This window comes from Eumetopias jubatus, unplaced genomic scaffold (genome assembly GCF_037043125.1).
Source record: "Eumetopias jubatus isolate StellerSeaLion01/CBP00866 unplaced genomic scaffold, mEumJub1_p1.0 scaffold_11, whole genome shotgun sequence".
In the NCBI taxonomy this organism is placed as follows: Eukaryota; Metazoa; Chordata; class Mammalia; order Carnivora; family Otariidae; genus Eumetopias; species Eumetopias jubatus.
In genome coordinates, this window is record NW_028274817.1 from 42,924,900 (window position 1) to 42,996,988 (window position 72,089).

The following is a 72,089-nucleotide window of genomic DNA, read 5'->3' on the forward strand; positions in this document are numbered from 1 at the left end:
GATCGATTTGCAAATATCGAGCCACCCTTGCCACCCGAGAATAAATCCCACTTGATTGTGGTGAATGATTTTTTTGGATGAGTTGTTGGATTCGGTTTGCTAGTATTTTATGGAGGAATTTGTGCGTCTACGCACAGCAGGGATGTGGGATACTGGCCTGGAATGCTCTTTTTTAGTGGTGTCTTTATCTGGTTTTGGTATCAGGATAATGTTGAACTCATAGAATGAATTTCGAAGTTTTCCTTCCTTTTCTATTTTTTGGAGTAGTTTGAGAAGAATAGGTATTAAGTCTTCTTGAAATGTTTGGTAGAATTCACCTGTGAAGCCATCTGGTCCTGGACTTGTGTTTGTTGGGAGTTTTTTGATTACTCATCCAATTTCTTTGCTGGTTATTGATCGGTTCAAAGTTTCCACTTCTTCCCGTTTCAGTTTTGGTAGTTTATATGTTTCCCTCGGAATTTAGCCATTTCTTCTAGGTCATTCAATTTGTTGGCACAGTTTTTCATAATATTCTCTTATAATTGTTTGTATTTCTGTGGTGTTGGTTGTTATTTCTTCTCTCTCATGTGTGCTTTTATCTATTTGGGTCCTTTCTCCTTTTCTCTTGATAAGTCTGGCGAGAGGTTTGGCAATTTTACTGGTTTCCCGCCACCCCAAATAAACAGCTCCTGGTTTCATTGATCGGTTCTATTGTTTTCTTTGTTTCTGTATCATTTATTTCTGCTGTGATCTTTATTATGTCCTTCCTTCTGCTGGTTTTAGGTTTTGTTTGTTGTTCTTTTTCTAGCTCGTTTAGGTTTTATTTGAGATTTTTCTTGCTTCTTGAGGTAGGCCTGTAATTGCTATACACTTCCCTCTGAAGTGCTTTTGCTGCATCCCAGAGGTATTGGACCATTAGGTTTTCATTTTCATGTGTTTCCATGTACCTTTTTAATTTCCTCTTTTATTTCCTGGTTGAACCATTCATTGTATAGTAGCATGTTATTTAACCTCCCCGTATCTGTGGTCTTTCCAGGTATTTTCTTGTGGTGGACTTCTAGTTTCATAGAGTTGTGGTCAGAAAAGATGCAGGGTATGACTTTGACTTCTTGAATTTGTTGAGGCTGGCTTTGTGGGCTAAGATGTGATCTATTCTGGAAAATGTTCCCTGTGTACTTGAAAAGAATGTGTATTCTGCTGCTTTAGGATGGAATGTTCTGAATATATCTGTAAAACCCGTCTGTCCAGTGTGTCATTCAAAGCCTTTCTTTTCTTGTTGATATTCTGTTTAGATCACCTGTCCATCGATGTAAGTCAGGCGTTAAAGTCCCCTACTACTGGTTGCCTGGGTGGCTCAGTTGGTTAAGCGACTGCCTTCGGCTCAGGTCATGATCCTGGAGTTCCGGGATCGAGTCCCACATCGGGCTTCCTGCTCAGCAGGGAGTCTGCTTCTCCCTCTGAACCTCTTCCCTCTCGTGCTTTCTATCTCTCATTCTGTCTCTCTCTCAAATAAATAAATAAAATCTTAAAAAAAAAAAGTCCCGTATTACTATTGTATTAATATCGATTAGTTCCTTTGTGCTTGTTATTCACTGTTTTATGCATTTGGGTGCTCCCATGTTGGGTGCATAAATATTTACAATTGTTATATCTTCGTATTGCAGTGTCCTCTTTATTATTATATGGTGTCCTCTTTGTCTCTTGTTGCAGGCTTCTTTTTTTTAATTGTGCTATGATAGTCACCATACAGTACCTCAGTAGAGTTTGATGTAGTGTTCATGATTCATTATTTGCATATAACACCCATTGCTCAACACAACACGTGCCTTCCTTAATACCCATCACCCGGCTCCCCCATCCCCCACCCCCCTCCACCTCTGAAACCCTCAGATTGTTTCCCAGTGTCCATAGTCCCTCACGGTTCGTCTCCCCCTCTGATTCCCCTCCTTCAGTCATCCTTTCCTTTCCATAATGTCCTCCATGCTATTCCTTATGTTCCACAGATGAGTGAAACTGTGAAGTTTAGTTTGTTTGATAGAAGTATTGCTACTCCAGCTTTATCTTGACATCCATGTGCATGATGGATGTTTCTCCATCCCCTCACTTTCCAACTGCATGTGTTTTTAGGTCTAATATGAGACTCTTATAGGAAGCATATAGATGAGTCTTTTTTTTTTTTTAATCCATCCTGTCGCCCTATGTCTTTTGGGATTGGAGCATTGAGTCCATGTACATTCAAAGTAATTATTGATAGATATGTATTTATTGCCATTTTATTACCTGATTTGTGGTTGTTTCTGAAGTTTTTCTCTGCTCTTTTCTTGTCTTTCTCTCTTTTGTGTTTTGCTGATTTTCTTTAATGATGTATTTGGATTCCTTTCCCCTTATTCTTTGCCTGTTTCTTAGTGGTTTTTGATTTGTGGTTACCGTTAAGTTTGTATATAACCTCTTCTGTATATAGCAATCTATATTTAGTTGATGGTCCCTTAAGTTTGAACCCATTCTTTTTTTTTAATTTTTTTAAGATTTTATTTATTTATTTGACAGAGAGAGACAGCAAGAGCAGGAGCACAAGCAGGGGCAGTGGGAGAGGGAGAAGCAGGCTTCCCACTAGCAGGGAGCCCGATGTGGGACTCGATCCCAGGACCCTGGGATCATGACCTGAGCTGAAGGCAGACGCTTAACGACTGAGCCACCCAGGCACCCATGTTTGAACCCATTCTTGACTCCTCTCCTCCCCATGTTTTAGGTATATGTTGTTACAATTTAGTTTTTATTTATTTTTAGTTTTATTTTTCTTAGAGGAGGAGAGAGTGGGGAGGGGAAGAATGAGGAGGAGAGAGAGAATCATAAGTGGGTTCCACACTGGCCATGGAGCCCAACGTGGGGCTCGATCCCACACCCCTAAGATCATGACCTGAGCTGAAATCAAGAGTCAGACGCTCAACCGACTGAGCCACCCAGGCGCCCCTATGTTGCTACATTTTAAATCCTTTTATTTTGTGAATTCCTTGACTGACTTTTTACAAAAATACTCAAATTTTCATGCTTTTTTGTTTTTTCTACCTTTATACTGTCTCTTTTCGTCTCTCCTTTCCACTCAAAGAGTCTCCTTTAATATTTCTTGCAGGGCTGGTTTAGTGGTCACAAACTCCTTTAGTTTGGGTTTGTCTGGGAAACTCTCTACCTCTCCTTCTATTCTCAATGGTAGCCGTGCCGGTTAGAGTCTTCTTGGCTGTAGGTTCTTTCCTTTCAGCACTCTGCATATATCATGCCACTCACTTCCGGCTTGCAAACTTTCCCTTGCAACATCTCCTGCTAGCCTTACGGGTTTCGGTTTTCCCTTGTAAATACTGTCTTCTTTTGTCTTTCTGCTTTTCAAATTTTCCTTTATCACTATATTTTGCCAACTTAATTACATATGTCTTGGCATGGGTCTGTTTCTGTTGATTTTAATGAGAGTTCTCTGTGCCTCCTGGATCTGGATGTCTGCCTCCTTCCCCAGGTTAGGGAATGTCTCAGCTATTATTTCTTCAAATAAATGCTCTGCTCCTTTTCTCTCGCTTCTTCTTCTAGGACTCCTATAATGTGAATGTCATTACACTTGATGGAGTCTCTGGGGTCCCTAAGTCTATTCTCGTTTTGCATAGTTCCTTTTTATCTCTGTTGTTCAGCTTGATTCCTTTCCATTACTCTGTCTTCTAGGTCACCAATTCATTCCTCTGCTTCTTCCATCCTGCTGTTCACTCCATCAAACCTGTTTCTCATTTCATTTACTGAGCCCTTTATCTCTGCTATATTACTCCTTATCTCTCTGTTAGTCCTTATCATGTGTCTCACTCATGTCTTCCACTCTTTTCCTAAGTACAGTGAGTATCCTTACTGATCATTGCTTTAAATTCTCTATCAAGCCTGTTACTTACCTCTGTTTTGCTTAGATCTCTGGCCATCGCCTTGTCCCCTTCTTTCATATGGGATAAAGTTCTCGATCTCCTCGTTTTGTCTTCCTCTCTGTATCTGTTCCTGCGTGTTACAAAAGTCCAGCTACGTCTTCTGCTCTTGAAAGTAGCGACTTTAGAAAGAAGGAGTCCCAGAGTGCCATGCAGTGCAGTGTCCCCTGTTCACCAGAACCTGGCACTTTAGGAGAATATCCTATGTGTGTTGCTTATGCCCTGCTGTTGTGTCTGAGTCACTTTCCTTTCAGTGCAGTCATCTGCACTGACTCTCTGTCTGCGGCAGGATGTGCTGCTTCTCTGTGGTGTTACTGGGACCCAGGCAGGCCAGCTCTGGGGACAGGGGACATGTGCCCACCAGGGAACTTGGGAGTAAAATTTGCATTGGGCCACCAGTCCTATGCTGGATTCCCCCAAGCGCTGTGGCGGCTGGGTCTGTGCCTGGGGTTGGCCAGGGGCATGAGGCTGGGTGTTGCTCGAGGCAATGGCTGGGTGCAGCTGGGCCATGCCCAGAATGGTGGCTGTGGGTGCAAGGCTGGGTGAGGCATGACAGCTGGGCATGGTTCAGCAGCAGAGCAGGGAAGCAGCTGTGCACCCGGCGGCTGGGTGGGGTATGCACCGCTTTAACAAAATTTGCCCTGAACCCACGGCTGAGCCCGGTAGGTCTGGAGTGGGCAAGTCCTCAGGAGAACTGGTGGGCATGGCACACTGCTAGCAGGTTAGGTAACAAGTGTCTGTGCAGTGCTCAGATGGCGCCGTGTTTATGCTGGGGGGCAGGGGAGGAAAATGGCCCCTGCAGCTCCTCCTTCTTCAGAGAGGTCCCAAACCACACTCCAAAATCAGTATGAACAGTTCCGTCTCCCGTTTGCCCCTGGCATGGTGCAAACTGCCGTTATTATGTCGCCCCTCCACACAGGCTGCTCTCTCTTTAAGGATGGTGACCCAGCTGTCACTCACCCTCCTGGCTTGCCCAGTGTGGAGTCAGCTGACTTTCAAAGCTCCAGGCACCAAGTCCCACTGGTTATACAAACTCACGGTATTCAGCCCTTCTGGTTTTCACAGCCAAAAAGTATGGGTATTAGCCTCCCCCGTGTGAGCTCCCTAGTGCGAGGGCCCATTTCTCTTCCCTCTACCCATGCTCAGCTCTCTCCTTCCTGCGGGCAGCCTCCCTCCACGTTTCTGACCTTCCTAACCTTTCAGATGCAGCTTCCTCCCTATATTTAGTTGTGGGATTTGTTCTTCCAGTCCTTGGGGTGCTCTCTGGTTTATTTAATTTTCTGGATGATATCTAGTTTTAAATGTGGGACGGGGTGAGCTCAGGCTCCTCCTACTCTGCCATCTTCCCAAGCTCCTCTGGATTCGCAGTCTTAAAATGACTTTTTAAATAACATGGTATGTATGAGACCAATGTGCATGAATAACTTTGAAAAACCACTGTAAGTCATGTGGACAAAAAGGGCCTTTTGATCCAGCAGCAATCAGCATGATAGAAATTAAGTGACTTCGTGAAACAGGATTTTATTTTTCTAAATGGTCCACAGTCCTTTCTCTGAAAAGGCATATGGCTCTGAAAAGAGCTTTTGGCTTCAAAAATTCAATTCCCCATGTAAATGGCCATTTCTAAGGACCACCCACAGGGATTTACTGGCACTTCATTTTCTCGTAGCTTTCCTTGGGTATTTATGCAGCAAGTCCCCCATCCCTTTCCATATCCTTTTGGCTTTATCTCTCGTCTAATGGGCTCAAGAAAAGGTTGGATTGCTGTAGTTTACCTAGCTTTTGTCTCACTGTTTGGCTCAGAATGACACCATTCACAGGCTTCTACATCCAAATCAAAGGTTATTTAGAATTTTTTTTAAGAGTTCACAGGGAACACATGGCAAACCTAACAAAATTGTGCATTTTCGTGCAACTTGTAACAAATTTCAAAGGATGGAAGCCCCCCCACCCCATCCCTACACTGTGTTCTCCCTTCACAGATATATAGGAAGCTGGAAATCAATTAAATGGAAAGCACTTGGATAATCACCAACCACTTTGAATTTCAGCATGTACTTATAGGAAAAGGAAACAAAGAAAGGAAAAAAGCCCATGCGCCAAGAAGAAAAACACAATGAGTGTTAAAGTGCATTACCATTACCCTTTGTCCTCCTACCCATCAAATCACTTGAGGTAGAGGAAGGAGTCAACTTAGTTCCCTTAATTGCCAAGCAGCCTCCTCTTATTTTGATGCAAAATGATAGGGACAGGTCCCACTGTGACATCTGCATGTTTACACTTCCACCACCCTGGTTAAAAGGAAGCGCGTCAACAGAAACCCACAGGCAGACATGTCGACGATCACACTACCTTGCCCCTCAATCTCCAGGCACAGGAAGGCTATTATTGTTTCAGCCCTGGTCACCCCACCACCCTTTGGGCCAATGGCCGTGGATCCAGTGCTGCCAGTTGCTTAATGGCTGCTGCCAGCGGAGGCTGGGAGCACAGCTGCTCTCATTGAACGACCCTGTCATCCAGGCATAATTGCAGGGCAGGAAGCCTTTTGTGTCAAAAGGGAAAGATGGTAGGCTACCATGGCACAGAATCAGATAAATTTGAAGGAAATGTAGTAGACCTTTCAGTAGGCCTTTCACAAGTTCGGGAGCTTGAGTAGGGCATGGTTCTAGATAGGTTGAGTTTTCTGCATGGTGTTTGGGTCCTCTTTTATGTATTTAACTGAATTAGGATGAGGGGATACGTTGAGGGAATGTGAATGGGGTAAGTGTGAGTTTTGTATCTGCTAAAATGCTTCACTTGTTGCTGTATCAACACACTCGGAAATTCTTTATAGGATACTACTCAACACAAGTGGCGAAGGAGAATACAAAAGGCAAGTAAAATTATTGTAGACCCAGCTCTGACGGTAAAGAGTCCCAAAGACACTGACCTGAAGGAATGGGCCACTTAGGAATGGGAGGAAATGCGACATGGTCAAGGAAAATCATAACAGACTGCACCACACACATATATTAAAGTGGACTTGCTCACGGTAAAGGTGTTTTAAGAGCGGGCAGAATGGCACAGGTCCAAACGCTAGAGTAGGTGGGTGTCTGGAGAGTTACAGGTCTTTGTGCCAAGTGAGGTGGCTCTGAAAAGAGCCTTTGGTTTGAGAGGTGGTCAGGCGGTCCAGAGGCAGCTCCTTTGCGTCTGTAGAACCTAATGACGGCCTTTGATAGCCTCGGACACGGTGTGCTTGCAATCTCCCCAGGCAGCAGCAGGCGCACGGCTGTCTGGATATCCCTGGTGGTGATGGTGGAGCACTTGGTGGAGTGGGCCAGGTGAGAGGCCTCGTCGGCGATGTGTTCGAAGATGTCCTTGATGAACGAATCCATGACGCTCACGGCCTCCTGCAAGGGGCTCAGGCCCTGGTGAACCTGCTTCAGAACCCTGAGGAAGTAGGTGGCGAAACTGTCGGGGCGGCGGTGGCGGCGGCAGACAAGGCGGTGGCACCCGCGGCCACGGCCACGGCCACGGCGGCGGCCTCCGCGCCTGGGCTGCTTCTGCTTTGGGCTCATCGAGTCTGCTGCTGTGGGCTCCTCAGTGCATAGGCTTTCCTCAGAAGAGGTCTCACAGCCAGGTTCAGCCATGTGGGGCTCACCTTCCCGACAGCTCAGAAGGAAGGGCACTGGCGGCAGCTTGAGCAGCGAGGGCCCATTTATAGTCGCTGCATTTCCTGACGTCACCGGCAAGTCCTATCTGACTGGACAACATGCAAAGCCAAGAAGCAGGTCACTGAGCCAGGTCTTGTCAGATCTGACTGCTTGCCCTCGAGCTTGCTGTCTCTTCAGTCAGAGTCGGAATCTGGCGTCCTCTAATTTTCTTGTGACGGCCACTAGAAAAATGTTCAAACATTCCATGTAAAGGTGTAGTTTCCTCCAGATTTCCAATATGAAATTTTTTTTTAAAGAGAGTCAGAGAGAGGGAGGGGAGTAGTGGAATGGGTAGGGGGAAAGGGAGTGATTCCCAATCGGAGTACAAGCTCAGCACAGAGCCTGAAGTTGCTCTGTATTTCACAACCCTGAGACCGTGACCCGACATCTGGAGGTAAACTACAAGTTTACATGGAATGTTTGAACGTTTTTCTGGCGGCCGTCACAAGAAAATTAGAAGCCGCCTGATTTCGATATCAAGCTCAAGGGCAAGCCATCAGATCTGACAAGACTTGGCTCAGTGACTCGCTTCTTGTCTTTGCATTTTGTCCAATCAGATAGGACTTGCCAGTGACATCAGGAAATGCAGCCACTATAAATGGGCTGGCACCCCTCAAGCCGCCGCCAGTGCCCTTCTGAGCTGTCAGGAAGGCGAGCCCCACATGGCTGAACCTGGCTGTGAGACCTCTTCTGAGAAAAGCCTCGGCACCGAGGAGCCCACGGCAGCAGACCCAAGGAGCCCGAAGCAGAAGTAGCCGAAGCGCGGAGGCCACCGCCACGGCCGCCGCCTCCACCACTGCTGCTCCGACAGTTTCGCCACCTACTTCCCCAGGGTTCTGAAGCATGTTCACGAGGGCTTGAGCCTCTCGCAGGAGGCCATGAGCGTCATGGATTCGTTCGTCAAGGACATGTTCGAGCACATCGCCAAGGAGGCCTCTCGCCTGCCCCGCTCCACCAAGTGCTCCACCATCACCTTCAGGGATATCCAGAAAGCCGTGCGTCTGCTGCTGCCCGGGGAGATTGGCAAGCACGCTGTCTCCGAGGCCACGAAGGCTGTCATCGTGTTCAACAGACGCGAATGAGCTGCCTCTGGATCGCCTGACCACCTCGCAAAACAAAGGCTCTTTTCAGAGCCACCTAACTTGGCACAAGAGACCTGTAAATCTCCAGAGTGTCACCTACTCTAGCGTTTGGACCTGTGCCATTCCGCACATCCTTAAAACACCTTTACTGTGAGCAAGTCCCTTCAATATATGTGTTTGGACAGTCTGTTATGATTTTCCTTGACCCTGTCGCATTTCATCACTTTCCTAAGTGGCCCATTCCTTCAGATCAGCGTCTTCGGGACTCCTTACGGTCACAGCTGGGTCCACAATAATTTTACTTGCCTTTTGTATTCTCCTTCTCCCACTTGTATCGAGTAGTATCCTATAAAGAATTTCCGAGTGTGTTGATACAGCAACAAATGAATCACTGTAGCAGATACAAAACCCCATTCACATTCCCTCAACGTATCCCCTCATCCTAATTCAGTTAATTCAGTTAATAAAAGAGGACCCAAACACCGTGCAGAAAACTCAACCTATCTAGAACCATGCCCTACTCAAGCTCCCAACCTTGTGAAAGGCCTACTTTAGGTGATTAACATAACATAATAAAATAAAAATAAATAAATGAGCAAATAAGTAAATCAACAAATAAATAAAATAAGAAAAGAAATCCCTACTTTACTTCATTCAAATTTATCTGATTCTGTGCCTTCGTAGCCTACCATCTTTCCCTTTTGACACAAAAGGCTTCCTGCCCTGCAATTATGCCTGGATGACGGGGTCATCCAATGAGAGCAGCTGTGCTCCCAGCCTCCGCTGGCAGCAGCCAATAAGCAACTGGCAGCGCAGGATCCATGGCCATTGGCCCAAATGGTGATGGGGTGACCAGGGCTGAACCAATAATAGCCTTCCTGTGCCTGGAGATTGAGGGGCATGGTGGTGTGTTTGTCGACATGTCTGCCTATGGGTTTCTGTTGAAGCGCTTCCTTTTAACCCGGGTGGTTGAAGTGTAAACATGCAGATGTCACAGTGAGACCTGTCCCTATCGTTTTGAATCAAAATAAGAGGAGGATGTTTGGCAATTAAGTGAATTAAGGTGACTCCCTCCTCTACCTCAAGTGATTTCATAGGTAGGAGGAGTTAGGGTAATGGTAATGCATTTTAATACTCATTGTGTTTTTCTTCTTGGTGCATGGGCTTTTTTCTTTTCTTTGTTTCCTTTTCCTATAGGTACATGCTGAATTTCAAAGTAGTTGGTGATTATCCAAGTGCTCTCCATTCAATTGATTTCTAGCTTCCTATTTATCTGTGAAGGGAGAACACACTGGCGGCGGTAAGGGTGGGAAATTCAATCCTTTAAAATTTGTTACAAGTTGCACTGAAATCCACTATTTCATGATGTTTGCCATGTGTTCCATATGAACTCTTAAAATAAATTCTAAATATCATTTAATTTGAATGTAGAAACTTGTGAAAGGAGTCACTCTGAGCCCAACAGTGAGACAAAAGCTAGGTAAACTACAGAAATCCAACCTTTTCTTGAGCCCATTAGACAGGAGATAAAGCCAAAGGGATATGAAAAGGGTTAGGGGGCTTGCTGCAAAAACACCCATGAAAATCTACCACAAAATGAAGTGCAAGTAAATCCTTCTGCATGTTGACTAGAGAGATATCATATTTGTTTGTAAGACAATTTTGGAAGACTAAGGCCCTTTGTAGAACCATTTGTCTTCTCAGAAAATGAACTGAGGACTATTTAGATAAAACAAATCTTCGTTTCACCCAGTCACTTTATTTCTATCATGCGAATTGCTGCTAGTTCAATATTCCCATGTTTGTTAAGTATGATATTAAGATGTTTTTCAGTTATTCATGCATACTGGTGTCATCTTTGTTATAGAAAAAGTTATTTTGAGGACATAAATAAAATGTGTGTGGGTAATGGCAAGTAGGCACCAGGAACATGTACACGTGGTTGTTTGTTTTGCATTTGTAATTTCAGAAATCAAGTGGGAGCACCAGTAAAAAACAATTTTAAAATGCACCGTCATTGGGCTGTGGATGAAGACTGGGAGTGGAAGTGTGAGAGACACAGAGGAAATCTGGGAAGGAGAAAGGAAAATGAGGTTTAATGTTGAAGATCAAGCTGGGAACTAAATACATCTGATTATTCCCTTCAGTGGGTGATTGAGGAAAGAGGTACCTGGTGAGAAATTTAATGTTGTGTTTACTCAGAAGATGATATAAGAAAATGGATCCTGCTTCACTAACAGATTAGAAGCAGGAACAGATTGAAAATAGTATTAAGAGGACAAAGATACCCACGTCAAACTTTTTCAACACTATTCATATCATGCAATTCACTGAAGAGCATCAGGAAGGACCCAAACTCAGTACAGAAATATCTAAATCCAAAAGTTCAAAACCAAACTTATTCAGGCTCCCTAGAATCTTAAGTTACACTTTTATCCCATTCAGATTTATCTGACTCTGTTCTTTTCATAATATACTCTTTTACTTTTTTAAAAATTCAAAATTTATGACTTGCCACACCTCATCATAGGGATGATAGGAATGTCAGTTCAGAACACTCAAGCCCCACACCCTTCTGAGTCAGCCAATGAGGCCCTTATAGCCTCTGAGATACAGTTACTCACCAATATGTGAGGAGGTATCCTGAGGTAAGCCATTAGGAGACCTCCTTGTTTGCCCCATTTTGGAAATTGAGGGGAAATCAACTGTGATTCTTATTTCCTGTCTTTCCTTTGTTTGATTAATTAGTGGAAGTTTTTAAATTATGGTGAATTCAGATATTTTTATATTAGTTTTCTAGGGCTATTATACCAAATACCAGGGACTGGTGAACTTAAGTGACATATTAGTTATTTCCTCACAATTCTGGATGCTAGAGTTGAAAATCATGTGTCAGACACTTAGATGAGTCTGAGGTCTACGTGCAAAACATCATTTATGGGCCACTTTCCTTATTGTCTTCTTCCACTTGGAATGCTATACTATTTCTGTTAGGCTACCCAGGGAGAGTCCAAAGAGATAAACTGGAGAGCAATGAATGTGTCCCACTATTCTCTACATGTGGCTCTTCCCAACTGAGATTATCTCTACTTATGGTATGAGGAAGTAGAAGTATACAACCAATTCATTCCTACTATGCCTTCATATGCAGAAGCAGCAATTATAGTACATTAAATTGGTCCAAAGGGTCCCTTCTACAATCTTACACTAGCTTCCCTGCCTCACTATGAGCCCTGCCCAAATCCTATTAGCTCAATCCATGCACCTTTTTTTCCCCCTAGAGGTCCAGGTAAGATAGTAACTTGAGCACCCATACACAATAGGACCATTAAAGTTTGAGTTCCACCCCTCCACCAAATTCTTCAGCATACTCATATGAGTGTGATGGCTTTCCCCTCTTGGCATCAGCCCCACTTCTGTTTTCAACTTTGAAACACCTAAATTTGGGGTGCATGGGGAGGTATTACAGACGCAGAGGGAGAGTTCTATGCCATTAAACAAGACTTTACGTTACTTTCAGTTTTGACTGGCATGATAGCAGCTCATAACTCAACCAAGCGAATGTTTTCAGCATGCTTAATGCTGATATCGAGTGACAAGGTCATCCTGGTGGCACCTTTTACTTTAGCCTTGAGAACCCAAGGACTCAGCAACCACAGCCATAGCCACCTTGCTTTCTGGCTGAGGCTGTGAGGTTTTCATGCTCTGGCTGACTCAGGCTTCATTTATGTAGTAATAAATGGTTTTAAGGAGTCCACTTTAATCTGGGGCATCTAATATGCCATTGTCACAATATCTCCTAAATTGGGGTCCAGTTTCAACATTAGAGCTGGGAGAGTTTTTCTAGGATAACAATACTAATCACAAGACTTTATTTAGTTTCTTTTTGTCAGTTTCTCATTGTCCAATGGGTCACCCCGCTGAAACCCAATGTAAGGCAGTAAGAACCAGAATAAAGTCAATGCCTCACCCATGGTTTTTCATGGGAACTTGTCTGTCTCAAGGAAATCTCCCTGACAGTACCTAAGATCTCTTATAAGCAGTAAAATCTAAGGTTGAATTAATAGATTGGAAGAAGGGGTTGATCTAAAAGACAGACTAGTGATTGTTATTTTTCTTTAATAAGCATTACAATCCCCACAAATCTTATCTCCTTTACTAACAATCAAAGTTTTAAAAATTCACCCATCTGCGGCCAATTAAGCCAACTGTGCTCTTTGTCCACGGGGGCCCAGGGTGCCATGGCTGCAAACGGTAGCCTCCTTGGTAGTGTATGCAACCTGCTGATTGTATGGGTTGCCCTAAGGGACCTTGGAGACAGCACTTTCCAATGGATATTGAGGTCTGACCTCATGCTATCTCCAATCTAAGCTGCAGACAGGTATGCGGGTGCTTTTGGAAAGCCCCAGGGCACAGTAGCCAGGGTCCACATTGGCCAAGTCATCATGTCCATCTGTACCAAGCTGCAGAACAAGGAGCATGTGATTGAGGCCCTATGCAGGGCCAAGTTCAGGTTCCCTGGCCGCCAGATGATCCACATCTCCAAGAAGTGGGGCTTTACTAAGTTTAATGCGGATGAATTTGAAGACATGGTGGCTGAAAAGCGGCTTATCCCAGATGGCTGTGGGGTCAAATACATCCCTAATCGTGGCCCGTTGGACAAATGGAGGGCTCTGCACTCATGAGAACCTTGGCACTGCCCCCTCCCTATTCGTGCCCACCAATAAAACCTACTTCCTGTCAAAATAAATAAATAAATAAATAAATAAATAAATAAAAATTCACCCAGTTTCAAAAACAGTATGGAGTTCTTCAAAAAGTTGAAAATAGAGCTACCATATGATCCAGCAATTGCACTACTGGGTATTTACCCCAAAGATAGAAATGTAGGGATCCAAAAGGGTATGTGCACCCCGCTGGTTATAGCAGCAATGTCCACAATAGCCAAACTGTGGAAAGAGCCAAGATGTCCATCAACAGATGAATGGATAAAGAAGAGGTGGTATATATATATATATATATACAATGGAATATTATGCAGCCATCAAAAGGAATGAAATCTTGCCATTTGCCACGATGTCGATGGAACTAGAGAGTGTTATGCTGAGCAAAATAAGTCAATCAGAGAAAGACATGTATCATATGACCTCACTGATATGAGGAATTCTTAATCTCAGGAAACAAACTGAGGAATGCTGGAGTGGTGGGGAGTGGGAGGGATGGGGTGGCTGGGTGATAGATACTGGAGAGGGTATGTGCTATGGTGAGCGCTGTGAATTGTGCAAGACTGTTGAATCACAGATCTGTACCTCTGAAACAAATAATACATTATATGTTAAAAAAAAGAAGACAGCAGGAGGGGAAGAATGAAGGGGGGAAATCGGAGGGAGAGGTGAACCATGAGAGACGATGGACTCTGAAAAACAAACCGAGGGTTCTAGAGGGGAGGGGGGTGAGGGGATGGGTTAGACTGGTGATGGGTATTAAAGAGGGCACATACTGCATGGAGCACTGGGTGTTACACACAAACAATGAGTCATGGAACACTACATCAAAAACAAATGATGTAATGTATGGGGATTAACATAACAATAAAAACTTAAAAGAAACTAATGATGTAATGTATGGTGATTAACATAACATAATAATAAAAAAAAAATTCACCCGGTTTCTGCCCATTGCAGTTGTGTACTGTTGTCTAAGAAGGTGATCTTCCAGGCTGAATTCTAGTGCTATAGTCGTTACAGTGGGATAGACCTTAAAGTAACCACCAGATTGGGGAAGATATCTGCTTTCTGTAAGGTAGTTAGCAACAACCAGGGCACCACTCAGGAAGCTGTCTTTGAGCCTACTTCCCACTTCTCAGTTGGAAACTACCTCCCCAATTTCTCATTAACAGGAATTAAGGAGAAGGACCATTTATTGCACAGTTAATTATACAATTTGGTCAATAGATTGCTACTGATTCACATGGACTTTCCCCAAATCTCATTAATTAGCCTATATGGACCCCACTCTTCTTCTTCTAAAAAATTTTATCTTGGTTAGCATCATTGCCACCTAGTCACCACCTCATTGCCAAAACTGTCAGGAACTGCATGCTGATAGAAAACAGGGGACTCCTGGAGCAGAGATGAGGGACTATTTAATATTCAAAGCAGTAACAGTAGCCAGAGTGTCAGCACTTTGCACTGGTTTCTTGAGCCACAGGGAAGAGAAATAGGGCAAGATGACCTGCAATCAACTGTGTTAAATGAGAGAAAACCTGAGTTTAGGAGACACAAATATTTCATAATGGGTAGTAAGCATGGCTGCCTTTTGTTGCAGAGGAAAGCACTCTATTTTTCAAGTCTTTATGCCAGTTGTTCTTTGCTCATATGGGAGACATTATTTCTATATTCTATGGACTTTCCCTATACAAACATCCTTGAAAAGATTGTCCAAAGTAAAGGGCAGTAAAATTTTTGCTTGCAAAACATGCAGAAACAAGAGAGACCCATGGAGAATTGTCTCCCAACACAAGTTTTTAGTGTCAAACAAAATGTAGACTGTAAATGCTATACATGTGTTATTTGCTTGATACACAACATATTGAAGTCTTAGATGAGTTTGCATTTACAAATGTTTCAAATGGGTATGAGAGAAAGAGAAGTTATTTAGAAACTATAGAAAATCCTCTATATTCCTGATGGTCAGTTAAAAAGTGTTTCTATTTTTTTTAATTTTTTGTTTACTTATTATAACCAAAAGTGTATATTTTTAAGGTGCACAATGTGATGTTGTAATGTATGTATATACATTTTGCAATGATGAACAAAAATGAATTAACATAACCATTACCACCCAGAGTTACCTTTACTCTGGTGTGTGTGGTAAGAATATGTAAGATCTACTTTTTTAACAAATTCAAGTATACAGTTCAGTATTAACTATAATCACCATGCAGTCTATTTAATCTTCAGATCTTATTCATCTTATAACCAAAAGTTTGTACCATTTGATTAACATCTGCCCTTCACCTCCATCTCTAGGTTCTCATAACTATCATTCTACCTTCTGTTACTGAGCTTGATTTTATTTTTAGATTTCACTTATAAGTGAGATCATGCAGTATCTATCTGAAATGTGTTCCTAAAATAAAAAGAAGCGAGTTGAAAAAATGAATATGGTTTTTGCAAAGTTGCTTTCTATTTCGAGGTCTGTATTATGGGATAGGTTATAAAATTGTGAAAAAATACCTTTGTGCCTGTCTGTTAGTAGGGCAAGTTAAGTAACATAGGTGTTGGCACACAGGAAAATCACTCTTATCTGATTGGGGAAATGGCTAACAAGGATGGGACACAAATGACAAAATACATGCATGGGGGTATATAGAGATTGTTTTTATCCATCCTTCCCCACTACCCTGGAGTCACTAGACTTAGGCCATGAGGTTCATTACCTAGGGAAGGGAAATATGTTATCAAATACCATGGAGTAGGAAAAAAGAAAATATGACATAAATAGATTCTCACCTGACAGGAAGAGGAAACAAAAAGCTCTTCTGTTTCTAGGAAATTATGTACAACTTAACCTATAATTCCCATAACAATAAACACACTTAATACCCAGTTCTTGGTTTATAAAACCATTTTCCAATTAAAGGAATGAAGATGTCTTCCCTGAGGAGTGAGAGTGGTACTAGCCTACATTGGGCACCTCAGCCCTGGGTTCCTGTATCAGGAATACAATCCCCCATAATGTCTGACCTTGAGAATCCATGAAGTTTCTCTCTGGGAGAATTGGAGGGTTATAGAAAACCAAAACTCTGCTCTAAATCCCAGTGGAGAGGCAGGAGTTTGAAAAGTGGGCCATATGTGAAGGAGATCAAGGAGAGCTATTGACTAATTATAAGGTGTGTGCTGGGGGAGCAGATATCTGTAGGAAATTTCTCTGGGAACCAAAAGTGCTGGTGGGAGGCATTTAAAAATATTTCCTTCTACCTAGCTGGCCCAGTGCTGGTAGACACCATTTCTGACACTCTTATCTACCTTGCTAACACTGCTTGTCCCACACCAGCATTTCCTTGTGGGCCCACTCTGCCAAACCTGCCTACCCCAGGAGGGGCCCCCCAAGGCAGTTCCTACCCCTTCACACCTGGCAGGTGGCCTCTGAGGACCAGCACCCCACCAAAGTGGTTCCCTTCTTGCCACAAACAGCAGGAAGCCTTGCCAGACCTGCAACCCCCCAAAGAAACTTCTATCCCGGAACATCTAGTGGGGGTCTCCACCTCAGCGAGCAACCCCCAAAAACAACTTTAACCCTAGGGGAGCCAGCCATGCCAACCAGTGCATCAGAACCAGGTTCTGATGACCAGGTGTATTATACTTCTGGGACCCACGGGATACCTTCTATACAAGGTCATTCCTTTAAGCTGGGAGACATAGTTGATCTTCCCAATACATAGAAACACAGAGTCAGGCAGAATGAGGAGACATAAAAATATGTTCCAAATATAAGAACAAGACAAAAGCTCAGAAAAAGAACTAAAGGAAACAGAGATAAGCAATCTACCTAATAAAGAGTTCAAAGTCATAGCCATAAAGATGCTCACCAGACTCAGAAGAAAAATGAATGAACACAGTGAGGACTTCAACAAAGAGATGAAAAATATGAAAAAGAACAAACAAGAGCTGAAGAATACAATAATAAAAGTTTAAAATACACTAGAGGGAATCAATAGCAGATTAGATGATGGAGAGGAATGGATTAGTGATCCAGAAGATGGGGTAGTATAAATAATGAAAGAAAAAATAATTGTGCAACAGAAACAACAACAACAAAAAAATCTTTTTAAAGGAGGAGTGGGGGGAGGAGGGGCAAAAAGGAGAGGGAGAGAGAGAATCTTAAGCAAGGTCCACACCCAGTGTGGAACGCAGCACAGGGCTTGATCTCACAACCGTGAGATCATGACCTGAGCCAAAATCAAAAGTCAGACCCTTAACTGACTGAGCCACCCAGGCACTGCAACAACAAAAAAAATTAATGAAGATAGTTTAAAGGACCTCTGGGACCACATCAAGCATACTAACATTTGCATGATAGAGGTCCCACAAATAGAAGAGAGAGACAAAAGGCCAGAAAACTTATTTGAAGAAATAAGAGTGGAAAACTTTCATAACCTAGGGAAGGAAACAGACATCTAGGTACATGAACTACAGAGAGCACCAAACAAGATGAACCCTGAGAGGTCCACACCATGACACATTATATAATTAAAATGTCAAAATTTAAGGTAAAGAAAAAATATTGAAAACAGCAAGATAAAAGCAACTAATTACATGCAAGAGAACTCCTATAAGGTCATCAGCAGATTTTTTTCAGCAGAAACTTTGCAAACCAGAGAAAAGTGGCACAATATAATTAAAGTGATGAAGGGAAAAAAACCTACAACCAAGAATACTCTACATGGCAAAACTAACATTCAGAATTGAAGGAAAAAGAAAACATTTCCCAGACAAACAAAAGTTAAAGGAGTTCATCACCACTAAACCAGCCTATCAAGAAATGTCAAAGGAACTTCTTTAAGCAGAAAAGAAAAGACTATGACTACAAGTAAGAAAATTATGAGAGAAAATTATGAAAGAAAAAGTCTCACTGGTAAAAGCAACCACTTATAAATCTAATATGATGTTAAAAACCAAAAGTAGCAAAATTAACTATATCTACAATAATTAGTTTAGAGATACATGAAATAAAAATAGGCAAAACATAACATAAAATATAAAATGGAGGGAGGGATTAAAAATATAGTGCTTTTAGAATGCATTTGAACTTAAATGACCATCAACTTAAAATAGACTGTTATACACATAGGTTGCTATATATGAACTTTACGGTATCCACAAACCAAAAACTTTTAATAGAGAAAAAATAAAGAGAAAGGAATCCAACCCTAACACTAAATAAAGTCATCAGTCACAAGGGAAGAGAGCAAGAAAAGAAAGAAGCAAAGAAGAAAAAAAAGTAACCAGAAAACAATTGACAAAATGGCAAAAAGCACACACCTATCAAGAACTACTTTAAATCGAACAAATGCTCTAATCAAGAGATTGGGTCACTGAGTTGATTAAAAAAAAAACCATCTGTATTCTGCCTACAAAGATTCACTTCAGTCTAAAGACAAACACAGACTAAAAGTGAAGGGATGGAAAGACATTCTATACCAATAGCCATGAAGAAAAGCTGTGGTAAGAATACATATATTAGATAAAATAGACTTTAAAGACAGTAACAAGATACAAAGAAGGGCATTATCCAATCCAACAAGAAGACGTAACAATTCTAAATATCTATGCACCCAACAAAGAAACACCTAAACACATAAAGCAAATATTAACAGACATAAAAGGAGAAATGGACAGTAATACAGTAATAATAGGGAACATTAACATCCCACTTACATCAATGGATAGATCATCCAGATAGAAAATCAACAAGGAAACAATGGCCTTCAATGACACACTAGACCACATGGACTTAATAGATATACAGACATTCTCTTTTTTAATTTTTAAATTTTTTATTTAGGTTTTAGAGAGAGAGGGAGAGTGTGCATGGCGTGGGGGAGGGGCAGATGGAGAGGGACAAAGAGAATCTTAAGCAGGCTCCACAACTAGCATGGAGCCCAATGCGGGGCTTGATCTCATGACTCTGAGATTATGACCTGAGCCAAAATCAAGAGTCAGATGCTTAACCAACTGAGCCACCCAGGCACACCATATACAGAACATTCTATCCAAATACAGAATCATACACATTATTTTCAAGTGCACATAGAATATTCTCCAAGATAGATCACATGTGAGGCCACAAAACAAGTCCCAAAATGTAAGAAGACTGAAATCATGTTGAGCATCTTTCTTGACCACAGCAGTATGAGACTAGAGATCAATCACAAGGAAAGAAACTGGAAAAAAACACAAACACACGGAAGCTAAACAATATACTACTAAAAGACCAATGGATCAATGAAGAAATCAAAGAGAAAATTTAAAAAATACCTTTAGACAAACAGAAGTTAAAACAAAACATGCAAAATTCTATGGGATATAGCAAAAGCAGTTCTAAGAGGGAAGTTTATAGTGATACAGGCCTACCTCAAGAAACAAGAAAAATCTCAAACAACCTAACCTTACACCTACAGGAACTAGAAAAAGAGCCCAAAGTTAGTAGAAGGAAGGAAATAATAAAGATCTGAGCAGAAATAAATGAAATAGAGACTAAAAATACAATAGAAAAGATCAACAAAACTAAGATTTGGTTCTTTTAAAAGATAAACAAAATCAATAAGCTTTTAGCAACACTTATCAAGAAAAAAAGAGGGCCCAAATAAATAAAATTAGAAATGAAAGAGAAGTTACAACTGATACCACAGAAATACAAAGAATTATTAGAGACTACTGTGTACAATTATATGCCAACTAATTGGACAACCTAGAAGAAATGAAAAATTCCCAGAAATACACAATCTTCCAAAACAGAATCATGAAGAAATAGAAAATCTGCATAGACCAAATACTAGTAATGAAATTGAATTGTAATTAAAAAAAAAAAACCCCAACAAAAGTCAAGAGCCAGATGTATTCACAGGTGAATTCTAACATTTAAATTAAAACATTTAGGGGTGCCTGGGTGGCTCAGTCAATTAAGTGGCCAACTCTTGATTTTGGCTCAGGTCATGATCTCAGGGTCCTGGGGTCAAGCCCCTAGTCAGGCTCTGCACTCAGAGGGGAGTCCGCTTGAGGATTCTCTCTTTCCCTCTCCCTCTGCCCCTCCCCCTGCTCATGCTCTCTCTCTAAAATAAATAAATAAATCCTTTAAAAAATTGAAACACTTAGGGCACCTGGGTGGCTCAGTTGGTTAAGCGACTGCCTTCGGTTCAGGTCATGATCCTGGAGTCCCAGGATCGAGTCCCACATCGGGCTCCCTGCTAAGCAGGGAGTCTGCTTCTCCCTCTGACCCTCCCCCTCTCATGTGCTCCCTCTCTCTCTCATTCTCGCTCTCTCAAATAAATAAATAAAATCTTTAAAAAAATAAAATAAAATAAAAAATAAAAAATTGAAACACTTAAAGAATTAACACCTATTCTCCTCAAACTATTTCAGAAAATAGAAGAGGAAGGAAAGCTTCCAAATACATTCTACAAGGCCAGCATGACTTTGAACCCAAAATCAGACAAAGACACTATTAAAAAAGAAACTACAGGCCAACACCCCTAATGAAAATACATACAAAAATCCTCAACAAAATACTAGCAAACCACATTCAACAATACATTGAAAAGGTCTTTCATCATGATCAAGTAGGATTTACTCCAGGGATAGAAGGATAGTTCAATATTTGCAAATCAATCAATGTGATACACCATGTTAACAAAATGAAGGATAAAAATCATATGATCATTCCAACGGATGCAGAAAAGGCATGACAAAAATCAACATCTGTTCATGATAAAAATTCTCAAGAAAGTGAGTTAAGAAAGAACATACCTCAACATAATAAGGCCATATATGACTACATGGCTAACATTATACTCAATAGTGAAAAAATAAGAGCTTTTATTCTAAAATCATGAATAAGACAAAAATGTCTACTCTTACCACTTTTATTCAATATAGTACTGGAAATCCTAGTGACAGCAATCAGATAAGAAAAAGAAATAAAAGGCAACCAAATTGTAAGAAAGAAGTAAAACTGTCACAATTTCCAGATGGCATGATACTAAATATAGAAAACGCTAAAGACCTCACCAAAAAACTATTAGGAGTAAAAAATGAATTCAATGAAGTTGCGGGATACAAAATTAACATACAGAAATATGTTATATTTTTATACACTAATAATGAAATAGCAGAAAGAGAAATTAAGAAAAAATTCCATTTACTCTTGCACCAAAAAGAATAAAATACTTAGGAATAAACTTAACCAAGGAGGTAAAAGACCTATACTCTGAAAACTATATAACACTGATGAAAGAAATTGAAGATGACACAAATAAATGGAAAGATATTCCTTGCTCATGGATTGGAAGAATTAATATTGTTCAAATGTCCATATGAGACAAAACAATCTACAGATTTGATGAAATCCATATCAAAATAACAATAGCATTTTTCACAGAACTAGAACAAATAATCCTAAAATGTGTATGAGATCACAAAAAACCCAGAATAGCCAAAACAAAACTGAAAAAAAGACAAAAACAAAGCTGGAGGTATAGTACTTTCATATTTCAAATTATATTACAAATCTATAGTAATGAAAACAATAGGGTACAGGCACAAAAGCAGACACATAGATCAATGGAACAGAATAGAAAGCCCAGAAATAAACCCACACTCATATGGTCAATTAATCTACAACAAAGGATACAAGAATATACAATGGGGGAGAGACAGTCTCTTCAATAAATGGTGAGAAAACTGGACAGGTACATGCAAAACAAGACCACTTTCTTATATCAAAAATAAACTCAAAATAGACAAAGATCTAAATGTAATACCTGAAACCATAACACTCCTTAAAGAAAACATAAGCAGTAAACTTTTTAAATTTATTTTTAAGTCTTTATTTTAATTCCAGTTAGTTAACATACAGTGTTATATTAGTTTCAGGTATACAATATAGTGATTCAACAATTCCATGCATCACCCAGTGCTCTTCATGACAAGTGCACTCCTTAATTCCCATCACCTATTTAAACCAGCCCCCCTACCCCCTCCCATCTGATAACCATCAATTCTCTAAATTAAGAGTTTGTTTCTTGTTTTGTCTCTCTCTCTTTCTTTTTATTCCCTTTGCTTCTTTGTTTTGTTTCTTAAATTCCACATATGAGCGAAATCATATGGTATTTTTCTTTCTCTGGCTGACTTCTCTTAGCATTATTCTCTAGCTCCATCCATGTCATTGTAAAGAGCTAGATTTCATTCTTTTTTATAGCTTTATGGCTGAATAATATTCATATATATATTATATATATTATATATATATCACTTCTTCTTCATCCATTCATCAATTGATAGACACTTGGACTGCTTCCATATCTTGACTGTTGTAAATAATGCTGCTATAAACATAGGGGTGCATGTATCCCTTTGATTAGTGTTTTTGTATTCTTTGGGTAAATACCCAATAGTCTGATTGCTGGATCATAAGGTATTTCTATTTTGAACTTTTTGAGGAAACTCCGTACTGTTTTCCAGAGCGGCTGCATCAGTTTGCACTCTCACCAATAGTACACAAGGGTTCCTTTTTCTCCACATCCCTGCTAACACCTGTTGTTTCTTGTGGTTTTGATTTTAGCTATTCTGACAGGTGTGCTGGTTACCAGAGGGGTGGTGGTGAGTGGGTAAAATAGGTGATGGGGATTAGGGAGTGCATTTGTTGTGAAGAACACTGAGTGATGTATGGAATTGTTGAATGAGTGTATTGTACACCTAGAACTAATATAACACTGTATGTTAACTGTACTGTAATTAAAACTTTTAAAAATTTGAAAGCAAAACAAAACAAAAAAAGCAGGCAAAACTAATCAGTGCTGTTAGAAATGAGGTTTATCATTATCCTTAGACAAAGTAGTTACTGGGAGTGGCTACCTTGGAAAGCTTCAAGGGTGCTGGTACTGTTCTGTTCCTTGATTTGGGTGCTAATTGCACAGGTGTGTTCACTTTGAGAAAATACATGAAGCAATTTGTGCACTTTTCTGTATGTATGTCATATTTCAATAAAAATTAAGTTTATCAAACATCAAACTCTGCAGTATCTTCCATTCTTTTAGCAGAGTCTCATAAACTTGGCTGATCATGAAAATCATTTCAAGCATAAATTTCCAGTCCCAATCTCAGACCACCTGAATCAGGATTGCTGTAGGTAGGCAAGTGCTGGGAATCAGCATTTTACCAACAATTTTCTAAGGATATTCTGTTTTTAAAAGCCACTTTATTAAGGTATAATTGACATAAAAACTGCATATTTATTGTATACAAATCGAGGACTTTGGGGATAACTATACACCTGTGAAACCATCAACACCATCAAGGCCATAGGCATATCCATCACCTCCCAAAGTTTCTTCTCATACCTGTATTATGGTTATTATTATTGTTACTGCTACTACTACTGCTATTTTGTGTGTGTGTGTGTGGTAAGAACACTTAACATAAGATCTACCCTTTTAGAAAAATTTTAAGTATACAGAAAGACAAATACTGCATGGTCTTAATTATATGTGGAAACTAATGTAGTCAAACTCACAGAAGCAGAGAGTACAATGCTGATTGTCTGGGGCTAGAGAGAGTGAGAAATGGGGAGATGATGGTGAAAGGGTACAAAGTTTGCAGGATACTGTTGGTATGAGGCAAGTTTCAGAAAACTTTTTCTATAACACTTAAGAGCATATTGGTTAACTGAAATTTTCTTATTTGTTCCCCAGTGCCCAGCTCTGATGTCTAGCTACCCAAACCTTTGTAGGCATAGACTATCTAGAAAGTCCGTTAGAGAGCTTTGATTTTAGTCTTCTCCTTTTACAGAGTAGAAATGAAGACTCAAATTAGTTTTAGTTTTTAACTTACCCAAGATTATAATAAGAATGTCAAAAAGCCATAAGATATAGCAAGAAGATATCTGATCATGGCCATGTATTTGAAAGGATAAGAGATACAACTTATGAATACATATGCCTCTGGAAATACCTATGTCAGGGAAAGTAATGTCTTCTTCCAATATATAAAACAGGTCAATGGTTGGGGAGGAATTTTCAAATATCTTGGGAAAGAGAAATAATCAAAATAACTATAAAGCCAAATGGTTAACATTAGTATGATAAAGGGCTGATAGAACAGGTTGAGATAAATTCATACCATCAATTAACCACAAAATGAGATTCCCATAAAATCAATAGGACATATGTGAAAGAAAGAAGTCATGCAAAATGAAGTGAATGATGCCATCATTTCCAATCATCAATTAATTTCTTAAAAGATTGGAAAGTTGGAAGAGGGGTATGGAGGTTAAGCAAATTCTTGTTCTTAGAGGAATTAGAAATATAGGAGAAATTATTGATGGCATATAAGCCCTGTTCATATTTCAAGATTTCCAAAGGGGGTGTGTGTATGTTATTTAATATGGGTGTGGGGTGGCTAATGTAAAGATTATTCTTAGGGAAAGAGTAAAATTAAAGTCTCTAAGGAAAAAATAGATCTCTTCTGTAGAAACAAATAATGAGGGATATGGGAAAGCCACAGATGAAGAAAGGAATAATGTATATGGTGAAAATAATGTATTATCTATAAACCTAGAGCTGTAATTTTCAAAATTTATTCTGTATCAGATTCACCAGGCCCTAAGGAGCTTGTGAAAATAAAGATTCCTATGCCTCTTTCCAAAGGATAATGACCTAGCAGATCTATGTAGGGCTCAGGAGATTTCATTTTAACCAAAACGACTCCTTACATACACACATGCATATCACACCAAGGAGTTTCTGATGCACACTAAAGTTTAAGAACCACTAAACCATGCTCTATCTCCAAAAACCTCTGTGTCCACTTCTTCCATATTCAAAGCCCTGAGAAGGCTGAGTCAAGTCATGTGTCTATATCTTAGCTGTCAGGAGCAGAAAGTGGGAATGTTTGGTCCCTTTTGGCCTCTGTAGTGAGAGGCAGGGCACTTTTTAATACACAATGGACAATGCTAAGGGGGTTCAGATGATATGAAACCATAAAAAGACTGGCAAATATCTACTATAAAACATCACTTGTGAAATCTTGATCAAGTCATTGAAGAGAAGAGTTCCTAGGTTGGGTGGCCTCATTGCTGAGCCATTTTGAGATTAGTAAGTATTTCAAGATCAATAGACCAGCAATTGGTATGAATTTTACAGTTGAGGACACTGACTCAGAGAAGTTAGCATGAGTCACTGAAGGTCATATAATTAGAAAGTGGAAGAAGATTAGCCAGACTCTGTGGGTAAGGTAGGATTTCAGTTGGACCTTAGAGGAGAGGGTTGATTGGAACTAACAAAGAAAGAGATGGAATGGGAGTGAAGAGAGAAGTCCAGCTCTGGGGCACTTCATGAGAAGAAGGATGAGGTAAGACTAATAAGATATTTTCATGGAAAAATGAATAGTCCAGTTCAGACTGATTGTAAGGTTTGTATAGAAAGAAGGTATAGGGAAGATATAAGGTACATAAAAGTCAGGTCTTAGAGGACCTTGGTTGAATGTTTTAGGAAGACTAATCTGGGCACAATGTATCCGATGGCTTGAAACCTGGATGTAGGGTTACCATCAAAGTAGAAGAAACAAAACAAAAACAAAAACCATAGTGTATAAAGCCAAAGTTCTAGAGTCAGAAGGTCTTCAGGCAAGTTACTTAATTTCTCTTTGCCTCATATTTTCCACATCTGTAAGGTAAGATTAATAATAATATTTACCTCAGGGACACCTGGATGGCTCAGTCAGTTAAGCATCTGCCTGCAGCTCAGGTCATGATCCTGGGGTCCTGGGATCAAGTCTCGCATCAGGCTCCCTGCTCAGTGGGGAGCCTGCTTCTCCCTCTGCCCCTCCCCCTGCTTGTGCTTGCTCTCTATTTCTTTCTCTCTCTCTGAAACATAAATAAATAAAATCTTTTAAAAAAATAATAATAATATTTACCTCGTAGAGTTGTAGTGAGAATTAACTGAGATAATGGAAGTAATGCCCTAATGAGAGTATTAGAGTGCTAGGGGGAAAAGAGGTGACATACTCATATCAGGTAATTTAAAAGAATTTAATAAAGGGACTATTAACAATTATGTGGGTTAGGTGTAGGGAAAACACAAGGAATGGTAAAGTACCTGGGGACAAATAAAATTGAGGTTACTGCCACTCTTAATATTATAGTAGGGAGAAGAGAAAGAAGTGGGAGAAGTTAGTTGATGAGAGAGAGGGATGTTGAGAGGGTCATCTATCAGGTACTGTGAACTTAACTATCCCACTGGGACCTTGCACGGAAGGAGCTGAGTGAATAAATACCCTGACCTCAATCTCCTTCCTCTCTCAGATCTCCTGCCAGGGCTTCTCAATGGTGGAACCCAACAGAAAACCAAAATAAAAAAAATTTCATTAATGATCTCAATACAGGTCAATCTCCCCCTCAGACATAAAGCATGGGGAAGAATGGGGAGGGACAAAGTGTAAAACTGGAAGAACAGGAAGTGCCAAATAACCGGTGGTAATGTGATTTAGATTCATTCCCTGAAAAGCCCCTAGCCTTCTGGCTTGTTGGGGTCATTGTGCCTTCTAAGATTTAAGAGATCCTGGGAAAGGTTTGATGCTTTTTTTTTTTTTTCTGGTCACCAATGTCTGTGAGTTTCTGCTTCTTTTTCTCTTCTCATGCTTCTTGGGTATGTGGTTCTTTTTCTGTACTATATTGCCTCCCTGCTCATTCCTTGATTCCTTCACTTTCCCATACACTACCAATAGCTATGTGCTTTCAGATCTTACTGAAGGACCAAATATTTGTAAACAAGTTAAAATTATTAAATATCTTTCACCTTAAAATTTCCTTAGCCATTTTGCTAGGGCTTGAGTATTCTTGATGCTGCTAAATTCTCCTCTCTCTTTCAGTCTTCTCCCTACTTTTCCTCAGATTTTGAATATCCAAATCATGTCGTTACTGGTAATTTCTCAAGCAGAGCAGTTTAGCTCCAGGTCTATTCCAACCATGTCCCAAGAATAATCTTTGAGTAATCAAAATGATCCATCAAGGTTTTTGCTAAAACAAACACAGATCTCCTCCCTTAAGAGGAAATTTGCGGTTAGTTAGCTCTTAAACTAACACTTTTATTTTTTCCTCATTAGTTTGTTCAGTTGTTTTTCAGGCATGAGTTGATGAACACCTGGTCTGATAGAGTGGTAAGAAGATTGAAAACAAAGGGACAGATGTGAAGTACATTAGATGAGAAAAATAAGTCAATAAACCATGATGGCTAAGTAGATATGGATAAGAGCCCCTGAGAAGGAAGAGGGCCATGCTACAACAAGGTTTGCAGTCTGCGTGACAGAGAACCTTGATGCTTTAGGCTTAGTTTTGCTGCAGGTTGCATGACAGCCATGCCATCTTTTTCTCCAGCAAAATAATTAAATAATTCGGTCACCATGAAACATTGTGTTTTCTCTCACACGCAGTCTTTCTCAATCTCTCTCTCTCATTCTGTGTGTGTGTGTGTGTGTGTGTGTGTGTGTGTGTGTGAACTCAGTGTGTTTAGGGTGAAATGAGGACTGGTCAGGCAAGCCCTAAAAATAAGACCTGCCTATCCTTTGCCTTGCTGAAACTTGTACGGTATTCATGCTCTACTCTTGTTGGAAGGAGATTATCAGGCTTATTTCTGATGTCTCACAAAGACAGATGGAAGTTGTATGACCTCACCTTTTCCATTCATTGAGAGTAAGGTAGTTTCCATCCCAGGCTAGGCCTCATACTTTCATCTCCTCTTCAACTTTCCCGCTTTTCATTTTTTCCAGTTGTCCTCTCCCCCAGTTTGCTGTCCTCCAGAAGCCAGAGGAGGGGGTCTGGGTCATAGCCATAACTGCTTTAATCCACATCTATCACCCATAAATTACACTAAACCATACTCCTTCAGTGTTAAAAAACTGATTTTCTTATAGTTGATCTTGAAGCACTACAGGAAACTAATATTTAATGTACCTTTTTAAACAATAACAACTGGGGAGAGAGAAAAGATGGTGGAGGAGTAGGGGACCCTATTCCAACTGGTCCCCAGAATTGAGCTGGATATCTACTAGACCACTCTGAGCACCCACGAAATCAGCCTGAGATGTAAGAAAATAGATCTGGATCTCTACAAACAGAATATCGCAGGTGGTTGGTTTCGAGGTACAAAGTGGGGAGCTGTGATTCCACAGGCAGATATTGGAGGATAAAAGGCAGCGAGAGGGAGCCTGGCCATGGGGATCCTACACAACTGGTGAGTGAAAGCCTCCTGCGCTGGGAACCAGGCACAGACTCGCCCTGGTAGCGGCAGGGAAAGGACTTTAGGGCAGCCCCCAGGACAGAAACCTGGACCAGTGGGGTCGAGCGTGCAAACTGGGAGTGGCTGGCAGTTTTAGAAGCACAAAGGGCAGAGATGTGCCCCAACCTGGAGGCAGGACAGGGAGCGCTGTGGAGGGGCACACAACCCAGGATGCTGCAGCTTATAGCAGCACAGACAGAAACGGAGACAGTGTGGCCTGGAGAACTCACTGAAGAACAGACTGCGACTCTCTGCTCTGAGGCAGAGGGTGGGAAACGGTCTCTTCTGCTCTGACTCTTGGGAGATACACGGAAAACCACCAGGGAAAGCTGCCAGAGAACAAAAGCCCCAAAAAACCTGTTCCCACTGAGCCCATCCCCCACCACAGGGAGGCAGGGCAACTCTGCCCAAACAGGGTTGCCTGAGTAACAGCACAGCGGGCCCCTCCCCAAGAAGACAGGCTGGGAAAACAAGAGGCCAGCAACCCTAAGGTCCCTAGAAAACAGGTGCATCTTGCTTGGGTTCTGGTCAATAATTTGGACTCTACACATTCCCTCAACCACCCATCAACAGAATGACTAGGAGGAGGAACCCCTCAAATAGAAAAGACTCAGAGATTATGACTTATGCAGCAGATTTACAAATGGATGCAGATATAACCAAGATGTCAGAGATGGAATTCAGGCTAGCAATTGTGAAGACAATAGCTAGAATGGAGAAATCAGTTAATGGCAACATAGAGTCTCTAAGGGCAGAATGGAAAGCTGAATTGGCAGAACTTAAAAATGCTATCAATGAGAGCCAATCTAATCTAGATAATCTAACAGCTAGGGTAAGTGAGGCAGAAGAATGAATCAGTGACCTGGAAGGCAATTTAATAGATAAAAAGAGAAAAGAGGAGGCCAGGGAAAAACAACACAGAATCCATGAAAATAGAATCAGAGAAATAAGTGACACCATGAAGCGTTCCAATGTCAAAATTATTGGAATCCCGGAGGGAGTGGAGAGAGAGAGAGGACTAGAAGATGTATTTGAGCAAATCGTAGCTGAGAACTTCCCTAATCTGGGGAATGAAACAAACATTCGTGTCCTAGAGGCAGAGAGGACCCCTCCCAAGATCAAGGAAAACAGGCCAACGCCTCGGCCTGTAATAGTAAAACTCGCCAATCTTAGAACCAAGGAAACGATCTTAGGGGCAGTTAAGGGGAAGAGATTCCTTACGTACAAAGGGAGGAACATCAGAATAACGTCAGACCTATCCACAGAGACCTGGCAAGCCAGAAAGGCCTGGCAAGACATATTCAGGGTACTAAACGAGAAGAACATGCAGCCAAGAATACTTTATCTGGCAAGGCCGTCATTTAGAATGGAGGGAGAGATGCAGAGCTTCCAAGACCGGCAGAAACTGAAAGAATATGTGACAACTAAGGCGGCCCTAAAAGAAATATTAAGGGAGGTTCTATAAAGGGAGAAAGACCCCAAGAGTGATATACAACAGAAATTTACAGGGACAATCTATAAAAACAATGTCTTCACAGGCAACATGATGACAATTAATTCATATCTTTCAATAATCACTCTCAACATAAATGGCCTAAATGCTCCCATAAAATGGCACAGGGTTGCAGATTGGATAAAAAGACAGGACCCATCCATATGCTGTCTACAAGAGACTCATTTTGAACCTAAAGATACATCCAGACTGAAAGTGAAGGGATGGAGATCCATCTTCCATGCCAGCAGACCTCAAAAGAAAGCTGAGGTAGCAGTTCTTATATCAGACAAATTAGATTTTAAACTAAAGTCTGTAATTAGAGACACAGAAGGACACTATATCATTCTTAAAGGGTCTATCCAACAAGAAGATCTAACAATTGTAAATATCTATGCCCCCAAATGGGAGTAGCCATCTACAGAAGCCAACTGTTAACCAAAATAAAGAGTCATATTGATAACAATGCGTTAATTGTAGGAGACCTCAATACTCCACTCTCAGCAATGGACAGATCATCTAAGCAGAAAATCAACAAGGAAACAAGAGCTTTGAATGATACACTGGACCAGATGGACCTCATATACAAAACATTCCACCCTAAAACAACAGAATACTCATTCTTCTCGAGCGCACATGGAACTTTCTCCAGAATAGACCACATACTGGGTCACAAATCAGGTCTCAACCGATACCAAAAGACTGAGATTATTCCCTGCATATTCTCAGACCACAATGCTTTAAAACTGGAACTCAATCACAAGAAAAATTTGGCAGAAATTCAAACACTTGGAAGCTAAAGACCACTCTGCTCAAGAATGTTTGGGTCATCCAGGAAATCAAAGAAGAACTTAAACAATTCATGGAAATCAATGATAACGAAAACACATTGGTCCAAAACCTATGGGATGCTGCAAAGGCGGTCCTAAGGGGGAAATACATAGCCATCCATGCCTCACTCAAAAAAATAGAAAAATCCCGAATTCACCAACTAACTCTACACCTTAAAGAACTAGAGAAAAAGCAACAAACGATGCCTAAGCCACACATTAGAAGAGAAATAATTAAGATTAGAGCAGAAATCAATGAATTAGAAACCAGAAACACAGTAGATCAGATCAACAAAATTAGAAGTTGGTTCTTTGAAAGAATTAATAAGACCCATAAACCACTGGCCAGACTTATCCAAAAGAAAAGAGAAAGGACCCAAATGAATAAAATTATGAGTGAGAGACCACAAGTAACAATTATAGAAACAATTATTAGAAATTATTATCAACAACTATATGCCAATAAACTGAGCAATCTGGATGAAATGGAGGCCTTCCTGGAAACCTATAAGCTGCCAAGACTGAAACAGGAAGAAATTGACGACCTGAATAGGCCAATAACCAGTAACAAGATTGAAGCAGTGATCAAAAACCTCCCAAAAAACAAGAGTCCAGGGCCTGAGGGATTCCATGGGGAACTCTACCAAACATTCAAAGAAGAAATAATACCTATTCTCCTGAAGCTGTTTCCAAAAAATAGAAACAGAAAGAAAGCTTCCAAACTCATTCTATGAGGTCAGCATTACCTTAATCCCCAAACCAGGCAAAGACCCCATCAAAAAGGAGAATTTCAGACCCATATCCCTGATGAATATGGATTCCAAAATCCTCAACAAATCCTAGCTAATGGGGTCCAACAATACATTAAAAGGATCATCCACCACAACCAAGTGGGATTTATCCCTGGGATGCAAGGGTGGTTCAACATTCGCAAATCAATCAATGTGATAGAACACAATAAGAGGAGGGAGAAGAACCATATGGTCTTCTCAATTGATGCAGAAAAAGCATTTGACAAAATACAACATCCTTTCCTGATTAAAACTCTTCAGAGTATAGGGATAGAGGGAACATTCCTCAAGTTCATAAAATCCATCTATGAAAAACCCACAGCAAATATCATCCTCAATGGGGAAAACCTGAGAGCCTTTCCCTTAAGATCAGGAACATATCAAGGATGCCCACTCTTGCCACTATTGTTCAACATAGTACTAGAAGTCCTAGCAACAGCAATCAGACAACAAAAAGAAATAAAAGTATTCAAATTGACAAAGAAGTCAAATTCTCTCTCTTCGCAGATGACATGATACTTTATGTGGAAAACACAAAAGACTCCACCCCCAAATCACTAGAACTCATACAGCAATTCAGTAATGTGGCAGGATACCAAATCAATGCACAGAAATCAGTTGCTTTCTTAAACACTAACAATGCAACTGTAAAAAGAGAAATTAGAGAAACGATTCCATTTACAATAGCACCAAAAACCATAAGATACCTCAGACTAAACCTAACCAAAGAGGTAAAGGATCTATACTCTAGGAACTACAGAACATTCATGAAAGAAATTGAAGAAGACACAAAAAGATGGAAAAATATTCCATGCTCATGGATCAGAAGAATAAACATTGTTAAAATGTCTATGCTACCCAGAGCAATCTATACCTTCAATGCCATCCCAGTCAAATTTCCAATGACATTTTTCAAAGTGCTGGAACAAACAATCCTAAAATTTGTTTGGAATCAGAAAAGACCTCTAATCACCAAGGAAATGTTGAAAAAGAAAAACAAAGCTGGGGGCATCACGTTGCCCGATTTCAAGCTATATTACAAAGCTGTGATCACCAAGACAGCATGGTACTGGCACAAAAACAGACATATAGACCAATGGAACAGAACAGAGAACCCAGATATGGACCCTCAACTCTATGGTCAAATAATCTTCGACAAAGCAGGAAAAAACATGCAATGGAAAAAAGACAGTCTCTTCAATAAATGGTGCTGGGAAAATTGGACAGCCACATGCAGAAGAATGAAACTCGACCATTCTCTAACACCATTCACAAAGATAAACTCCAAATGGATGGAAGACTTCAGTGTGAGACAGGAATCCATCAAAATCCTAGAGGAGAACATAGGCAGTAACCTCTTACACATTTGCCACAGCAACTTCTTTCAAGATACATCTCCAAAAGCTAGTGAAACAAAAGCAAAAATGAACTTTTGGGACTTCATCAAGATAAAAAGCTCCTGCACAGCAAAGGAAACAAAACAAAGAGACAACCCACAGAATGGGAGAAGATATTTGCAAATGACACTACAGATAAAAGGCTGGTATCCAAGATCTATAAAGAACTTCTTAAACTCAACACCCAAAAAACAAATAATCAAGTCAAAAAATGGGCAGAAGATATGAAAAGACACTTCTCTGAAGAAGACACACAAATGGCTAACAGACACATGAAGAAATGTTCATCATCATTAGCCATCAGGGAAATTCAAATCAAAACCACATCGAGATACCACCTTACACCAGTTAGAATGGCAAAAATTGACAAGGCAAGAAACAAGTGTTGGAGAGGTTGTGGAGAAAGGGGAACCCTCTTACACTATTGGTGGGAATGCAAGTTGGTACAGCCACTTTGGAAAACAGTGTGGAGGTGCCTCAAAAAATTAAAAATAGAGCTACCCTATGACCCAGCAATTGCACTCCTGGGTATTTACCCCAAAGACACAGATGTAGTGAAAAGAAGGGCCATATGCACCCCAATATTCATAGCAGCAATGTCCACAATAGCCAAACTGTGGAAAGAACTGAGATGCCCTTCAACAGATAAATGGATCAAGAAGATTCCATATATACAATGGAATATTACTCAGCCATCAGAAAGGATGAATACCCAACTTTTACATTAACATGGATGGGACTGGAGGAGATTATGCTAAGTGAAATAAGTCAACCAGAGAAAGTCAATTATCATATGGTTTCACTTATTTGTGGAACATAAGGAATAGCATGGAGACATTAGAAGGAAGGGAAAAATAAAGGGGGGGGGAATCGGAGGAAGAGATGAACCATGAGACACTATGGACTCTGAGAAACAAACTGAGAGTTCTAGAGGGAAGGGGCGTGGGGGGATGAGTTAGCCCTGTGATGGGTATTAAGGAGGGCACGTACTGCATGGAGCACTGGGTGTTATATGAAAACAATAGATCATGGAACACTACATCAAAAACTAATCATGTATTGTATGGTGACTAACATAACATAATAAAATTAAAAAAATAACAACTTACTGAGCTATAATTCACATAACACAGAATTCAACCTCTGAAAGGGTATAATTCAGTTGTATTTAGTATATTCCCTGAGTTGTGCAACTACTACTACTATCTCATTTCAGAATATTTTCATCACTCTGAAAAATTCCATACCCATTGGCAGTCACTCCTGGTCTCCCCTCTTTGCAGCCCCTGGTAATCATTAATCTACTTTCTGTCTCTATATACTTATCTATTCTGGACATTTCATATAAATGGAATCATTTTGTGTCTGTCCTCTTTCATTTAGCATAATTTTTCAAGGGACATCCATATTGTAGCATGTTTGGTGCTTCGTTACTTTTTACAACTGAATAATATTCCATTGTATGGATATAATACATTTTGTTTACCCATTTGCCAATTAATGGGCAACTGGGTTGTTTCTACATTTTGGCTATTGTTAATAATGATGGTATGGTATTTATATATGAGTTTATGTGTGGATATATTTTTTTTATTTCAGTATAGTTTACACACAATGTTATATTAATTTCAGGTGTACAACATAGTGATTCAATATCTTTATATATTGTGTTATCCTCACCACAAGTGTAGCTACCATCACCATACAATGCTATTACAATATCATTGACTATATTCCCTATGCTATACTTTTTATTTCTGTGACTTATTCATTCCATATGTGGAAGCCTGTATCTCCCACTCCCCTTCACCCATTTTGCCCATCTATTATCCCCTTCCCTCTGGTAACCATCAATATGTTCTCTGTATTTATAGATCTGATTTTACTTTTTTTTTTTACAACCAACACATCTTTTATTTACTTGATTGAAAGTCTAATGGTACATATGAGGTTTAATCGAGTTGCCCTCCATTTTATTCACACTGACTCCACGGAGTTGTATTCTCAAGCATGATTCCGCTCAACGGCTGCTCTTGCTGGGGCTTTGTTTTCTTTCAGGGTCAAGGTGGGTACTTTCAAACAAAATCTTATTTTTAATTCCATCTCTGGCAATTCTTTCCTGGATTCTTAGCTTCGCATAATTATACCTACAATGGAACCAGCATCCTAAAGTCACCAGGATAAATCCTCCTACTCCAACATCACATGATCTTCTAATCCTACTAGTTAACAAAAAATGTCCAAGGCCAGCCACAACAGATCCTAATGAACCATACAATATTGAATCCCGTGCACAGGGAATGTTTTCAACATCTAAAATTCCTAGGAGCTTAAAGGGCTGTGATAAGAAATTGCACTTGATTTGATTCTTTGTTGATACGACATGGCAGCTACACCTAGGCGGGGAGGGTAGGTGTGACGGGAAAAGCTGGAAATCCAGAGTTGGGTTTTTGTCTCTGCTCTGCCACTAACTGGGATCACTTGTAGGATATATGTATTTTTTTAATCTCCGTGGCCCTCCATCTTCCCCTTGGCGGGCTCGCCGGGCTCTGGTGCGGAGGCCATGGGATCTGGTGGGTGCCTGCGGCCCCACCTCACCCCGCCGGTCTGATTTTACTTTTTGATTGTTTATTCATTGGTTTTTTTGGTTCCACATATGAGTGTGGTTTTTTTGGTTCCACATATGAGTGAAATCATACAGTATTTGTCTTTTTCAATCTGACTTATTTCATAATACCCCGTAGGTCCATCCATGTTGTTGCAAATGGCAAAATCTATCCTTTTTATGGCTGTGTAATATTCTGTTGTGTGTATGTATGTATATGGTAGATGGGTGTCTGTATGATACATATATCTTTATTCATTTATTGATGGACACTTAGGCTGCTTTTTAAAAATTTTTTTATTTAAATTCAATTTAGTTAACATATAGTGTATTATTAGTTTCAGGGGCAGAATTTAGTGATTCATCAGTTGTATATAACATCCAGTGCTCATTACATCAAGTGCCCTCCTTAATGCTCACCACACAATTATCCCTTCCCCCCACCCACTTCCGCTCCAGTAACCCTCAGTTTGTTTCCTAGAGTTAAGAGTCTCTTATGACTTGCCTCCCTCTCTGTTTTTATCTTATTTTATTTTTCCTTCCCTTCCTCTATGTTCATCTGTTTTGTTTCTTAAATTCCACATATGAGTGAAATCATACAGTATTTGTTTTTCTCTGACTGACTTATTTCACCTAGCATAATGCCCTCTAGTTCCATCCATGTCATTGCAAATGACATTTCATTCTGTTTGATGGTCAAGTACTATTCCATTATGTATATATACCACATCTTCTTTATCCACTCATCTCTCAATGGACATCTGGGTTCTTTCCATATTTTGGCTATTGTGGACATTGCTGCTATAAACATGGAGTTGCTCTCATATCTTGGCTATTATAACTAATGTTGCAATAAACATAGGAGTGCATATATCTTTTTGAATTACTGTTTTTGTTTTCTGTGGGAAAATACTCATGTAGTGGGATTATTGGATCATATGGTATTTCTATTTTTAACTTTTTTGAGGAAATCTCCATACTGTTCTCCACAGTGGCTGTACCAATGTACATTCCCACCAACAGTACATGAGGGTTCCTTTTGCTCTGCATCCTCACCAACACTTATTATTTCTTGTCTGTTTTATTCTAGCCATTCTGACAGATGTAAAGTAATATCTCATTGCGGGGTTGATTTGCATTTCCCTGGTAGTTAGTGATCCTGGGTATCTTTTTATGTATCTGTTGGCCATCTGTATGTCTTCTTTAGAAAAATGTCTATTCAGGTCCTCTGCCCATTTTTAGTTGGATTATTTGTTTTTCTTGGTGTTGAGTTGTAAAAGTTCTTTACATATTTTGAATATTAACCTCTTATCAGATATATCATTTGCAAGTATCTTCTCCCATTCAGTAAGTTGTCTTTTGTTTTGTTGATGGTTTCCTTCACTGTTGTGTGGACATGTTTTCATTTCTCTTGACTATATAACTAGGAATGGCATTGCTGGGTTACATTCTGAGGAGCACCCAAAACGTTTTCCAAAGTAGCTGCACCATTTGTAATCCCAAGAACAGTGTTTGAAGGTTCTAATTTCTTCACATCACTGCTAACACATGTTGTTGTCTTTTTCATCTTAGCCATCCTGTGATGACTGAAGCAGTATCTCATTGTGATTTTGATTTGCATTTCTCTGATGACAAATGAGGTTGAACATCTTTTTATATGCCTATAATCCATTTGTGTATCTTCCTTAAAGAAGTGTCTATTTAGATCCTTCGTTTTTTTAAAATTAGATCATTTGTCTTTTTATTGTTCATTTGTAAGCATTCTTTATACACAAATTTTTTATGAAATATATGATCTGCAAAAATTTTCTTCCATTCTTCAAGTTGTCTTTTCATTTTCTTCATGGTATACTCTGAAGCACAAAAGTTTCAAATTTTGATGAAGTCCTATTTAACTACTTTTTCTTTTGTTGCTTGTGCTTTTAGTGTCATATCTAAGAAACCACTGTCTATTCTTAAGTTAATAAAGATTGACTTCTGGGTTTTCTTCTAATAGTTTTAAAGTTTTAGGTCTTATAATGAGGTCTATGATTCATTTTTAAGCTAATTTTTTGGTATATATTTTGTGTGAGGAAGAGTGTCCTCAACCAGTGGCTGCAAGCCAACTTGCTTTATTTCTCAGTTTCAGGATTTTTTTGCTTGTAGCCAGCTATTCCATTCATGCCTTACAGATTCTTACAACACACAATGAGCTGCTTCTCACTACTAGCACTAAATCCCGCTCCCACCAGTTATTTTGTCAAAATATTGTTCAACTAGAGTCTAGTGACCTTAGTTTGTTTTGTCTTTTTTTAGAGGAAAAAAGAAAAGCCTCTGAAGTCAACTGTTCGCTGTAGTACCACTTTCCTACTTATAAGATAAATGGCAGTTACATGGCTTATTGCTGCCATCTTCTGTCAGGCATAGTTCAAACAGCAATTTGGTAGCCCCACAAGTTAGTTGACAGGGTTAATCAACTTAAATACTTCACTGGTTGGGTAGCCAGTAAGAGTGTATGGAAGATACTGGTTAGGAACAATGAAAACTGCTAGCACGAACCCATAAAATATAGGCCGCAACTCCTCCCCTCCAGAGAAATATTGCTACAAGGGAACACTGGTCTAGTAAGGCCAGATCTTTGGATGTTTTTTTTTTTCCAAGAGAATCTAGAAATCTAGATATTTAAATGTGATCTCTCCAAATTTTTAACTGACAGTTGAAAATGTAAGTGCTATGCTGACCAAACAAAACAGGTCTCTAGGATTATAGTTTGCAATCTCTCTTTCTCCTGCTCAGTCCCAAGGAATATTTTGACAAATAAAGGAGTCAAAATTCAAAGCAATTTTCTCTAATGAAGTTCAAATGACATTTGTGATGTCCCAGCCTTCATAGGCTGCCTGACTTATTTTGGAATCTGAAGAACTCGTCTTCCTTGGGAGCAGGGACCAAGTCTTCTGCATCTTTGTATCCTCATCAATGAGTATATTGCCCTGGATGGAGTAAGTGCTTAATCAACACAGAATAGACAAACAGGTCTATGCTTTGACCCTAATACCAAACAGCTCTGTGATCTTAGGTGAATCAAATAGCTCCTTTGAATGTCAATTTTCTCATCTGTAAAATATGAGCTCTGAGGATCCATTTTCATGAAAGTGATCTTTGTACAAAGATGACTTAATAGTAGTGAAAGACAAGCTGAATAAAGGAATGTTTAAGTGCTTTAGGAAGAAGTTCCTGAGCATAAGCTGAGTGAACCACAGCACAAAAGTCCTTAGATTTCTAGGAAACCAATGTCATACTAAAAAGAACGCTGATGAAAATCAGCCATAGAACAATTTGACACAGACTAAGAAAATGAAATGTTTCAACTTGAACATAAATTGGATGATTAAGGCTAAATCCACAACTTTGCCTTCATACACTACCAAAAACCCTCACCTAATTAATTTTATGAAATACAAACAGTTCCAATCTATATATTTTTTTATTTTTTATATTTTCACTCCAGTATTATTAACATACAGTGTTATATTAGTTTCAGGTGTACAATATAGTTATTCAACACTTCCATACATCACTCAGTGCTCATCACAACACGTGCACTTCTTTTTGTGTATGTGTGTGAGTACAGAATACTATGTTTTATTTTTTATTTTATTTTTAATTTTTTTTCTTTTATTAAGTATCCTCCATGCACAGTGTGAACCCCAATGCGGGGACTGAACTCACAACCTTGAGATCAAGACCTGAGCTGACATCAAGTGTTGGATACTTAACTGACTGAGCTGCCCTGGTGCCCCTATTTTTTGTTCTTTTTTTAAGTTTTTATTCAAATTCCACTTAGTTAACATACAGTGTTATATTAGTTTCAGGTGTGCAATATAGTGATTCAACACTTCCATACATCACTCAGTGCTCATCACAATCACAAGTGCACTCCTTAATCTCCATCACTTATTTAACTCATCCCCACACACACCTCCCCTCTGGTAACCTACAGTTTGTTCTCTATAATTAAGAGTCTGTTTCTTGATTTTTCTCTTTATCTCTCTCTTATTTTCCCTTTCCTTGTTTGTTTCTTAAATTCCACATATAAGTGAAATCATATGAGATTTGTCTTTCTCTGACTGACTTATTTCACTTAACATTATACTCTCCACCTCCATCCTTGTCGTTGCAAATGGCAAGATTTCATTCTTTTTAGTGACTGAATAATATTCCATTATATATATATATATATATATATATATATATATATATATATACACACACCACATCTTCTTTATCCACTCATTCTGTTGATCGGCACTTGGACTGTTTCCATAGTTTGGCTTTTGTAGATAATGCTGCTATAAACATAGAGGTGCATGTATCCCTTTGAATTTGTGTTTTTGTATTCTAAGGGTAAATACTCAGTAGTGCAACTGCTGGATCACAAAGGAGTTTTATTTTTAACTTTTTGGAGAATGTACCAGTTTGTTTTCCCACCAACAGTGCATGAGAGTTCCTTTTTCTCCATATCCTTGCCAAGGCCTCTTGTTTCTTGTGTTGTTGATTTTAGCCATTCTAACAGGTGTGAGGTAATATCTCATTGTAGTTTGGATTTCTATTTCCCAAGTCATAACTAGTTATGAACACCTCCTCATGTGTCTGCTGGCCATCTGTATGTCTTCTTTGGTGAAATGTCTGTTCATGTTTTCTGCCCATTTTTCATTGGATTATTTGTTTTTTGGGTAGTAAGTTGTATAAGTTCTTTATATATTTTGGATAGTAACCCTTTATTGGATATGCCCCTTACAAATATCTTCTCCTATTCCATAGATTTCCTTTTAGTTTGGCTGACTGTTTCCTTCACTGTGCAAAATATTTTATTTGGATGTAATCCCAATAGTTTATTTTTGCTCTTGTTTCCCCTGCCTCGGGACTCATATCTAGAAAGAAGTTGCTACAGCTGATGTCAAAGAAGTTACTTCCTATGTTCTCCTCTAGGATTTTGATGATTAAAGGTCTCGTGTGTAGGTCTTCAATCCATTTTGAGTTTATTTTTGTGTATGGTGTAAGACATGGTCCAGTATCATTTTTTTGCATGCAACTGTCCAGTTTTCCCAGCACCATTTGTTGAAGAGACTGCCTTTTTCCATTGGATATTCCTTCCTGCTTTGTTGAAGATTAGTTGACCATATAGTTGTTGGTCCATTTCTGGGTTTTCTGTTCTGTGCCATTGATCTATGTGTCTTTTTTGTGCCAGTACCGTACTATCTTGATCACTACAGCTTTGTAAAATAACTTGAAGTCTGCAATTGTGATGCTTCCAGCTATGCTTTTCTTTTTCAAGATTGTTTTATCTATTCTATTTGTATGGTTCCATACAAATTTTAGAATTGTTTGTTCTAGCTCTGTGAAAAATGCTATTGGTATTTTGATAGGGATTGCATTAAATGTGTAGATTGCTTTGGGTAACATATATATATTAACAATATTTGTTCTTCCAATCCATGAGCATGGTATGTTTTTCCATTTTTTTGTGTGTCATTTTCAATTTCTTTCATCAGTGTTTTATAGTTTTCAGAGTACAGGTCTTTCACCTCTTTGGTTAGGCTTATCCCTAGGCATTTTTTTTTTTTTTTGGTGCAATTGTAAATGGGATCGATTCTTTGATTTCTCTTTCTGCTGCTTCATGATTGGTGTATAAAAATGCAACAGATTTCTACACATTGATTTTGTATCCTGAGACCTTACTGAATTCATGCATTCGTTCTAGCAATTTTTTGATGGAGTCTTTTGGGTTTTCTACATAGAGTATCATGTCTCTGCAAATAGTGGAAGTTTGACTTCTTCCTTGCTGATTTTATTTCATCTGTTATCTGACTGCTGAGGCTAGGACTTCCAGTACTATGTTAAATAACAGTGGTGAGAGTGGACATCCTAGTCTTGTTCCTGACCTTAGAGGAAAAGCTCTCAGTTTTTCCCCATTGAGGATGATATTAGCTATGGGTTTTTTGTATATGGCCATTAGGATATTGAGGTATGTTTCCTCTAGCCCTAATTTCTTGATGGTTTTTATCAAGAATGGATGCTGTACTTTGTCAAATGCTTCTTCTGCACGTGTTGAGAGGATCATATGGTTCTTATCCTTTCTTTTATTAATGTGGTGTATCACACTGATTGATTTGCAAATACCGAACCATCCTTGCAGCCCAGGAATAAATTCCACTTGATCATAGTGAAAGATTTTTTTAAAGTACTCTTGGATCCTATTAGCTAGTATCTTGTTGAGAATTTTTGCATCCATCTTCATCAGGGATTTTGGCCTATAATTCTCCTTTTTAGTGGGGTGTTCGTCTGGTTTTGGGATCAAGATAATGCTGACCTCATAGAATGAGTTTGGAAGTTTTCCTTCCATTTCTATTTTTCAGAATAGTTTGAGAAGAACAGGTATTAACACTTCTTTAAATGTTTGGTAGAATTCTCCTGGGAAGCCACCTGGCCCTGGACTTTTGTTTTTTTGGGAGATTTTTTAAAAAGATTGTATTTATTTATTGGAGAGAGAGAGAGAACAAGTGGGTGGAAGAGCAGAGGGAGAAGGAGCAGCAGACTTCCCGCTGAGCAGCAAGCCTGACACAGGGCTCAATCCCAGAACCCTGGGATCATGATCTGAGCTGAAGGCAGATGCTTAACCAAATGAGCCACCCAGGTGCCCCTTTGGGGAGATTTTTTATTGTAATTCAATTTCTTTGCTGGTTATCAGTCTCTTCAACTTTTCTATGTCTTCCTGTTTTAGTTTTTGTAGTTTATATGTTTCTAAGAATTTATCCATATGTTCCAGACTGTCCCATTTGTTGGCATATAAATTTTCACAATATTCTCTTATACTTGTTTTTATTTCTGTAGTGTTGGTTGTTATTTCCCCTTTCTTGTTTGTGATTTTATTTATTTGGGTCCTTTCTCTTTTCTTTCTGAGCCTGACAAGGGGTTTATCAATTTTATTAATTTTTTCAAAGAACCAGCTCCTTGTTTCATTGATCTGTTTTGTTTTTTGTTTGTTTGTTTCTATATCATTTATTTCTGCTCTAATCTTTATTATTTCCCTTTTTCTGCTGGCTTTAGGTTTCATTTATTGTTCTTTCTCTGGCTTTATTAGGTGTAAGGTTAGGTTGCTTATTTGAGATTTTTCTTGCTTCTTGAGGTAAGCCCGTATTGCTATATACTTCCCTCTTATGACCACTTTTGCTGTACCACAAAGGTTTTGGATCATTATGTTTTCATTTTCATTTGTTTCCATATATTTGTTTATTTCTTCTTTAATATCCTGGTTGACCCATTCATTGTTTAGTAGGATGTTTTTTAACGTCCATGTATTTGTGGCCTTTCCAAACTTGTTTACAGTTGACTTCAAGTTTCATAGCATTGTGGTCAGAAATGCTACATGGTATGATTTCAATCTTTTTATACTGGTTGAGGCCTGATTTGTGACCTAGTATGTGATCTATTCTGAAGAATGTCCCATGTGCACTTGAAAAGAATGTGTATTCTGCTGCTTTAGGATGAAATGTTCTGAATACATGTTAACTCCATCTGGTCCAGTGTGTCATTCAAAGCCATTGTTTCCTGTTGATTTTCTGCTTAGATGATCTGTCCATTGCTGTGAAAGAGTGTTAAAGTTCCATACTATTATTGTATTATTATTCTTTATGTTTGAGTTCCTTTATGATTGTTATTGTTTTATATAATTGGATGTTCCCAAGTTGGGACATAAACATTTATAATTGTTAGAGCTTCCTGTTTGATAGTCCCCTTTATTATGATATAATGCCCTTTTTCATCTCTTCTTATAGTCTTTGGTTTAAAATTTAGTTTGTCTGATATAAGTATATCTACTCCAGCTTACTTTTGACATCCATTTCCATGATAAATGTTTCTCCTATATTTTGTAAATTTAACTACAATATGTCTTTGGTGTTGGCCTGCTTTTATTGATTTCGATGGGAGTTCTCTGTGCCTCCTGGATTTGGATATTTGTTTCCTTCCCCAGATTAGCAAAGTTTTCAGCTATAATTTCCTCAAATAAAGCTTCTACCACTTTTTCTCTCTTCTTCTTCTTCTGGTACTCCTATGATACAAATGTTATTACATTTGATGGAGTCACTGAGTTCCCTAAGTCTACCTTCATGATCCAATACTTTTCTTTCCCTCTTCTTTTCACCTACGTTATTTTCCATAATTCTATCTTCTATATCATTTATTTGTTCCTCTTCTTCTTCCGTTCTTGTGGTCATTACAGGGACAACTGGGTGGCGGAGTCAGTTAAGCATCTTCCTTTGGCCCAGGGTCCTTGGATAGAGCCCCATATCAGGCTTTCTGCAGGAAGCCTGCTTCTCCCTCTCCCTCTGCCTGCTCTCCTTGCTGTGCTCTCTCTCTCTCTGTCAAATGAATAAATAAAATCTTAAAAAAAAGAATACAAATTAATTGGTCATAAAGATGCTCACCAAACTCAGTAGAAAAATGGATGGACATAGTGAGATCCTCTACAGAAATAGAAAATATAAGAAAATTCCAAACAAAAGTTACAGAGCTAAAAAATGTAATAACTGAACTGAAAAAAATACACTAGAAGAGTTCGACAGCTGACTGGATGAAGCTGAAGACTGGATCAGCAAACTAGAAGACAAAGCAATAGAACTCACCCAGACACAGCAGCAAAAAGAAAAAAGAATTTTAAAAAGATGAAGACAACTTAAGGGACCTTTGGAACAACATCAAGCAAAATAACATTTGCGTTATAGGGGTCCCAGAAGGAGAATAGAGAAAGAAAAGGCTAGAAAACTTATTTGAAGAAATAGCTGCTGAAAATTTCCCTAATCTGGGGAAGGAACCAAACATACAGGTCCAGGAAACAGAGTTCCAAATGAGATTAAACCAAAGAGATCCATACCAAGACACATTATAATTTAAATGGTAAAAGTTAAAGATGAGGAGATAAGCTTTAAAGCAGCATGAGAAAAACAAATTTATCATGTACAAGGGAAACCCCATAAGGCTATCAACAGATTTTTCAGCAGAAACTTTGCAAGCCAGAATTGAGCAATGAAAGGAAAAAAAACTTCCAATCAAGAATTCTCTACTTGTCAAGTTATAATTCAGAATTGAAGGAGAGTTTAAAAGTTTTCCAGATAAGCAAAACCCACTAACCTAGCATTACAAGAAATGTTAATAGGATTTCTCTAAACTGAAAAGAAATGGCAATGATTATTAACAAGAAAGCATACAAAAGTAAAAATCTTACTGGAAAAAGTATATAGTGAAAGTAATGGATCACTTATAAAGCAAGTATGAAAGTTAAAAGACAAAAAGCAAACTTAACTAAACTACAGTGATTTGTTAATAGATGCATAAAACAAACAAAAGAATATATATATATATATATATATATATATATATATATATATGAAGTGACATCAAAAATATAAAATGTGGAGGGGGAGAAAAATGTAAAGTTTGGTATGTGTTCAAAATTAAGTTGTTATCAACTCAAAGCAGATCACTATATAGAAACCACAAGGCAAAGAGGAAGAGAAGAAAGGAAAAGAGAGGAACTACAAAAACAGTGAGAAAACAATTAACAAAAGAGCAATAAGTATGCACCTATCAATAATTACTTCAATATAAATGGAATAAACACTTCAATCAAAATACAGAGTGGCTGAATAGATTAAAAAAAAAAATAAGACCCAGGGTAGCTGGGTGGCTCAGTTGCTTAAGCAGATACCTGCCTTTGGCTCAAGTCATGATCCCAGGGTCCTGGGATCGAGTCCCGCATCAGGCTCTCTGCTTAGCAGGGAGCCTGCTTCTCCTTCTCCCTCTGTCTGCCATTCTGCCTACTTGTGATCTCTCGCTCTCTGTCAAATAAATAAATAAAAATCTTTAAAATAAAAATTAATAAATTTAAAAATAAGACACATTTATATATCATCAACAAGAGACTTACTTCAGAAGTAAGGACACACACACAGACTGAAAGTGAAGGGATGGAGAAAGATATTCCATGTTAATGAAAATGAAAAGAAAAATGGTGTAGCTATCTTCATAGCAGAAAATATAGACTTTGAAACAAAGATGTAATGATAGACAAAGAGGGGCATTGCATAACAATAAAGGGATCAATTCAACAAGAAGACATACATAACATTTATAAATATATATGCAGCCAACATAAAAACATTAAGATATATAAAGCAAATATTAATGTACCTAAAGAGAGAAATTGACAACATTACAATAATAGTAAGGGACCTTAACACCCCACTTTTATCAGTGGATAGATCATCCAAACAGAAAATTAGTGAGGAAACATCAACCTTAAATGACACACTAGGCCAGATGGACTTAACAGATACATACAGAACAATCCATCCAAAAGGAACAGAAAATACATTCCTCTCAAGTGCACATGGAACAGCATAGATCAATTTTAGGCCACAAAATAAGTCTCAATAAATTCAAGAAAATTGAAATCATATCAAGCATCTTCTCCAACCACAATGATACAAAAATAGAAATCAATTGCAAAAAGAAAATTGGAAAAACACAAAAATGTAGAGATTAAGCAACATGCTACTGAAAAAAACAAAGGGTCATCAAAGAAGAAAGCAAAAAAAAAAAAAAATACCTAGAGACAAATGAAAGCAGATATACAGCATACCAAAATCTTTGGAATGCAGCAAAAACAATTCTAAAAGGGAAGATCATAGCAATGCAAGCCTACCTCAAAAACAAGAAAAATTTCAAATACACAATCCAACTATACAAAAAGGAGCTAGAAAAAGAACAAATGAGGCCCAAGGTCAGTAGAAGGAAGGAAATAATAAAGATTCACACAGAAATAAATGAAATAGAGACAAAAAAATAAAAGACAAGATCAGAGAAACTAAGGGCTGGTTCTTTGAAAAGATACAAAAAAAAAAAAAAAAAGACAGACCTTTAGCTAGAGTAATCAAGAAAAAAAAATGACCGGGCTCTAATAAACAGTATAAGAAATGAAAGAAGTTACAACTGACACCACAGAAATATAAAGGATCATAAAACACTAGTAGAATAATTATATGCCAACAAATTGGACAACCTGGAAGAAATGGATAAATCTTAGAAATACACAATTTTCCAAGACTGAATCATGAAGAAATAGAAAGTGTGAATAGACTGATTATTAGTAAGGAGATTGAATCAGTAATCAAAAACCTCTCAACAAAAAAAGTCCAGGACTAGATGGTTTCACTGGTGAATTCTACCAAACATTCAAACAAGGTTTAATACCTACCCTTCTCAAAATTTCCAAAAAATTGAAGTGGAGGAAAAATTTTGAAACTCATTTTATGAGGCCAGCATTATTCTAATACCAAAACCAGACAAGGACACCACCACCAAAAAAACAAAAGAAGAAGAAGAAAAAGAAAGAAAATTATAGGCCAATATTCCTGATGAACACAAATGTAAAAATCCTCAACAAAACATTAGCAAACTAAATTCAACAATACATTAAAAGGATCACACACCATGCATGATCAAGTGGGATTTATTTCAGAGATGCTAAGATGGTTCAAAATCTGCAAATCAATCAACATGATTTTCCACATTAACAAAATAAAGGATAAAAATCATTATTATCTCAATTGATGCAGAAAAAGTATTTGACAAAATTCAACATTCATATATGATAAAAACTCTCAACAAAGTGGATTTAGAGGGAACACACCTGAACATAATAAAGGCCATATATAACAAACCCACAGCTAACATTATCCTCAATGGTGAAAAACTGAAAAGTTTTCTTCTATGGTCAGGAACAAGAAAAGGAGGCCCACTTTCACCACTTTTATTTAACACAGTATTGTTCTAGCCACAGTAATGAGGCTATAAAAGGAAATAAAAGGCATCCAGTTTAGAAAGGAAAAAGTAAAGCTGTCACTATTTGCATATGACACAATACTATATATAGAAAACCCAAAAGACTCTACCAAAAACTGCTAGAGTTAATAAATGAATTCAGTTAAAGTAGCATGGGACAAAATAAACATACAGAAATCTGTGGCCTTTCTATGTATTAATAACAAACTATCAGAAAAAGAAATAAAGAAAACAATCCCATTTACAATTGCATCAAAAAGAATAAAATACCTAGGAATAAATTTAACCAAAGAAGTAAGAAATCTGTAAAATTATGTAAAAATTTTTGAAAACTGTGACACTGATGAAAGAAATTGAAGAACACACAAATAAATTGTAAAGATATTCTGTGCTCATGAATTGGAAAATAATATTGCTAACATGTCCATACAACACAAAGCAATCTACAGATTCAATAAAATACCTATCAAAATTCAAATGGTATTTTTCATAGAACTAGAACAAACAATTCTAAAATGTGTGGAAAAATAAAAGATCCTGAACTAGAATGTATTGTGCTAAGCTAAATAAGTCAGAGAAAGACAAATATCATATGATTTCACTCATATGTGGAATTTAAGAAACAAAACAGGTGAACATAGGGGAAGGGAAGGAAAAATAAAATAAGATAAAAACAGAGAGGGAGGCAAACCGTAAGAGACTCTTAACTATAGAGAACAAACTGAAGGTTGCTGGAGGGGAGGTGGGTGGGTGGGATGGGCTAAACGGGTGATGGGCGTAAAGGAGGGCCCTTGGGATGAGCTCTGGGGGTTATATGTAGTGATGAATCACTAAATTCTACTCCTGAAACCAATACTCACTATATGTTAACTAACCTGAATTAAAAAAAAAAAAAGATCCTGAATAGCCAAAGCAATCTTGAGAAAGAACAAAGCTAGAGGTATCATCCTGCCTGATTTCAAACTAAACTACAAAGCTATAGTAATCAAAACAGTATAGTATTGGCATAAAAATAGACACACTGATTAATGGAAAAGAATAAACAGCTTAGAAATAAGCGCACACATATATGAACTGTTCATTCATGACAAAGGAGCCATGAACATAAAATGGAAAAAGGACAGTCCCTTCAATAAATGGTGCTAGGAAGGGCATCTGGGCGGCTCAGTCACTTAAGCGGCTGCCTTCGGCTCAGGTCATGATTCCAAGGTCCTAGAATCAAGCCCTGTGTCGGGGGGGGGGTCCCTGCTCAGCAGGGAGCCTGCTTCTCCCTCTCCCTCTGCCTGCCGCTCCCTCTGCTTGTGCACTCTCTCTTCCTGTCAAATAAATAAACAAAATCTTTTTAAAAAACAAATAAATAAATGGTTAGGAAAACTGGACAACCACATGCAAAAGAATGAAACTAGATCATCTTAAATTATACACAAAAGTTAACTCAAAATGGGTTTAAACCATCTATGAGTTGAAAAAAGGGATAAACTGACCTCTTATAGACTTAGAACACAATGCTTTCTTTAAGAAAAGTTGAGAAAGCTTACTCTGGATGTTTTACATTAGCCAACACAATTTTCAAAATGTTAATTTTCGTATAAACCATCATATTATGACTTACACATTCATCTGAACAATGTTTTGCGTCATTTGCAACAATTATAAGACAACAGATCTGTAATGTTCTCAAAATAAAGAAAGTAAAATATTGAATCTTTCAGCCTTGGAAAATTCTTATCTTTCAAAGAGAAATTGTTAGTCCTTTAGTGAACAATGACTTCATGCACAGAGATGTTGAGCATAGTATTTGCTTTGATTTTTTTTTCTTTTAACCTGCATTCTTGCTGACAAGCAATGTATTTTTAGAAGCTACTTACCATCCTCAAAGAAAAAACTTGTATTTCTGATATTTTTTCCTTCAGAGATACTTCTACAAAACCTACCTGCCATGTCTGAGGTAAAAACTAGTACAAAATAAGGGGAGTTAGAGGTTGCAGATTTCATCATTTCGTAAGAAAAAACTTTCTAGCAAAGTAAACTAAATCATGGAATGGGCTGCTTGTGAAGTCATTATTCAGAGGCTGAATGATCACAGTCAGGGCGTTATAGAATGGATTCCTGCAATAGGTGAGATGCTAAAAAGAGTTTATGATTCTTGTACATGGGCCAACTTATCAGAATCCCCCAGAGAACTTGTTAAAAATACATTCCTGAGCCCCACTGCAGAGATTTCAATGTCAGGGACTTGGAATCTATACTTTTGATAAATCCTCTATGTGATTTTGATGTGCCAGCTAGGTTTGGGATTCAATGGATTGGATAATTTTAATATCTCTGCCAAGACCAAGAATCTATATACGGAGTAAGATGTTATTTAACATCATTGTCCTTATATTTTCTTAAAAATTCGTAGTTCTATCTAGAGGATTTATAAGATGCAAATTCTATTTTTCAGCAAAAATACTTCATAGGTGCTGCTTTGTTTTTCCATTAGGAGTCATATGATATTTGATTATTACTCTTTTTGTAATGTTAGTTGACCTTGATGATCATTGCCTAGATCCATTAATTCATTAACCACTGTAAAATTCTGTCATTCTTTCTTAATTTATTAGCTGGAAATCTTCTTTTTTAATGTATTTTTAAAGATTTTATTTATTTGACAGAGAGAGACACAGTGAGAGAGGGAACACAAGCAGGGGGAGTGGGGGAAGGGAGAAGCAGGCTTCCCACAGCGCAGGGAGCCCGATGCAGGGCTTGATCCCAGCACCCTGGGAACATGACCTGAGCCAAAGGCAGACGCTTAACGACTGAGCCACCCAGGCGCCCCTAGCTGGAAATCTTCTACTAAAACATTTTCCTCACAAGCTATTTGGTTACACAGAGGAAGAATGTGTACATAAAAAGATGGGTTAAGTGTTTGGATCATTATTTTATTTACCAGTTTCAAAATAATGAGCTAGTTTCCTTGCTTCCCCCAAGCTGACCAATTACATTTTTAAGTATCATTATGAACTCAGATATTTAAATATATTTGATATATTTCAATCCATTGTAGTTATTTTATTTGTTGATGCTCAAATTACTTCACATTTGGTCAGTAAAGGCTCTTTAATTTTGCTCCCAAGTCCTTTCTGACACAACCTTAGTAGTTTTCCTCTATGGAGAGAAACACAATTGCAAGTACAGGTTGTTACCTGTGCTTCTGATCAATTAGCTATAAATCAGAGGTTCCCATGACCTCCTCCCCTTTGGATTCTATTAATTTCTAGAACAGCTAACAAATCTCAGGGAACCGCTTACTTACATTTACCAGTTTATTAAAAGTTATGTTAAAGGATGCAGATGAACAGCCAGATGAAGAGATACATAGGGCAATTTCTGGGAGAGTCCCAAGTGGAGGAGCTTCTGTCCCTGTGGAGTTGGGGTGCATCATCCTCACAGTATCTAGATATGTTTACCAACCTGAAAGCTCTCCAAACCCCATACTTTTGAGATTTTTATGGAGGCTTCCTCACATAAACAGAATCAGTTATTAATTCCATTTCCAGACCCTCTCCCCTCTCCAAAGAAATGGGGGATAGGGCTGAAAATTCTGTTTCTAATTATGGCTTGGTCTTTCTGGTGACCAACCCCCCATCCAGAAGCCCTCCAAGAACTCACCCAGAGTCACCCCATAAGAACAAAAGACACATTTTTTTAAGATTTTATTTATTTGAGAGAGAGAGGGCATGAGCTGGGCGGGGGAGGGGGGCAGAAGGAGAAGCAGACTCCGCTGAGCAGGGAGCCCCATGCAGGACTCGATCCCAGGACCCTGGGTTAATGACCCGAGTCGAAGGCAGCCACTTAACCGACTGAGCCACCCAGGCACCCAAACAAAAGACACTTCTTTCACCCAGGAAATTCCAAAGGATTTAGGAGCTTTGTGTCAGGAACTACAGTCGAAGACCAAATATTACAGAGGAGTTAAGATGATGGAGGAGTAGAGGGACCCTGTTTGTCTGGTCCCTGGAATACAACTAGATAGTTACCAAATCATTCTGAACACCAGAGAAATCAATCAGAGATCTGAGAAAACAAATGCTGCAAGTCTTACCAGTAGAAAAGTAACCACTGTTTGGAAGATAGGAGGTGCAAAGACTTGAATCTAGTGTGATATAGCTGAGGATATGGCAGAGGGGAGAGAGCCTGCTTAAGGAGCATACCACAAAGTATTATAAGCAGTGGAATGCAAAATCAGAACTTCTAGAAGCCTACTCTAGTGGGGAATGTGCCTGGCTTAAAGGTGCTCAGGTGGTGAAGCAGGGTGGAATCCCAAGTGTGACAGCATGGTTGGAGGACTTCTGGGGTTGCAAGAAGAACGTGTGGTACTTGAGTGTGGCAGAGTTACCAGGCAAGAGGGGGGAAGCCGGCTGTGAACAGCAAGCCTAGGTGCCAGCTTTCTGTTCTGTGTTGCCATAAACTGCGAACCACTGCATGGGCATGCAACCACACTCCTGGGAGGGGTCCAGAAAAAGGCAGAAGTGCGCTGAGACACCCTCCCTCCCCAGGGAGGAACAGCATGAGTCCAAGCCTTGGGAGTAGGTAATATTTGGAGTTTTGAAACTCAGTCACATGCCTGAGATAAAAACGCTTGGTCAAAGGCCAGGTGAACACAGAGTTCTGGTGGAAACTGGGGAGAAAAGAGTGATTGACTGCAAACTATTCTGAAAAGTAGAAAGGGAAGGAAAACTTCCAAACTCATTCTATGAGGCCAGCATTACCTTAATCCCAAAACCAGACAAAGACTCCTCTAAAAAGGAGAATTACTGACCAAAATCCCTGATGAAGATGGATGCAAAAATTCTCAACAAGATACTAGCCAATAGGATCCAACAGTACATTAAAAGGATTATTCATCACAACCAAGTGGAATTTATTCCTGGGGTGCAGGGATGGTTCAATATTCACAAATCAATCAATGTGATACACCACATTAATAAAAGAAAGGATAAGAACTATATCATCCTCTGAATAGATGCATAAGAAGTATTTGACAAAGTACAGCATCCGTTCTTATAAAAAGCATCAACAAAGTAGGGATAGAGGGAACATACCTTAACATCATAAATGCCATATATGAAAGGTCCACAGCTGATATCATCTTCAATGGGGAAAAACTGAGAACTTTTCCCCTAAGTTCAGGAACAAGATAGAGATGATCACTCTCACCATATTTATTTAACACATTACTGGAAGTCCTAGCCTCAGCAATCAGACAACAAAAAGAAGTGAAAGGCATCCAAATCGGCAAAGAAGAAGTCAAAATTTCACTGTTTGCAGACTATATGATACTCTATGTAGAAAACCCAGAAGACTACAAAAAACTGCTAGGATACAGGAAGTCATCAAAGTTGCAGGATATAAAATCAATGCAAAGAAGTCAGTTGCATTTCTGCTCTGTGTTGCAACTGTACACTAACAGTGAAGCAGAAGAAAGAGAATTCAAGGAATCAATCCCATTCACAATTGCACTGAAAACCATAAAATACTTAGGAATAAACCTAACCAAAGACGTAAAGATCTGTGCTCTGAAAACTATAGAATATTTAGAATGAAATTGAGGAAGACACAAAGAAATGAAAAAGCATGGAATGTTTTTCAGCATAGAAAATACTTGTCATCTTGCTTGGCCAAGATTGGAAGAACAAATATTGTTAAAATGTCTGTGCTACCCGAAGCAATCTACACATTCACTGCAATCCCTATCAAAATACCAACAGCATTTTTTACAGACATGGAACACACAGTCCTAAAATTTGTATGGAACCAGAAAAGACCCCGAATAGCCAAAGTAATTTTGAAAAAGAAAACCAAAGCTGGAGGCATCACAATTCTGGACTTAAAGCTGTATTACAAAGCTGTAATCAAGACAGTATGGCACTGATACAGAAACAGACACATTGATCAATGGAACAGAATAGAGAACCCAGAAATGGACCCTCAACTCTATGGCCAACTAATCTTCGACAAAGCAGGAAAGAATATCTAATGGAAAAAAGACAGTCTCTTCAACCAATGGTGTTGGGAAAAATGGACAGCCACACACAGAAGAATCAAACTGGACCACTTTCTTACACCACACACAAAAATAAACTCAAAAAGGATGAAAGACCTAAATATGAGACAGGAATCCATCAAAATCCTACAGGAGACCAAAGGCAGCAACCTCCTTGACCTTGGCTGCAGCAACTTCTTGCTAGACATGTCTTCAAAAACAAGGGAAACAAAAGTAAAAATGAACTATTGGGACTTCATCAAGAGAAAAAGCTTTTGCACAACAAAGGAAACAGTCTACAAAACTAAAAGGCAGTCTATGGAATGGGGGAAGATATTTGCAAATGACTTACCAGATAAAGGGCTAGTATCCAAATCTATAAAGAGCTTATCAAACTCAACACCCCCCAAAAAAAACAAAAATTCCAGTTAAGAAAGGGGTAGAAGACATGAACAGACATTTCTCCAAAGAAGACATACAAATGGCTAACAGACACATGAAAAAATGCTCAACATCACTCAGCATCAGGGAAATACAAATCAAAACCACAATGAGATACCACTCCACACCAGTCAGAATGGCTAAAATTAACAACTCAGGAAACAATAAATGTTGGCAAAGATGTGGAGAAAGGGAAACCCTCTTAAACTGTTGGTGGGAATGCAAACTGGTACAGCCACTCTGGTAAACAGGATGGAGTTTCCTCAAAAAGTTAAAAACAGAACTACCCTATGACCCAGCAATTGCACTAGTAGGTATTTATCCAAAGGACACAAAAATAGTGATTTGAAGGGCACATGCACCCCAATGTTCATAGCAGCAAACTATGGAAATAGCCCAGATGTCCATCGACAGATGAATGGATAAAGACGGATAAAGAAGATGTGAGATATATATATATATGTATATATATATATATATATATATATATATATATAAATCTTCCATATATATAATGGAATATTACTCAGCCATCAAAAAGAATGAAATCTTGCCATTTGCAATGATGTGGATGGAACTAGAAGGTATTATGCTAAGCGAAATAAGTCAGAGAAAGACAAATACCATGATTCATTCATACATGGAATTTAAGAAACTAAACAGATGAACATAAGGGAAGGGAAGGAAAAATAAAAAAAGACAGAAAGGGAAGGGAACCATAAGAGACTCTTAACTCTAGGAAACAAACTGAGGGTTGCTGGAGGGGAGGTGAGTGGGAGGATGAGGTAATTGGGTGATGGGCATTAAGGAGGGCACTTGATGTAATGAGCACTGGTTGTTATGTGCAACTAATGAATCACTAAATTCTACCCCTGAAACTAATAATACATTATATATTAACTAAATTGAATTTAAATTTTAAAGAAGACCAAATATTAGAACAAAAGATCTTCCCACTGGTCTTATCACTTAGGAATTTACATGGAATTTAGGAGCTCTGTGCTGGGAACTGGAGTTAGAGACCAATACATTATTTTCTATTATCTCACAGTTCCTTAGCTTCTTTGATATCTAGTATGACAAGATTTTCCAGGTTCATCCTGGACACTTCTTGCCACAGACCTAGAATCAGCCATTTCTCTAAGAAACCTTGGTTCCTTTCATTGGAGAATGGTACTTAGAATCTCAGTCTGGGTACTAGAGTTGCTTTTTGACACAGTTTTTCATTGTTTCTGAATGTTTTTTAGTGGACAAAGCTTGAAAATACATGTTTTTAAAATAATAAAACTAAATTCATACTCTAAAGACTATTCGATAGCTGAATAGTCTTTAGAGATTTTTCCTTCAGGCTATGGAAGAACTTGCAAAGTATCCCTTTTCCACAAGATTATCCCCAGCCAAGTGATAAAAAAATATATATATCACGTCTAGTACTAATGATGTACTATATTTTGGCTAAATTGAATTTAAATTTAAAAAATGTGGTGTTACCAGAACCAGTGACTTGCTTTGGATAAAGATTGGTAAATACTGACAAATTTTACTGTCCAATTTCCTTTTTACATATCTATGGCTACTATATTTTCTGAATAAAACATCAGATGGTGTCATAAGTATTACTGTAAACGTGGGGACAAAAGAACAAAATATTCAAAATCAGAACTATCTGGAAAATATGAAAAGTATAGTTGCCCCAGAAATACTCTAGGCCAAGGATGGCAAACACATTGCTTCCTCCATGGTAGTCATATCTAACTAATCAGTCTTTCCTACTGAGCTGGATGCACTTTAGAATCCTTCACAGCACAATTCTCCAAAAAACCACTACAAACCAATCTGAGTGGCCAAGCAAGATGACAAGTATTACCATCCACATTTAAGGCAAACAAATGTCCTTTTATCACATTACAACTTTGTGAAATTGATTAAGACAGCAGTTGCCAAATTGGGTTCTGAGGTGCACTAGTGCTGTTACCAGGTGTTCCATAAATAAAAGGAATCTGTGGTCTCAAATATTTGGGAAATGTTGGGTTTTTAAAAAAGAGTTTCTTTAATGCAAAATTCCAAGAGTCTTTAATGTTCTAATATGCATTATAATTCTCCAGGAAGGGAAAGAGTATGCATTGTTTATTAATTTATTTGAACTCTTCATGGAACTCTTTTGTTCATATGCATCTTGTGACCACTGAATCAGGCTTTTCTTTTATATTAATTACATTCCAATTACATCTTCTTTAAGCCCAGGTCAATGTATTTAGAACTGAATCAGGATTGGGGACTTTTGGAGATAATAAATTGCATACACTGAATGCTGATTTTTGCATGTGTGTGTCACTCTACAAAAGTCACATTTTCTCCAGTATCTAAAGACAATCATAGTTTAGCTTCCTATGTACTGACTGCACTAAGATTCTGTTTTTGGTAGAAAAGTGATATGTGTGTGTGTGTATAACTGTGTCACAAAGATAGGATTAAATTATTTCATTATGCATGGAAGAGTTATTCATGGAGGGCATGGTCTGAGAGACCTCAATGGTGGATCATTTAGAATAGTCTAGTCTGAGAGCCACAAAACCACCTATAGCAGTTACTTTGAAACTTTGAGCTGTCCATTTTGTGCTGTTTCCTCATTAACTAATGGTAGTCACATTGCTTCTGTTACATATGAATGGTAGTTGCTTTTCAAAAGGCCTCTAGAAATTCTTTTAGAATAGGATTTGCAGTTAGGAGTCTTTGGACTAACACAGGATTTCACTTACCCCTAGGGGTTCCCACATTCTGCAAATATGTAATGCCTTCAGCTGTATGAGCTTCTGGCTACAGAACTGGGTGCCCAAGCCTAGAAATTAAAAGTTCCTTAAAACTTGCAAATAGATTTAGAGGATTCTCGGAGATTATCAAACTTGGAAAAGTAGCATCTAGAGAAAAGGACAAAAGAGCCTAGATTCACTTAAAGATGAGAGACTCTAATATGAAGAACTGTTGTTTTGAGTAGTTCACAAAACAATTTATTGGAGTTCAGAAAGACAGCACATAGACATCAACATATTTATTTTAAATTTCTGTGTCAGAGTATTGTAATGTATATGTATTATAATGTATCTATAATGTAATGTATAAAGTATATATACACAGTAGTACATATATATAACCTATAAATACATATACATATATGGGGGCCCATTCTCAAAAGTTTTCTTTTATTACAGATAAGAATGTGTGAGTAAAAATTTGATTTAGAGGATTAAGTACATCTCTTTATCAGAAGTGTGTTTTAGGGTGTTTGTAGGGGGCGGGACTAGTTTAAGTAGAGGTGCAAGGGATTCAGTTAGATCCATTCATTTTATTTTAAAAGAACAATAATTGATGATATAACCTTCATTCATATTAAACAAATTCATATTAAACAAATTATGACTGTTTAGATTTTCCATCATATCCTCAGGGCCTGTCAGAAACATTGACCTAGGCCCTGAGGATATGATGGAAAATCTAAACAGTCATTATCCTGGACTTTATGGTAAAACATAGTTTAGTGGAGGAAGGCAGTTGTCAATCAAATAATCATACATTTAAATATCTTATCGTAAATGGATACATATTATGAAGGAAAAGTACAGCAGGCTGGCTATATGGGCCACCAGAAATCAGGGCACTTTCTCTTATTCTGGGGTTATTGAGAAAGGTTACCTTAAGGAAGTGACAGTTAACCTGGGGCCTGTGAGATTGAGTGGTTGACTTGTGAAGAGATAGAGAGTGGCCCAGATGCAGGGAGAGCATATGTGAGAGCCCTGAGGGGGGCACATGGTGAGTGAGGGGCAGTGCCATATAGGCACAGGTTCTCATACATCGGGGAAGCTTCGGAGATGGATCTGCCTGAGAGTCGGAGTGCAAGCTAAATGACCCCAGGAGCTCTTTTGGTTTCAGGGGGAAAAAATCACAAACTAGTTGGAGGTACCAGGGGGCCACAGGAGACAAAAAGGGACTGGCTGGGTGGCTAAGCACAATTGGAACACTGCATTCTGCCCCAGCAACATGTCCAGAAACCTCAGGTAATACTCCCTGTGTGGCCATCTAGAAAGGTAACTGTTAAGATTAAAGGGCAGTGTGTTTTCCAGGCCTGAGCTATCAATGTGAACCTTTCTGTTTGGATTGCCAAGAGAATTTCATGAGCAGTGCCCAGCTAGAGGGCCTAGTAATGCGTTGTGATCATGGGTTTCCCTGAGTTATTTGAAACCAGAGGGTGTATGTGCTATCCTCTGCAAAAGTAGAGGGTTTGGAAGAAAGGTAAATGTGAGGTAAGTTGAAGGATAATTGCAGGAAATGGGGCGTGGCCCGGGCAGCAGAGGAGCTAAATGGGAGAGCAATAGTTGACGGTCCATTGTCATTGTGCCTACTAATCGGCGAGGAGAGGAGAGGACAAGGGAGGCCAGGGTTGGACCCTACGCATGAAGGAAGAGCGAGCGAGCCAGGGAGCGCTCTTGACACGGGAGGGCAGGAGGCCGCTACGCCGGGTCTCCCGCTCCAAGAAAGGGGCACAAGGAGGCGGCGCGGGCCCCGCCCCCTCCCCTGGCGGGCGCGGGCGCGAGACGCTGCGCGGCGGCGGTGGCGGGCGCGAGCGGCAGCTGTCAGGCCACTGAGGTCCAAGCTGCTCTTGCTGCCCCACCGAGGACGAGGAGGCAGCAGGAGCGGTGACCGTGTCACTGAGGAGCCGGACTGCCGGCACGCAGAGCTGACCTGCCTGGCACCCGCGGCCCCCCCCCCCCCATCTCTCTCCCATTGTATTGGGTAAGGTGCGGGTGCGTGGGCAGGGAGAGGGGCTAGCGGCCAGTGGACGCGGGCGGCTGGGAGGTGGGGGGGGCCTGTGGGAAGAGGAAAAAGGGAGGTCTAGGTGATCCCCCGGGACATTTGCACCTTGGGAAAGAGGCCTAGGCACTGCAGGGGTCGGAGTTGGGGGGGAAGGTGACGATGGAGGGGGGCGTTGCTGAGTAATTCGGAGCGGCTGGCAAAGCCCCGCAGACAGACGCAGGGCTCCGTGGGGAACGGGTGTGGCTCAGTGCGCATGCGCCACAGCCCCTCGTTCTGAGAGATGGGGATGAGGTGAGATGACCCGGGTCCGAGGTAGTTGGAATTGTGCGTAACATCTCACTTCCTAGATCCCCAATGCCAACAGTGACCCTGTCGTAGAGATAACAAGGAAGATTCTTTCCCCTATACTCTGCTCGCTTAATGTCACCCAAACCTCACCTACCTGTCTCCTGGCAGTCTACTTGGGAAGAAGTGGCCTGAGGACAAGGCCAAATTGCTATCTAGTGTGCCTTCGGGCTTATAGCCCTAGAGCTGTTGTTGTGAGGAGTGAAGGGTTAGAGGTGAAATTCCACATTGAACCCTTCTGGTTGCATATAGGATATAAATATGGTCATAAATGTGGGAATCGTGTTTCAGTGGCATGACAGCTGTGGCATTTGGACTCAGAGCAGGAATGTAGCTGATAACTTGATTGCTCTACACAATGAATCCAGTGTGTCAGACGGCTTCCCCGCTACAGAACCCTCCCCCACCCCCACCAACAAGCATCAGGTTGTACTGGAAACAACCTACACCATTTGAGGTAGAGGGTCTCAAAGATGCAATCATTTCTTATTTGTATTGATTTTTACCTAAGTTAAAGAAAGCCCTGCCCAGTTTTCCAGTGCAGTATTTTCCAAATACTGTGCCAGGAATCAACAGTGAGTTGGGTGGCCCAACCAGTGTGTCACCAAGATGGGTTTTCCCTGTAGCTTCAACCATGGCTCCTCCTCTGTGCAGATTACCACCAGGGCCACTCTCATCCACTACCTAACTCTCCCCTGCTGCTCTTCCCCTACCCTCAGCCCTGCAGTACCACATCCCTGTCAACACATGCTCCCAAACTGCACGTTGGATTTGAGCATCATTCCGCCCATGGCAACCAAACTGATGTTGCCAGTTTGCTTTTCTATTTCTCGTCTATCCATCATCACACTGAAATGTTCTGTTTTCAAAGGTTCACCCTCTTTCTCGTCATTGTACTGCTTCTTTCCACACTCACACCCTAAGCATCCCCAGCTAAATACAATAATTTTAATAAGCTGTGTGGGTGCGGGCACAGCAGATTCAAAAGGTTTCAAGTGTGTTGAAGAACAAAGAAAACTAGGGAGCATCGGTTATGTGAATTTCTAATTTACCTTATTGTCTGAGACTTAGACTCTGGGGGGAAAAAAGTGAATATACTATTCTTAGAAAATTATTGTTAATTGTGGAGAGTGGGGTAAGAAAGGAGAATTGCATCTCCGGGATATTTGAGTTGTTCAGAGGCAGATCTGTCTCTGAATAGGACCAAAATCAGATTAAACATTTTAGTCAAAATCCTAAGCTGATATGGGACCCATACAGGATGCATAAGGGATTTGACTTTCCCGTTAAATGTACTTCGGTTTATCAAAGAATTCCATTGCCTCCTTAATGCTATCTTCTTTTAAGGTTTGACTTTAATCTGGCATATTCTGGAGGAGTAAAAAATTTTGGTTTACTTTTATACTGTGCTAGTCCTTTTTGAGTATGTACTAAAGGATATCACACTTATTTTCAAATGATGATAATGATAATGATGATGGTCGGGACTCCAGCCTCCACTGAAAACATAATGTGGAGATAATTATACCGCTCTGACATTTGGTGGGTATGGAGAAATTTATATATTTCTCTTAAAAACGGGGGGACGGGAGAGGGAAACTAGAGCATTGCCACTGGCTTTCAACAGGTGAAATCCCTGGTAAGTCCCATCTAGAAAGTGATGCAGATAAGTCCGTAACTTCTGCTCTTTAGTCACAAATAAATAATAGTATTTGGATATCTTACAGAACTGCAGATCTCTTGTACCTTGGCATCAATTCAGAGGCATTAGTTCTGAGCACCCACCTAAACATTTAACTAATAAGTGAATATTATTGATTATCCATATGAAGGATATGCTTGCTGCATGGATGGAGGGGCTTCAAAGACTTACAAACAAGGGTTTTACCATCCAGGAATTTAAATTTTGGTTGTGTAGGAAGGACATACTTAGAAAAAAAAAGATTTTTAAACTAAATAAGGCAATATAATGATACCATTTCAACTGTAAATCATGAGATCTGAAGCTTATATGTTAATTCATAAATTCCTTGAGGGTAGGACCTTGCTTTAAAAATGTGTGCATTTCCAACAGTGTCTACACCCAATGGGTGCTCAAGTGATGAATCTTTGCAAAGTAGGTAGGGAGAAACCAGAGGCAGGGAGAGAAGAGCCAGGAAGTTTTCACAATAGATTAGATGCAAGGAGATGTGGGCCAAAGTGAGGATGGTAGCAGAGGACCAGGAAAGAATATTCCAAGGAAAAATCCACAGGATTTAGTGACTGAAGACAAGGAGACATGTCTAAACTGTATTCAATTCTACCTTCAGGAGACAAATGGGAGTTGGAGACAGTGGAGAACAGAGGGTTACCTTAGTAAGGACAGAGCACGCAATAGGCGTTCAAATGTTTTCTCAATCATCAGTAGCAGGATTGGACCAGAAGACCCTTAGGGTCCCCCCAACACTAAGATTCTGTGGTATATGCAGATACTCAAAATTGTTAGGGAACAAGGCCTTCTCAGATATTGAAGGAAGAGGAAAGGAAGAATTGTGATCTTCCTACTGGCAGGCCTTTTCTGAGGAGGGTTCATACTGAGTCACAAGGCCCCCAACAGTGAATGACAGGAGGTAAAGGAGCAAGAGGAACAAAAATCTGAAACTCCAAATTTCAATACATGCTTACAAATTTTTGCAAACTTCCTAAGTTATTCATCCCCCCCCCCCAAATCCTGTGAGTTAAGTAGGGCAGGTATTATCAGCTCTGTATTTGTATAGGAAGATATTGAAACAAAGCAAGATTAAATAACCTGCTCAGGTTCATAAAATAAATGAATGGCGTAGTAGTGATGAAGACTTTTGTCTCCTGATTGCTGCCAACCCAGTGCACTTCACACGGAGCCACACTGCTTTTCCTCCCTTTTCCCTGGTATAGAGCCTATGTACCCAGAAGTTGTATGTGCAAACAACCAAATAGGGAATGCACAAGCAACTGCAGCATTATCTCAGATGGTTATTAATACTTCATCATTATTCCTGGAGTTGAGTATTTGGTTTCCACATTTGAGTCCTTGACCATCATTTGAGTTTATCCACAGCTGGGAAAGGAGTGTTAGTGAATTGTTTAATGATGTGAACACCTGTTTGCTAGGAACTTGAAGAAGCTCATTTGGCACGGGCCCTTAATACTACCAGTACTGTTACCCAAGTTTGTACTTCCTCTGTTCCTTTTTTAAGTGAGCAGTCTGTAAAATTATCCTACAGACCCATATAAAGGATAAAGAAGTGTGCTAATGCTTGTTTCATTTCCATTTAAAGAAACGTTTGTTACTTGAACTAGTTCCAAAGAAAGCAATTTGAGAGCAGGAAAAAAGAGGACAAAAATCAGTAATGGTAGAAAACTTGAAAATTTTTTAGAGTAGATATAGACCAAGAAGGAAGATAAAGCCTATCAATTTAGAAGACACTATTTAAATTCATAATTACTGATTTAGGTCTCTGATGAATTCCTTATTATATGCTTTATATTTGAAAAAAATAACATGAGATTATTAGGCAATAGAGATTTCTTACACTCTTCTTTATTCTTAAGAAAGAATACTCAACAAATCTAAGAACTGTTTTTCTCTTGAGACCAGCACTCTTGATGCTGCTTAAATAACACTCTTGCCATAATTAACTATAATGTTACGTGAAGTTGTGTTTGAATTTAATAAAGCCAGCTAAATACTAAAACCTGTGTTCAAGACAGATGATCAAAATTAATTAGTAAAATAGCCAAGAGAATATATTGTAAACAGGGAATCTCCAAACATTATTATTTCTTCTCTGATCTTGTGGAATCAATTTCAGAGACAGTCTCGAGGCAGATTGGTGAATGCATTAATAACTTTCTTGGAGTTGGGAACATTGGTAGACATAAAAGGAAGGAGTTTCATCTCTGACTTAGGATTTTGACATGTCTTAGACGACTCCTCTGTGCTTTCCCTTTCCTGAATATCATCTACTTCCTTTGATTTACCTTTACTTTGAATGAAGAGTTCAGTGGAGGACAATATAAAACTCTAAAAGCCATATGAAGTACACTCATTAGGACAAGTTAAAGTTTTTGCAATAATATTATTTTGTCCATGTTAAGCATTTGTAGCATTTTGAACTCTTAAGTATATTTGTGAAAAGCATCCTCTACAGGTAAGTTGAGGTGGGTCTGTTTCTTTCCTGACTTGAGTATATTTATATATAGCCTTAACTTTGTTTTATTATACATTTTTAAAAATGTTTCCCAATCCATTTTCTAGAACCCTAAAAAGAAAGAATAAAACAACAACAAGGAAAAGAGAAGACTAAAATTGTGGCAAAGACCCAACTGTGTAGGTATATATATTTTTTCATTTGATCTCTTAAAAAGGAATATTTAGAAAAATATATAATTATTACACATGCACCCACATAATACTAAGGACTAATGAGGCTTTTTAAAATTACATTCCAAATGTGTGTGCCTCCAGAAGCTCTTTTGCATGTGCTCTTTTGATTAGAAATTGGTTTTCATCTCTTTGGGTCTCTTGCATAAATAACACCCAGTTAACATCATCATTGTTTTGTTCCCACAATGGACCAAGTGTGAAAGTATTTACCAAAATCTAGTACTGGTTAGTTGTTCAGTAAACGTTTGATCTTTTTATTGTAAGATGCATTCTAGATATTCCATGTACAGACATGTTGTGGAGGTACCAATAAAGGTACTACATTGTTATTAGCACTTTAAAGTTTACAGTCTATTTTCATTAGTGCCATTATGGAATTAGAACCTAAATCTAAAAATTAATAAGTTATTCAAGATTTTCTTCCTAAATGATAGCTGTTATAATGATCCCAGTCAACAATCATCAATTTACATGTCATTGTTCCATGAAGAAAAGATTATGGAAGATCCTTTATTTGTGAGGGTATCTGTATCAATGCAAGTATAATGAGGCAGATGCCTGAAGAAACTTGACCTTTATCTCTCTTCCAAGTTCTGGGGTCCAGTCTAATTGTAGCCCCAAATTCTACTGATGTAATTAAAATTTCAGCTCTACAGCTTTCTCTCCTCAATAATTCTTGGGTCCGTCATGAACAGGCTTCAAACTCCAAATCAATTTTGTACTATTTGCCTCTTGTTTGGAACTGTCAAACTGGAAACTCATAACATGGTTACACATCTGAGTGGTATTCCTGTTCTAGGCTCTCTCCCCTAGAACAGGGTCAGAACTGAACCAAATTATAGCACCATCTGCTAGTCCATTTGCCCATGGCATTCAGCCATTTTCCTGGCACAGGCGGAAGACCTCAGAAAAACAAGACCTATTTTTCCTTGTATGCAAAAGGATTCTATTCCTTCTGCTGTACTATATAGTTAATGACCGTGAATCAAGAGAGGTTAAATGAGTAGGCCATATAATTCAGAGAAATTTACTATGAAGTTGATTTCAGTTTCAGGTTTAACTGTTTTCCCTCCTACTTTTTCTTTTATTTTCAGGTTCTCCTGGTTATAAACTCCTCCCCAACTGGTGCTGCAACAATGAGTGGGAAATCCTTGCTCTTAAAGGTTATTCTCTTGGGTGATGGTGGAGTTGGGAAAAGCTCGCTTATGAACCGTTATGTAACCAATAAGTTTGACTCCCAGGCTTTTCACACCATAGGGGTAGAGTTCTTAAATCGAGATCTGGAGGTAGATGGACGTTTTGTAACTCTCCAGATCTGGGACACTGCAGGGCAGGAACGTTTCAAGAGCCTTAGGACACCCTTCTACAGGGGAGCAGACTGCTGCCTCTTGACCTTCAGCGTGGATGACCGGCAGAGCTTTGAGAACCTTGGTAACTGGCAGAAAGAATTCATCTACTATGCAGACGTGAAAGACCCTGAGCACTTCCCCTTTGTAGTTCTGGGTAACAAGGTAGACAAAGAGGATAGGCAAGTGACTACTGAGGAGGCACAAGCCTGGTGCATGGAGAATGGGGATTACCCTTATCTAGAAACAAGTGCCAAAGATGATACTAACGTGACAGTGGCCTTTGAAGAAGCTGTCAGGCAGGTGTTGGCTGTAGAGGAACAGCTGGAGCATTGCATGTTAGGTCACACTATTGACTTGAACAGTGGCTCCAAAGCAGGATCCTCATGCTGTTAAAAGCAGGAAGCCTTATAAAAGTGTGCCCCAAATTGTTCAGTCAATAGTGTCAGAATAACTGTGCCCCTCTAAGAGGGCACACACACAAAAGGGTAAGAGAGAAGGTTGTGATTGTTTATCAGAGCCTTTCAAATTGAGGTTGTAGAGCGATTAAAAAAAAAGCTTTATCAAGCCAAGTGTATTTTGCGTGATTTCTGCTCTTTCCTTCTTGTGTGTATCAGGACTTTTCAGAAACTTCAGTCCTGAGAGATTTAAATATTTTCAAATCACAGTTTAAACTTAGAACCCAGCAGCATGAAGGAGTTAAAGAGCTACAGCTATCCCTAAAAGTGTTCCATTAGTCAACTAACAAATGTCACCGTGGCTCTTGGCAATCAGTTTCTGATATTTCTGCCAAAGGAAGAAAAAATAAGACTCTGAGCTGTATTACAATAAAAAAATAATAATGCAAACAAGGATGTCCTAAGCTTCAATTTTAAAGAGGTTGTGATAATTAGGTATATAAGAGTACAGTGATGTACACTGCCTTGTTTGAATCCTCATATAAAGGTTTGCTCCCATTTGAGCTTTTCAAAAAATATCTCAATAAGAGATACACTGATGACACTGGAAACTGATTATACTCTTCGTGTTTGAAGTAACAGGGTACTAGTGAATGGATTATGCTTAAATAGCCAACCGCCCATGCAAATAAATGGTTGGTCTGCTTTTACTTAGTAAGTCTACTTTTGCTGCATAGGGATGTTGCTTCTCTGACAACCTCTTATCAATTTAGCAATGCTGCTTAGTATATGGCTTTGGATGCAGTGCTCTCTGCTCATAGTTTTGAGGGTCCTTTGGTCCACTGTGCTCTGCTCTCAGAGAACCCTTCAGAAAAGATTGGGGGATAACGGGCTTTTCTCACAAGGTTCCTTAACTCAAATATTTATTATAGAAGGAACTAATATCTTGTATGTTGCACTGTATGTTCAGCTGGCCAAACTAGGACACTGAAAGTAACAAGAGAGCAGACTTTAACCCAGTGGTAGACTGAATTTCTCATAGAGTTGTCCAACAGTGGAATGGACTGCCTTAATAATGAACTCCCTTCCAATGAAAATATTCAAGAAGATACTAGATGACCATCTGTTAAAATACCATAAAAAAGAATTTCTGTCCTGGCTAGATATTTGGTTTCAGGTCCCTTCCAGCTCTAAGTTCTATGAATCTGCAAGGTACAAACTGTTTCAGTGCCATGTTATCATTAGATGTTTCTTAAGACAACAGCTAAGAGGGACTTTGGAGTCCCTTTGGAGAGGGACTTTTAAAATTCTCAAACTATTCTGGGATCAGCATTTAACGGCAACTACACAGCTCTTTCTTTGGCACCACAGCAGGAGAAATTCTTGAGTTCTGAGTAGTTATTATATGCCCTGATATAAATATCCTAAAAATACCCTATTAAAATACAAGAACGGTTTGTCAAATTTTGATTACCATGACTGCTAGCTATATACTGTATTACAAATATGCAGTCTAGTTCTTGTTGGTTGATCTATTTGTCCTGCAAAGCTTTTAATCTGTACTTTTAAAACATCTATGTTAAAAAAAATAGTGACCCAAGGTAGAGGGACAGTTAGAAGTGACCCCCCCAAAAGAGATGGAGGCCGGGGAGGAAGCAGGAGCTTATAGCCTAGGGAATATAGCCTAGAACTCTCCATTGTAGCCACATATGGAATCAGCCTTACATGTGGGACCTTATGTGCTTTAAGAGCTCTGGGACTTTTTGGCTACATAGACAAGTGGAAGACGGTAGCTCAACCCAGTCATACTCAATATTTCCCATTTAAATAGAGTCCTGACCCCATTGTCAAAGTAATTTTGATGCCAGAAGTCGAAGCCAGAACTGGGACCCCACAGCTCTTAAGTATTGGTCCCTATCCTGCCTATGCCTATAGCCAGCCACACTGGCTTCCAAGTTCTACGATTGTTTTCCTACAGTCATGTTAGGGTGAAAATCTGTACATCAGAACTGTTAAATGCTAATTGTTTTTAAGTGCATGAGACCTGGGGCCTTCTCTTTCTACTTGCACTCTGCTTATAATAGTTTCTATTTGTAGATCTCAGGCTTACATAAAGACCTCCATCCACTCACAAAAGTACTTGTCACTATTAGAATGGCATGTGGTCATTTAAGTAAAAAAATGATGTGGGTATCCTATTCATAGACCTCCTGTCTAACCGAGGCAAGTGTTAATTTTATTGACAGGTCATCTGAAGCCCCTTTCCTCTTAGCCATACCAATTTTCTCCTGCCAAATCACTACACAGTATCGTAATAAAAGCAGTTAACATTAAATGACAAAAACAGTGGCATTTTGGTGAGTAACACTCACTGGGGTGCTGACACAAGTTTGGGTAAGATTATAAAACACCAAAGGCTGAAATCTGTGGGTACCAGGAACTGTGCATATAGGTTTAGAAATTGTATACACTAGGATGTGCAGTGCAATATTTTCAGAAAGTTTTTTTAACAAACTGGATTTTTTTGAATAAGATATTTCTAATTAGCACTATACTGTTTTTCAATAGTCCATTAAAACATCATAAAGAATATTTATTTAGTTTATTGTCATGTATTGGGCTAAATTCAGGGGGCCTCAGATTCCATATGTCTTCAGTGGATTGATGAATTTCAGGTTAATTTGTGCCTGCCTCAGCCATCTCTACTTTACCTTGAGGTATTCCACGATCCTCTCGTTGCAGGTGCTGCTAAAAACTCAAAATTGTGTATCAGATATTTTGTTTCAACTGTAAAAAAAAAATCCTCTGTGTTAAAGTGAATAAAAAGTGCATTTTGAATAACCAGTATACAGTGTTTGTGCTTCTTCTCTCCCTTTCTCTTTTTGAGCAACTGGTGGGTGTGACAGACGGTACTTACCAATCAAATCACTCTTCAAGACTGCACTGCATGTGGCCTCTGGATCATGTTTTCACCGTGGTACCCCAAGCAGCCACAACCTAATGATCAGAGAGATAGGTTCTACTGATTGGGAAACAAACTCAAAAGATTAAGGTGGGGAGGTTCCTTTTATTTTATGTCACTTTTTAATGTATGAAGAACACTGAGACTGGAAATTGGATCTTGACTCTCCACTTCTTCATTATAATTTATTTTTTTCTTTGTTAATATGTTTTATTAAAAATGTCTTTTTTATTATGTTAATCACCATACATTACATCATTAGTTTTTGATGTAGTGTTCTACGATTCATTGTTTGCGCATAACACCCAGTGCTCCATGCAGAACGTGCCCTCTCTAATACCCATGACCAGGCTAACCCATCCCCCCACCCCCCTTCCCTCTAGAACCCTCAGTTTGTTTCTCAGAGTCCATAGTCTCTCATGGTTCGTCTCCCCCTCCGATTTCCCCCCCTTCATTTTTCCCTTCCTACTATCTTCTTTTTTTTAAACATGTAAGTATTATTTGTTTACTTCTTCATTATAATTTAAAACAAATGTTAAACCATCACAAAATAGAAACAGAATATACATATTCCTTTTATCTTCCTGGCTGATATGCTGTCCAGATCTTAGGAAAACATGAAAATATGGGTGAAACAAATCAGAAAACAAAGGATGATTTTGTTAAATAACTCTGTTCTCTTGCTTATCACATACTGGACTTTAAAGATACTTGCATTAGCATCAAATGGCTTGAACATCCATAGTGGTGACTTTTAAATTATGGGCACAGGTCTTTCTGCAGCATGTAACTTCATTACATTGATTTCATCTGTCACAGATTAAAACTTCTCCCATTCCTCTACTTTAGCTTATCGGGACTCTAGGCAATTAAAATCACAGGGGGGGGGAGAACAGATTTTTTTTTTTGCCACATGTGCTGTTTCCATCTCTGAGGATAATTATTTAACAAATTATCAGACCATGCTTCAAATACAGCACCTGAAATCCTTTTGATTAGGCTATAATGATGCAGCTTTTAGGCTATAGAAGATCAGAGATTTATAAGCCTCTTAAAAATGATTTGCTCATCCCAAACTGGTATTTTGAAAGCAGAAAACTAACTTTCTGTCTTTGCTGTTTTTCTGCTTGATTCATAATCCACTGGGAAATCTCCTTCTCTGGATGTCTTGAATAGTATAGCTCCTCATTTTTTGGAAATAGTTTGGCTATGATCCTTCCAGGAAGTGGAAGGTGTGGAATAGATGGGTTTCTCTTCAATTCTATAATTGAATTTTAAAACACACTGGGAAATCAAGACAGCTATTTGAGTAAGGTCAGGATGGGAGTTGCGGTGGGCATCTCTACTTTCATTTAATTACCTGCAGTAGTTCTAATTGCGACAATTTTTTTTTTTTTTTTGCCCCAGTGATCCTGATAAGCATTTCACTTTTTTTCCGTCCTTGCTATGGAGATGCAGGATTCATTACAGTGGAGTACTTTTTTTACACTTGATTTAAGGGCAGGTACTGTGATACAACTTTTGATAAAATGTTAGTATATATTTTCCAAACTGGTCTTTTTGGGGCATCTGGGTGGCTCAGTCTGTTAAGCGTCTGCCTTTGGCTCAGGTCATGATCTCAGGGTCCTGAGATTGAGACCCCCCCACCTCAGCTGGGCTCCCTGCTCAGCAAGGAGTCTGCTCTCCCTCCCCCTCTGCTCCTCCCCACCCACCCCGCTCATGTGCTCTCTCTCGCAAATAAATAAATAAAATCTCACAAAAAAAAACTGGTCTTTTTTTCCTCCTGCTTTTTCTGAAGTATAATTGACCAATAAAAAGTACATATATCTATCCAAAGGATACAAACATAGTGATTCGAAGAGGCACCTGCACCCCAATGTTTATAGCAACAATGTCTACAATAGCCAAAATATGGAAAGAGCCCAGATGTCCATCAACAGATGAGTGGATAAGGAAGATGTGGTGTATATACACACACATACACACACACACACACACACACACACACACACACACACACACACACACAATGGAATATTACTCAGCCATCAAAAAGAATGAAATCTTGCCATTTGCAACAATGTGAATGGAACTAGAGAGTATTATACTAAGCAAAATAAATCAGCCAGAGAAAGACAAATATCATATGATTTCACTCATATGTGAAATTTAAGAAACAAAACAGATGATCATAGGGGAAGGGAAGGAAAAATAAGATGAAATCAGAGAGGGAGACAAACCCTAAAAGACTCTTAACTCTAGGGAAAAAACTGAGGGTTGCTGGAGGGGAGTTGGGGGGATGGGGTAACTGGGTGATGGACATTAAGGAGGGCACTTGATGTAATGAGCACTAGGTGTCATACAGAACTGATGAATCACTAAACTCTACCTCTGAAACTAATAATACACTATATGTTAATTAAATTTATTTTAAATTTTAAAAAATTGTATATATTTAAGGTGTTCAACTTGACAATTTGATGTATATATGCACTGTGAAATCATCACCATAATCAAGCTAATTAACATACCCTTCACCTCAGGTGGGGTTTTTTTTTTGCTGTCTTTTTTAATTATTTCAGGTTACCATCACCAATGAAGCCCTTATTCTTTACTCCTTTCTCTTTAAGAGAAGGAAGGGGTAATGATAGAAGCTAGGTATATTTCAAGAATGAAAGAAATTTTTAAAAGTCCCTTCATTGATATGTTTCAAAAAATGTTGAGCAAGGATCTTTTATTTTGCTGGTGGAGGTGGTGATGTTTGTGTGAGGTTTTTTTGAGGGGGTGAAGGGTTACTAAAGTGCTTTCCCGGTGAGAATAAGTGTCTTCACAACTCAAGATGTGAAGGAATTGTCATCTTTAGTCATATAGGAAGCTTATAAATCACTTTGGTCTTCTCCAAAGCAATATAGAAAATTTTGATTCAGCCATATTTAAGTACTTTTTAAGTGGTGGGTTTTGTGAGTGCAAGTATATGTATTTTTGAGTAATCTGTCAATTCCTTTCATGCTTTATGAATTATGGGTAAATGTGCAATGAGTCTCACTCTAGCCTCCCTGAATTTTAGCCAGACAAGCCAAGCTGTGCTTCTACTTAATTGATTGATCAAATGGATTGAGAAATGCTGCCTGAATGAAAGAAACAGCTCTTAATTCAACATTAGCTGTATTGATTAGAGTAAAAATACAAATCATGCCTTCCTGTGGTACATTCGTGAGGAAGCAAGAGATAGGCTTATCTCTTCTCTTTTATTGTTCTTGGCTGCCTTAAAATCAACATATCCAAGGGTGGGTTCTGTAATATATTGTTCAATATAGAGTCTTCTTATAGATGAACAAGGGTTGGTATAAACTTTGAATCATCTCTTTTTCCATTTGTTCCCAATGAGAAAACAGTGTCACCAGTAAGAACTTTAAAAACTTGTCTTTAGTTTGTTTTTTTTTCTGATTACAGAAGTTAAATACATCCATGGTAAAAAAAATAATAATAATAAAATAAAACAAGAAAACTAAGGAACAAAAGAAACAGAAAAGCAAGATAAAGAAAATAAGTTATCTGTAATCCTATTACCCTGAGGTAACCAGATTTTAATTTTAATATATTT

The 72,089-nt window shown here is 39.0% G+C and overlaps 3 protein-coding genes, 1 non-coding gene and 1 pseudogene across 4 annotated transcripts; 4 read left to right on the plus strand and 1 right to left on the minus strand.

Annotated features, from left to right (window-relative positions):
- Window positions 1–8,283: 8,283 nt before the first annotated feature.
- LOC114202415 (histone H2B type W-T pseudogene) lies at window positions 8,284–8,703 on the plus strand (annotated as a pseudogene).
- Window positions 8,704–12,892: 4,189 nt separating this feature from the next.
- Window positions 12,893–13,026, plus strand: LOC114202422 (small nucleolar RNA SNORA70). The gene has a single exon (XR_003607797.1). It is a non-coding gene; the product is annotated as a small nucleolar RNA SNORA70 (small nucleolar RNA).
- Window positions 13,027–13,082: 56 nt separating this feature from the next.
- LOC148163038 (large ribosomal subunit protein uL16-like) lies at window positions 13,083–13,405 on the plus strand. Its single transcript, XM_088028964.1, has one exon. It carries the CDS (start codon window positions 13,149–13,151, stop codon window positions 13,386–13,388), a length of 240 nt encoding a protein of 79 aa, XP_087885090.1. The 5' UTR covers window positions 13,083–13,148; the 3' UTR covers window positions 13,389–13,405.
- A 21,881-nt stretch (window positions 13,406–35,286) lies between these two features.
- Window positions 35,287–35,831, minus strand: LOC114202412 (cytochrome c oxidase assembly protein COX20, mitochondrial-like). Its single transcript, XM_088028545.1, has 2 exons — window positions 35,797–35,831; window positions 35,287–35,608 (listed from the first exon to the last, which is right to left on the minus strand). Exons 1-2 carry the CDS (start codon window positions 35,829–35,831, stop codon window positions 35,287–35,289), a joined length of 357 nt encoding a protein of 118 aa, XP_087884671.1.
- A 29,084-nt stretch (window positions 35,832–64,915) lies between these two features.
- RAB9B (RAB9B, member RAS oncogene family) lies at window positions 64,916–65,521 on the plus strand. The gene has a single exon (XM_028095597.2). It carries the CDS (start codon window positions 64,916–64,918, stop codon window positions 65,519–65,521), a length of 606 nt encoding a protein of 201 aa, XP_027951398.1.
- The last annotated feature ends 6,568 nt before the right edge of the window (window positions 65,522–72,089 follow it).

What these genes read in the sequence shown, in the direction of transcription:
- LOC148163038 (XM_088028964.1), top strand. Translation starts at nt 13,149, where the DNA reads ATGTCCATCTGTACCAAGCTGCAGAACAAGGAGCATGTGATTGAGGCC.
- LOC114202412 (XM_088028545.1), bottom strand. Translation starts at nt 35,831, where the DNA reads ATGGCCTCCGCACCAGAGCCCGGCGAGCCCGCCAA. An exon ending in GAGCCCGGCGAGCCCGCCAA is followed by an intron (nt 35,609 to 35,796) that starts GGGGAAGATGGA and finishes CAATTTCTTATC; the next exon opens with ACAGCCCTTTAAGCTCCTAG.
- RAB9B (XM_028095597.2), top strand. Translation starts at nt 64,916, where the DNA reads ATGAGTGGGAAATCCTTGCTCTTAAAGGTTATTCTCTTGGGTGATGGT.